The sequence below is a fragment of the Lolium rigidum genome, chromosome 1 (assembly GCF_022539505.1).
Source record: "Lolium rigidum isolate FL_2022 chromosome 1, APGP_CSIRO_Lrig_0.1, whole genome shotgun sequence".
NCBI classification, from domain to species: Eukaryota; Viridiplantae; Streptophyta; class Magnoliopsida; order Poales; family Poaceae; genus Lolium; species Lolium rigidum.
In genome coordinates, this window is record NC_061508.1 from 170,832,110 (window position 1) to 170,904,198 (window position 72,089).

Genomic DNA, 72,089 nt, shown 5'->3' on the forward strand with positions numbered 1-72,089 from the left:
CTTCGCAGAGGGAAGCATGGATTACTATTTTTGTTCTAGAGCTTTTCATTTTGAAAACATAGAAACAATTTTGTCAACGGTAGTAATAAATCATATGTGTTATGTATAAGATATCCTATAAGTTGCAAGCCTCATGCATAGTATACTAATAGTGCTCGCACCTTGTCCTAATTAGCTTGGATTAATACGGATTATCATTGCATAACATATGTTTCAACCAAGTGTCACAAAGGGGTACATCTATGCCGCCTGTACAAGGGTCTAAGGAGAAGGTTCGCATTGGATTTCTCGCTTTTGATCGTTCTCAACTTAGACACCCATACCGGGACAACATAGACAACAGATAATGGACTCCTCTTTTAATGCTTAAGCATTTAACAACAGATAATATTCTCATAAGAGATTGAGGTTTTATGTCCAAACTGAAACTTCCACCATGATTCATGGCTTTAGTTAGCGGCCCAATGTTCTTCTCTAACAATATGCATACTCAAACCATTTGATCATGAAAATCGCCCTTACTTCAGACAAGACGAACATGCATAGCAACTCACATGATATTCAACAAAGGTAAAAAGTTGATGGCGTCCCCAGAAACTTGGTTACCGCTCAACAAGCAACTTATTAAGAAATAAGATACATAAGTACATATTCTTCACCACAATAGTTTTTAAGGCTATTTTCCCATGAGCTATGTATTGTAAAGGCAAAGAATAGAAGTTTAAAGGTAGCACTCAAGTAATGTACTTTGGAATGGCAGAGAAATACCATGTGGTAGGTAGGTATGGTGGACACAAATGGCATAGTTTTTGGATCAAGGATTTGGATGCACGAGAAGAATCCCTCTCAATACAAGGCTAGGCTAGCAAGGTTGTTCGAAGCAAACTCAAGTATAAAACGGTGCAGCAAGACTCACATATGAACATATTGTAAGTATTATAAGACTTTACACGTCTCCTTGTTGTTCAAAACACCTCAACCAGAAAATATCTAGACTTAGAGAGACCAATCATGCAAACCAAATTTTAACAAGCTCTATGTAGTTCTTCATTAATAGGTGCAAGGTACATGATGCAAGAGCTTAAACATGATCTATATGAGCACAACAATTGCCAAGTATCAAATTATTAAAGACATTATACCAATTACCACATGCGGCATTTTCCGTTTCCAACCATATATCAATGAACGAGGTAGTTCAACCTTCGCAATGAACATTAAGAATAAAGCTAAGAACATATGTGTTCATATGCAACAGCGGAGCGTGTCTCTCTCCCACATAAAGAATGCTAGGATCCGATTTTATTCAAACAAAAACAAAAATAAAAGCAAACAGAAGCTCCAAGTAAAGCACATAAGATGTGACTGAATAAAAATATAGTTTCACTAGAGGTGACCTGATAAGTTGTCGATGAAGAAGGGGATGCCTTGGGCATCCCCAAGCTTAGATGCTTGAGTCTTCTTAACATATGCAGGGATGAACCACGGGGGCATCCCCAAGCTTAGACTTTTCACTCTTCTTGATCATATTGTATCATCCTCCTCTCTTGACCCTTGAAAACTTCCTCCACACCAAACTCAAAACAAACTCATTAGAGGGTTAGTGAATAATTTAAAATTCATATATTCAGAGGTGACATGATCATTATTAACACTTCTGGACATTGCACAAAGCTACTGAAAGTTAATGGAACAAAGAAATCCATCAAACATAGCAAAACAGGCAGTGCGAAATAAAAGGCAGAATCTGTCAAAACAGAACAGTCCGTAAAGACGAATTTTTCAGGGGCACCTAACTTGCTCAGATGAAAATGCTAAAATTGAATGAAAGTTGCGTACATATCTGAGGATGACGCACGTAAATTGGCAGATTTTTCTGAGTTACCTACAAAGACTTCTGCTCAAATTCGTGACAGCAAGAAATCTGTTTCTGCGCAGTAATCCAAATCTAGTATTGACTTTACTATCAAAGACTTTACTTGGCACAACAATGCAATAAAATAAAGATAAGGAGAGGTTGCTACAGTAGTAACAACTTCCAAGACTCAAATATAAAACAAAAGTGCTGTAGTAAAATCATGGGTTGTCTCCCATAAGCGCTTTTCTTTAACGCCTTTCAGCTAGGCGCAGAAAGTGTGAATCAAGTATTATCAAGAAAAGAAGCATCAACATTATTACCTCGGGCTTTGCGCCTACCCTTCTTACTCTTTTTCTTACTCTTTGGTTTAGGGAATACATGGCCACCTCCCGGTGTAGAGGTGAATTTTAGGGTGCCTTTTCCCACATCTATGATTGCTCCCAATAGTTTCAGCGAGGATCTTCCAAGTGTGATTTGTCCTATTCCTACACATTCAATAACAAGATAATCAGTGGATACCGTTCTTCCAAGAATGGTTGTGAACACACCCTCGGCTATTCCCTTAGGAATTATAACAGAGTTATCAGTGAGAGTTATTCCTTCTCCTCCTTCAGTAAGTCCCCAAAGTGTCAAAGATTCATAAATACTCTTAGGCATAAGGCAAAATTCAGACGTAATATCACAACGGGCATAAAAATTTCACCACCAATAGTAACTTTAATAGTAGGGTTCCACATTGAAGGTTCAGAGTTTACTAAAACATGATCAAGGCGCTCACGAATCTGACTATACCTTTCTTTCAAGCAAGATGTATTTGTCTCAAGAGTGTTTAATCTATTATAAATGCTAATAAGAGCTGAATCAAAGTTATTAGCTGAACTATGTGATGCAACTAATTTTTTTATGGCATTAAAAGCTTGATCACCATTGCAATGAAGGAAATCTCCTCCTACTACAGCATCTAAGGCATATCTATAGCGAATCATAAGCCCAAAATAAAAATTACTAAGGAGCAGACTTAGAGTCATTTGAGGTTCAGCTTTACGATAAGAATCAAAAATTCTAGACCAAGCATCTTTAAAACTCTCCTCATCCCCTTGTTTAAAAGTAAAGATTAATTCCTCTGGTGAAGAAGTAACAGTTTCAGAGCTAGACATGATAACAAAACAAAGTAAATGCAAGTAACTAATTTTTTTGTGTTTTTAATGTAGAGAACGCAAACAAGATAGTAAATAAAGTAAAGCTAGCAACTAATTTTTTTGTGTTTTGTTTTAGTGCAGCAAACAAAGTAGTAAATAAAATAAAGTAAAGCAAGACAAAAACAAAGTAAAGAGATTGGAAGTGGAAGACTCCCCTTGCAGCGTGTCTTGATCTCCCGGCAACGGCGCCAGAAATTTAGCTTGATACGCGTAAAGCACACGTCCGTTGGGAACCCCAAGTGGAAGGTATGATGCGTATAGAAGCAAGTTTCCCTCGGTAAGAAACCAAGGTTTATCGAACCGGTAGGAGTCAAGGATCACGTGAAGGTCGTTGGTGACGGAGTGTAGTGCGACGCAACACCGGGGATTCCGGCGCCAACGTGGAACCTGCACAACACAATCAAAGTACTTTGCGCCAACGTAACGAGTGAGGTTGTCAATCTCACCAGACTTGTCGTAAACAAAGGATTAGATGTATAGTGTGGATGATGATGTTTGTTTGCGAAGAACAAGTAAAGAACAATTGCGGTAGATTGTATTTCAGATGTAAAGAATGGACCGGGGTCCACAGTTCACTAGTGGTGTCTCTCCCATAAGATAAATAGCATGTTGGGTGAACAAATTACGGTTGGGCAATTGACAAATAAAGAAGGCATAACAATGCACATACAAATATCATGATGAGTACTATGAGATTTAATCGGGGCATTACGACAAAGTACATAGACCGCTATCCGACATGCATCTATGCCTAAATAGTCCACTTTCAGGTTATCATCCGAACCCCTTCCGGTATTAAGTTGCAAGCAACGAGACAATTGCATTAAGTATGGTGCGTAATGTAATCAACACAAATATCCTTAGACAAAGCATCGATGTTTTATCCCTAGTGGCAACAGCACATCCACAACCTTAGAACTTTACGTCACTTGTCCCAGATTTAATGGAGGCATGAACCCACTATCGAGCATAAATACTCCCTCTTGGAGTTACAAGTATCAACTTGGCCGAGCCTCTACTAGCAACGGAGAGCATGCAAGAACATAAACAACATATATGATAGATTGATAATCAACTTGACATAGTATTCAATATTCATCGGATCCCAACAAACACAACATGTAGCATTACAAATAGATGATCTTGATCATGATAGGCAGCTCACAAGATCTAACATGATAGCACAATGAGGAGAAGACAACCATCTAGCTACTGCTATGGACCCATAGTCCAGGGGTGAACTACTCACACATCGATCCGGAGGCGATCATGGCGATGAAGAGCCCTCCGGGAGATGATTCCCCTCTCCGGCAGGGTGCCGGAGGCGATCTCCTGAATCCCCCGAGATGGGATTGGCGGCGGCTGTGTCTCTGGAAGGTTTTCCGTATCGTGGCTCTCGGTACAGAGGGTTTCGCGACGAAGGCTTTAAGTAGGCGGAAGGGCGGAGTCGGAGGAGTCACGGGGGCCCCACACGCTAGGGCCGCGCGGGCCCCCTTAGGCCGCGCCGCCCTAGTGTGGCGGCGCCCGTGGCCCCACTTCGTTTCTCCCTCGGTCTTCCGGAAGCTTCGTGGAAAAATAAGCCCACGGGCGTTGATTTCGTCCAATTCCGAGAATATTTCCTTTGTAGGATTTCCGAAACCAAAAACAGCAGAAAACGACAAGCGGCTCTTCGGCATCTCGTCAATAGGTTAGTGCCGGAAAATGCATAATAATGACATTTCATGTGTATAAAACATGTGAGTATCATCATAAAAGTAGCATGGAACATAAGAAATTATGGATACGTTTGAGACGTATCAAGGTGTATGAGGAGGAGGGGCGGCTAGGGTTTGGGGAGAGGGGGGCACCGGCCTTGGTGCCTCTAGGGGTGCGGCCAAGGTGGATTGAAGTGGACGGCCCCCTCCCCTTTGTCCCTCATTATATAGGTGGATCCCCAAGGGTTTGCCCAAAGTCTTCGAATAAGACCCCAATTCAAAAACTGCCATATGGACGAAACCTAGAGGGACAGGGACTCTCCCCTTTCCCCCCTTGTTGGCCAGCCAAGGAGGTGGAGTCCACCATGGAATCCACCCTCCCACTTGGTTGGCTGGTTGGGGTTGGTGGAGTCCAACCGGGACTCCACCTTCCATAGTGATTTCTTCCGGAAGGTTCTAGAACATTCTAGCGCCTTCCGTAAATGCACCGGATCATTTCCAAACTTGGAAAGTGACTTCCTATATATGAATCTTATTCTCCGGACCATTCTGGTCCTCCTCGTGATGTCCTGGATCCCATCCGAGACTCCGAACAAAACTTCGAACTCCATTCCATATTCCATATCTACTTTAAACGACATCAAACCTTAAGTGTGTCACCCTACGGTTCGTGAACAATGTAGACATGGTTGAGACTCTTCTCCGACCAATAACCAATAGCGGGATCTGGAGATCCATAATGGCTCCCACATATTCAACGGTAACTTAGTGATCGATTGAACCATTTACATACGATACCAATTCCCTTTGTCTCGCGATATTTTACTTCTCCGAGGTTTGATCATCGGTATCTCTATACCTCGTTCAACCTCGTCTCCGACAAGTACTCTTTACTCGTACCATGGTATATCATCTCTTGTGAACCTTTCACATGCTTGCAAGCTAATCAGACGACATTCCACCGAGAGGGCCCAGAGTATATCTATCCGTCATCGGGATGGACAAATCCCACTCTTGATCCATATGCCTCAACTCATACTTTCCGAATACTTAATCCCACCTTTATAACCACCCATTTACGCAGTGGCGTTTGATGTAATCAAAGTACCCTTCCGGTATAAGTGATTTACATGATCTCATGGTCGAAGGACTAGGTAACTATGTATTGAAAGCAAATAGCAAGTTGAACTTAATGGCGTGATCTTATGCTACGCTTAATGGGTGTGTGTCCATTATATCATTCACCTAATGACATAACCTTGTTATTAATAACATCCAATGTTCACGATCACGAAACCATGATCATCTATTAATCAACAAGCCAGTTATACAAGAGGCTTACTAGGGACTCCTTGTTGTTTACATAACACACATGTATCAATGTTTCGGTTAATACAATTATAGCATGGTATGCAAACATTTATCATAAACACAAAGATATATTATAATAACTATTTTATTATTGCCTCTTGGGCATATCTCCAACACCATCTACAATCTTAGAAGTTATTGTCACTCTCCCAAAAAACTAGAGGCATGAACCTACTATCGAACATAAATACCCCCTCTTGGAGTCACAAGTATCTACTTGGCCAGAGTATCCACTAGCAACGGAGAGCATGCAAGATCACAAATAACATATGAAATGACTATATAATCAATCTCAACATAGTATACAATATTCATCGTATCCCAGCAAACACAAACATGTAGGATTACATAAGGATGACCTTGATCATGTGGGGCAGCTCACAAGATCTATACATGAAGCACAAAGTGGAGAAGACAACCATCTAGCTACTGCTATGGACCCATAGTCCAGGGATGAACTACTCACGCATCACTTCGGAGGCGGGCATGGCGATGTAGATGCCTCCGGCGATGATTTCCCCCTCCGGCAGGGTGTCGGGAAGAGCTTCAGAACCCCCCGAGATGGGTTCTGCGATGGCGGCCGCGATGGAACTTTTCGTGGATGGAGGCTCGGTTATCCAGGGTTTTGCCGAGAAGATGTATAAATAGGCGTAGGATTTAGGTCGGTGGGTGCCTGGGGGCCCACACCACCCCTTGGCGCGGGCCACACCGAGACCGCGCCATGGTGTGGTCTAGTCGTCCTGTGGCACCTCTTCGACCCCCCTCTGGACTTCGTCTTCGTTTCAGTAAAATATTGACTTCGTCTTTTGTTTCGTCCAATTCCGAGAATATTTTCTGTACAACTTTTCTGAAATACAAAAATAGCAGAAAACGGTTAAAAAGCACTATGACATCTTGTTAATAGGTTAGTGCCGGAAATCATGTAAAAGTGCAATGTAGTGTAAGCAAAACATATATGAATTGGTGTAAAACAAGCATGGAGCATCAAAAATTATAGATACGTTTGAGACGTATCACCAGGCACTACTACGATTACTAGTAAATATTCATAAATAACATGTATATCAAATATACCTTTCTTATTGACTTGGCTGCTCTTCAGATCAGTCAGGTACTTGGGGCAATTGCGCTTCCTGTGTCCGTCACCTTTGCAGTAATAGCACACAGTATCAGGCTTAGGGCCAGCCTTGGGCTTGTTAGGAGGCGCAACAGCTTTCTTGCCGCCCTTCTTGAAGTTTCCCTTTTCCGTAGGCTTGCCCTGCTTCTTGAAACTGGTGGTCTTATTGACCATCAACACTTGGTGCTCTTTCTTTATCTCCACTTTAGCAGTTTTCGGCATGGAGAAGAGTTCAGGCAACTCCTTGTTCATGCGCTGCATGTTTTAGTTTATCACGAAGTTTTTATAACTAGGTGGCAGTGATTGGAGGACATGATGAATACCCAACTGGTTAGGAATCACTATTCCCAAGTCATTGAGCTTCTTCGCGTGCCCAGACATCTTGAGCACGTGCTCGCTAACGGAGCTACCCTCTTCCATCTCACAGCCAAAGAAATGTTCCGAGGCTTCATAGCTTTCCACGGCCGCATGAGTTTCAAATATTGCTTTGAGCTCACAGACTAGCTCACAAGGGTCGTGGTTTTCAAAACGCTTTTGAAGCTCTGCCTCTAGGTCGTACAAGATGGCGCACTGAACTGTGGAGTATTGAGTTTTCCGAGTGAGGTAAACATTCTTTACATCATCGGGAGCAGTTTCTGCAGGTGGGGCACCTAGCGGTGCATCGTGCACATATTGCAGTTGTCCAGCAGTGAGGACAATCCTCAAATTACGGAACCAGTCCGTAAAGTTGCTTACATTGTTCTTAAGCTTTTCTTTCTCTAGGAACTGATTTAAATTTATGGTGGGGCCTGCCATGATCTGCAACATATTTGCAAAGAGTTTAGACTAAGTTTATGATAAATTGAGTTCAATTTTAATTCTTAAATTAACTAGGTGAACTCCCACTCAAAACAACATCCCTCACATTTTCTTAGTGATCACACGAACCAAATCCACTACACCAAGTCCGATCTTCACGAGAGAAGATGTAGTTTCAAAGGGGAACATTCAAAATGTTCATCATATCATTTATATGACTCATGCTCTACCTTTCGGTATCCCGTGTTCCGAGACCATGTCTGTACATGCTAGGCTCGTCAAGTTTAACCTTAGCATCCGCATGTGCAAATCTGGTTTGCACCCGTTGTATGCACACGTAGAATCCATAACACCTGATCATCACGTGATGCTTCGAAATGACGAGTCTTAGCAACGGTGCATACTAAGGACGAACACTTCATTATCTTGATATTTAGTGAGAGGGATGATGTCTACGGGTGCTTCTATTCTTGTAGACAGTGTTGGGCCTCCAAGAGCAGAGGTTTGTAGAACAGCAGCAAGTTTCCCTTAAGTGGATCACCCAAGGTTTATCGAACTCAGGGAGGAAGAGGTCAAAGATATCCCTCTCAAGAAACCCTGCAATCACGATACAAGAAGTCTCTTGTGTCCCCAACACACCTAATACACTTGTCAGATGTATAGGTGCACTAGTTCGGCGAAGAGATAGTGAAATACAAGTGGTATGAATGAATATGAGCAGTAGTAACGGCGCCAGAAAAGTGCTTGCTGGCGTGCAGATGATGGTAGTAATATTGCAGGAAGTAAAGATGCAGTAAAACAAGTAAACAAGCGATGATTGCGGTATTTGGAAACAAGGCCTAGGGATCATACTTTCACTAGTGGACACTCTCAACATTGATCACATAAATAAATAAGTTCTCTTCCTTTGTGCTACATATACTCTTGTTTGATAATGAACACCATTCGTTGTGTAGGGCTACAAGAGCACCTCAATGCCGGAGTTAACAAGCTCCACAACATTCGGCATTCATATTTAAGTAACCTTTAGAGCATAATAGATCTTTGCAATTTAAACCGAGTACTAACATAGCATACACACTCGTCACCTTTACACTATGAAGGGGGAATAAATCACATCAATACTATCATAGTAATAATTAACTCCATAACCTACAAGAGATTATGATCATAACCTACGCCAAGTACTACACGATGCACACACTCGTCACCATTACACCATGAAGGAGGAATAGACTACTTTAATAACATCACAAGAGTAGCACATAGACTAATAGTGATACAAAGCTCATATGAATCTCAATCATGTAAGGCAGCTCATGAGATCATTGTATTGAAGTACATAGGAGAGAGATTAGCCACATAGCTACCGGTACAGCCCTTAGCCTCGGGGGAGAACTACTCCCTCCTCATGGGAGACAACAGCGTTGATGAAGATGGCGGTGGTGTTGATGGAGAAGCCTTCCGGGAGCACTTCCCCGTCCCGGCGGCGTGCCGGAACAGAGACTCATGTCCCCCAGATCTTGGCTTCGCGATGGCGGCGGCTCTGGAAGGTTTCTCGTACCGTGGCTTTTCCGTCTCGAAGATTTAGGCCAGGGACCTTTATATAGGCGAAGAGGCGGAGTCGAAGGGCTGACGGGGCGATGACACAACAGGGGGGCATGGCCCAGGCCCTGGCCGCGCCGCCCTATCATCTGGGCCCACCAGGGCTCCCCTCTGGTGGCTCTCGGGTGTTCTGGAAGCTTCGTGGAAAAATAGGATGCTGGGTGTTGATTTCGTCCGATTCCGAGAATATTTCCTTACTAGGATTTCTGAAACCAAAAATAGCAGAAAACAACAACTGGCCCTTCGGCATCTCGTCAATAGGTTAGTTCCGGAAAACGCATAAATATGACATATAATGTGTATAAAACATGTGAGTATCATCAATAAAGTAGCATGGAACATAAGAAATTATAGATACGTTTGAGACGTATCAAGCATCCCCAAGCTTAGTTCCTACTCGCCCTCGAGTAGGTAAATGATAACAAGGATAATTTCTGAAGTGACATGCTATCATAATCTTGATCAATACTATTGTAAAGCATATGAGATGAATGCAGCGATTCGAAGCAATGATGGAGATAATGAGTAAACAAATGAATCATATAGCAAAGACTTTTCATGAATAGTACTTTCAAGACAAGCATCAATAAGACTTGCATAAGAGTTACTCATAAAGCAATAAATTCAAAGTAAAGGCATTGAAGCAACACAAAGGAAGATTAAGTTTCAGCGGTTGCTTTCAACTTCAACATATATATCTCATGGATAATTGTCAACATAAAGTAATATAACAAGTGCAATAGGTAAACATGTAAGAATCAATGCACACAGTTGATACAAGTGTTTGCTTCTAAGATAGAAAGAAGTAGGTAAACTGACTCAACAATAAAATAGAAGATAGGCCCTTCGCAGAGGGAAGCAGGGATTAAATCATGTGCTAGAGCTTTTTAAGTTTTGAAATCATATAGAGAGCATGCAAATAAAGTTTTGAGAGGTGTTTGTTGTTGTCAACGAATGGTAATGGGTACTCTAACTACCTTATCAACCAGACTTTCAAGAGCGGCTCCCATGAAGGACGTTATCTCTACCAGCAAGGTAGATCATCCCTCTTCTCTTTTGTTAACACATGTACTTTAGTTTTATTTATGGATGACACTCCTCCCAACCTTTTGCTTACACAAGCCATGGCTAACCGAATCCTCGGGTGCCTTCCAACAATCACATACCATGAAGGAGTGTCTATTTGCAAAATTAAGTTGCTTACTGATGAATCAGAGCAAGACATGTGAAGAGAATCATTAATGCAAGTTAATTAATTGGGGCTGGGAACCCCATTGCCAGCTCTTTTTGCAAAATTATTGGATAAGCGGATGAAGCCACTAGTCCATTGTGAAAGTCTGTCAGAAGTAAATGACAAGATTGAAAGATAAACACCACATACTTCCTCATGAGCTATAAAACATTGACACAAATAAGGAGTAATAAAGTTTTGAATTGTTTAAAGGTAGCACATGAAGTATTTGCTTGGAATGGCAGAGAAATACCATTTAGTAGGTAGGTATGGTGGACACAAATGGCATAGTATTTGGCTCAAGGATTTGGATGCACGAGAAGAATTCCTCTCAATACAAGGCTAGGCTAGCAAGGTTGTTTGAAGCAAACTCAAGTATAAAACGGTGCAGCAAGACTCACATATAAACATATTGTAAGCATTATAAGACTTTACATCGTCTTCCTTGTTGTTCAAACACCTTAACCGAGAAAATATCTAGACTCTAGAGAAACTAATCATGCAAACCAAATTTTAACAAGCTCTATGTAGTTCTTCATTAATAGGTGCAAAGTACATGATGCAAGAGCTTAAACATGATCTATATGAGCACAACAATTGCCAAGTATCAAATTATTCAAGAAATTATACCATTTACCACATGCAGCATTTTCTGTTTCCAACCATATAACAATGAATGAAGCAGTTTCAACCTTCGCCATGAACATTAAAGATAGAACTAAGAACACATGTGTTCATATGCAACAGCGGAGCGTGTCTCTCTCCCACACAAGCATGTATTTATTCAGATAATGAAAATAACAAAACGAAAATAAAAGCACACAGACGCTCCAAGTAAAGTACATAAGATGTGACTGAATAAAAATATAGTTTCAAGAGAAATGACCTGATAAGTTGTCGATGAAGAAGGGGATGCCTTGGGCATCCCCAAGCTTAGATGCTTGAGTCTTCTTGAAATATGCAGGGATGAACCACGGGGGCATCCCCAAGCTTAGACTTTTCACTCTTTTTGATCATAGTATATCATCCTCCTCTCTTGACCCTTGAAAACTTCCTCCACACCAAACTCAAAACAAACTCATTAGAGGGTTAGTGCATAATCAAAAATTCACATGTTCAGAGGTGACACAATCATTTTTAACACTTCTGGACATTGCCCAAAGCTGCTGGAAGTCAATGGAACAAAGAAATCCATCCAACACAGCAAAAGAGGCAATGCGAAATAAAAGGCAGAATCTGTTAAAACAGAACAGTCCATAAAGACGAATTTTAAAGAGGCACTAGACTTTCTCAGATGAAAATGCTCAAATTGAATGAAAGTTGCGTACATATCTGAGGATCACGCACGTAAATTGGCATATTTTTCTGAGTTACCTACAGAGAGGCATATCGAAATTTGTGACAGCAAGAAATCTGTTTCTGCGCAGTAATCCAAATCTAGTATTGACTTTACTATCAAAGACTTCACTTGCCACAACAATGCAATAAAATAAAGATAAGGAGATGTTGCTACAGTAGTAACAACTTCCAAGACTCAAATATAAAACAAAAGTACTGTAGTAAAATAAAGACATGGGTTATCTCCCAAGAAGTGCTTTCTTTATAGCCATTAAGATGGGCTCAGCAGTTTTAATGATGCACTCGCAAGAAATAAGAGTTGAAGCAAAAGAGAGCATCAAGAAGCAAATTCAAAAAAAATTTAAGCCTAACCCACTTCCTATGGAAAGGGATCTTGTAAATAAACAAATTCATGAAGCATAATGCAACAAGCATAGCAAGATAAAACACGAGTAACTTCAAGATTCTCAGCATATAGAGAGGTGTTTTAGTAACATGAAAACTTCTACAACCATATTTTCCTCTCTCATAATAACTTTCAGTGGCATCATGAACAAATTCAACAATATAACTATCACATAAAGCATTCTTATTCACATGCATAAAAGTATCATTACTCTCCACATAAGCATAATCAATTTTATTAGTTGTAGTGGGAGCAAATTCAACAAAGTAGCTATCATTATTATTCTCATCAAGTGTATGAGGCTTAGTATAATCATAATAAAATTTACTCTCCATAGTAGGTGGCACCAAAAGACCATTATCATTATAATCATCATATATGGGAGGCATATCATAATCAACATAAACTTTCTCCTCAATACCCGGAGGGCTAAAGAGATCATTTTCATCAAAACCGACCTCCCCAAGCTTAGAATTTTCCATAGCATTAGCAACAATAGTGTTCAAAGCATTCATATTAATAACATTCCCATTAGCATGCATATAAAGTTCCATGGGTTTTTTAATTCTCTCTTCAAACACATCATGTCCTAATTCAAGATAAAGTTCATAAAGATCTCTCATTTTGTTGTTGTTTTCCATTAAGTCTAACTAGTGAAAACAAGAAACAAAAAGATATAATTGCAGGATCTAAAGGAAATACCTTCGAGCACTCACACACCGGCAACAGTGCTAGGAAATAGCTTAGTAGTCGGAGGATGTGAATACCTTTTACCTTACCTCCCCGGCAACGGCGCCAGAAAATAGCTTGATGTCTACGCACGCTTCTATTCCTATAGACAGTGCTGGGCCTCCAAGAGCAGAGGTTTGTAGAACAGCAGCAAGTTTCTCTTAAGTGAATCACCCAAGGTTCGGAAGCCGCAAGATTTGACGGGGCAGCACCGATTTTAGACTTTTTGGGTGGAGGTTCGATGAAGTCTTCTCCCCTACGAAAGTAAAATAGATGACAAAGTCAGAGTAGAGGATAACAAAGGCAAAGACGTAGGGTCTCGAAAGCTTACAGATCCCAAAGATCATCTTCATCGACAAAGCCGCATGATGACCTCTTCGAAGGCAGCGCCTCGGCCTCCTCCGCAGCTGCATCAACAAAGGCAGTGTGATCAGCGTCGTCATCATGCATCGACCCCGCTGTGTTGCTAATATCATTGGCTGCAGATTTGGGACCAGCAAGGATGGCTTCAGGGTTCATCACGTGATGCTTCGAAACGACGAGTCTTAGCAACGGTGCATACTAAGGACGAAAACTTTATTATCTTGATATTAAGTGAGAGGGATGATGTCTACGGGTGCTTCTATTCTTGTAGACAGTGTTGGGCCTCCAAGAGCAGAGGTTTGTAGAACAGCAGCAAGTTTCCCTTAAGTGGATCACCCAAGGTTTATCGAACTCAGGGAGGAAGAGGTCAAAGATATCCCTCTCAAGCAACCCCGCAATCACGATACAAGAAGTCTCTTGTGTCCCCAACACACCTAATACACTTGTCGGATGTATAGGTGCACTAGTTCGGCGAAGAGATAGTGAAATACAAGTGGTATGAATGAATATGAGCAGTAGTAACGAGCGCCGGAAAAGTGCTTGCTGGCGTGCGGATGATGGTAGTAATATTGCAGGAAGTAAAGATGCGGTAAAACAGTAAACAAGCGATGATTGCAGTATTTGGAAACAAGGCCTAGGGATCATACTTTCACTAGTGGACACTCTCAACATTGATCACATAAATAAATAAGTTCTCTTCCTTTGTGCTACACATACTCTTGTTTGATAATGAACACCATTCGTTGTGTAGGGCTACAAGAGCACCTCAATGCCGGAGTTAACAAGCTCCACAACATTCAGCATTCATATTTAACTAACCTTTAGAGCATAATAGATCTTTGCAATTTAAACCGAGTACTAACATAGCATACACACTGTCACCTTTACACTATGAAGGGGGAATAAATCACATCAATACTATCATAGTAATAATTAACTCCATAACCTACAAGAGATTATGATCATAACCTACGCCAAGTACTACACGATGCACACACTGTCACCATTACACCATGAAGGAGGAATATACTACTTTAATAACATCACAAGAGTAGCATATAGACTAATAGTGATACAAAGCTCATATGAATCTCAATCATGTAAGGCAGCTCATGAGATCATTGTATTGAAGTACATAGGAGAGAGATTAGCCACATAGCTACCGGTACAACCCTTAGCCTCGGGGGAGAACTACTCCCTCCTCATGGGAGACAGCAGCGTTGATGAAGATGGCGGTGGTGTTGATGCAGAAGCCTTCCGGGGGCACTTCCCCGTCCCGGCGGCGTGCCGGAACAGAGACTCCTGTCCCCCAGATCTTGGCTTCGCGATGGCGGCGGCTCTGGAAGGTTTCTCGTACCGTGGCTTTTCCGTCCCGAAGATTTAGGTCAGGGACCTTTATATAGGCGAAGAGGCGGAGTCGGAGGGCTGACGGGGCGATGACACAACAGGGGGGCGCGGCCCATGCCCTGGCCGCGCCGCCCTATCATCTGGGCCCACCAGGGCTCCCCTGTGGTGGCTCTGAAGCTTTCTACAAGAATTTTGATTGGATTATTCCCGAAAACCCATTTGATGAAAGTAGTGAACCCAAGAGTGTTGAGAGAGGGTCTTATAAAAATTGTATTGATAAAATAAAATTTCTTGTTGAAAAGACTTCTGGCATTGATCTTGATGCTTCTTCACTTGAAAATACTTAATGCGAGCTCTTTTTTTGCGCCTAGCTGAAAGGCATTAAAGAAAAGCACTCTTGGGAGATAACCCATGTTTTATTTCTGTATTTTTTCTTTTTTTGAGTCTTGGAAGTTATTACCTCTGTAATAACCTCTCCTTGTCCTTTTTATTTCATTTTTGTGCCAATAATAGCCTCTAATAGGAAGAAAGTAAGATTTGGGGAAGTTGCTGTCCTGAAACAGATTCTGTGCTGTCACAAAAAAAAATCGTATTCCCAACCAGAACATAATTTTGAGCTGATAATTTTTGAGCTTATGCCCCAGATTATTATATAACTTTCTATACTTTTGCACTTTTTTATTATATCAACAGAGGATTTTCGAAAAAATCAATCTGTACTTGATGTTCTGTTTTAACAGATTTCTGCCACTATTTGCATTTGCCTCTTAATCTCTTTCTTTTTGAGTTCTTTTCAGAGAAAGAGATTTTTGAAGAAGTTGCTACAGTAGCTAATGTTTTAGTGGATGTTTGACATATGTTAGAACTGAACCCAAGTGGATTTTTGTTATTTTGATTGCACTAATGCTGCTAGTGAAAATTGTGTGAAGTTTTGTAATGAAGGAAGTTTTCAAGTGTAGGGAGACAAGAATGATGTAATGAGATGAAGTATGGATAAAAGCTCAAGCTTGGGTATGCCCATGTCACCCCAAGAAATATCCAAGAGGTACAAGCGTCAAAGCTTGGGGATGCCCAATGCATCCCCTTCTTCATCAACAAAGTATCAGGTGATCTTTCAAGACGCTATATTTTTATTGCTTCATATGCTATATGTTGTTCTTGGTGCGTCTTTTTTTTGTAGCATATGGTTGGATCCCGGCATAATTGTTTTGGAGAATGAAACACTCCGTTTTAATTGCATAGAACACTCTAGTTTTCACTCTTATTGTTCTGCGAGTGTTCTCTTTTGCTAGTACTGCGTTTAGCTCTGGGTTTTCACTCGTATTTTGTTCAGAGCTTGTTATTTTTCTTTAGTAAGGTATGATTAGCTCTCTGGTCTTGATGAGTGCAGTTGCACACCGTTGGGGAACCCCAAGAGGAAGGTATGATGAGCACAATAGCAGTTTTCCCTCACTAAGAAACAAAGGTTTAATCGACTAGTAGGAGAAAGGAGTGACTTCTGAAGGTGTTGCTAGCTGACTTGTGGCAGGGTGCACTACCGGTGTCAGCAACAACGTGGAACCTGCACACAACACAACCAAAATACTTTGCCCCAATTTATAGTGAGGTTGTCAATCTCACCGGTTTTGCTGAAAACAAAGGATTAACTATATAGTGTGGAAAGAGATGTTTGTTTGGAGTGTAATGGAAGGAAGAAAAAGAGAAAGGGATGATTGAATCCCGTATGCCGTACGTCGTCCACGCAGGCGGGCAGCGCGCCTCCGACCAGAGTATGAACCGAACACGGACCAAACCAGTAGCCAGGGCCTGCCCTGCATTATATGTATGTGCTCTTCCGTTCCTGAGTCAAGCCGGAAACGCCAACACGGCGAGGACGACTGGCCAGCTTTCCGAGATGTCAGGCACGCGAGCTAGCGCGGTGACGCCGGAAACTCTAGCACGGCGAGGACGACTAGGGAGCCTACAAAGATGCTAGGCACGCGAAGCTACAGCGCGGTCACGCTGCAAAACTCAGCTCAGCGAGGACGACCGGCCAACTGCCATGGAGCACCAGCGACACGCCGCCATCATGCCGATGGCTCGGCAAATACCCTTGACCAGATTCATGTTTCCGTGATCGGCGGCAGGAACCATCTGACTTTCCAGCCGTCGTATGCACTACCGGCATCCTTCTGAGCTCATCGATGGCGTGCACGACGAGGACGACTAGCGAGCCTACAAAGAGGCTAGGCACGCGAGGCTACAGCGCGGTCACGCCGCAAAACTCAGCCCAGCGAGGACGACAAGCCAAGTGCCATGGAGCACCGGCGACACGCCGCCATCATGCCGATGGCTCGCGGATACCCTTGACCAGATTCATGTTTCCGTGATCGGCGGCAGGAACCATCCGACTTTCTAGCCGCCGTATGCACCACCGGCATCCTTCCGAGCTCATCGATGGCGGTTGGGAGTAGATAGGTAGCTAGGAGAGTGATTGGGATCACAGCTGACTACTGCGGAAGATTTATCCGGTGGAGCGAGCCTAGAGGCGCCGTAGCGCGGCGTTTGGTCGATGGGCGTGGGCGGCTCTGCTTCCCATGGGCCATGGCTGGATGGTGGTCTACGCTCGGTGCCATGCGGTTCGATTTCAATGGGCGACCGCTCTCGGATGTGTTATCTTAAGCGATCGCCTCGCATGTGGCCGGCGAGGGAGCCGCGGTTCGGAGACGTTTTGCATCCTATTGATACGTTGGATCCAGGCCGGCTGATGCCCAGGCCGCCGGATACCCTCGGTAATAAGCAGTGAAACCTGGCCTGATTGCTTGACGCACGCCTTCTAACGGCCGAGTCTCCATCCCGCGCGTCAAAATATTCGCCCGTAGCAAAGCACGGACAAATGTCCTAGTAAAGATAATAGTGCTTGCAGTAAGTAAACAGAACAAGATGATTTTATCAGTGTAAAAGAAAGGACCGGGGTCCATAGTTCACTAGTGGTGTCTCTTCATAAAGATAAATAACATGTTGTGTGAACAAATTACAGCTCGGCAATTGACAGAATAAAGCCCATACATGACAAGATGATTACAATAAGATTTATTTGGGCATTACAACATAATACATAGACCGTAATCTAACTACGTCTATGACTAATAATCCACCTTCCGGTTATCATCCGAACCCCTTCGAGTATTAAGTTGCAAGCAACAGGTTATAGCATTAAGCTATGTGTGTAAAGTAAACAATAGAATTATCCTTAGACAAAGCATTTTTTGTTTTCTCCCTAGTAGAAACAACACACCAACAACCTTAAAAGTTATTGTCACTCTTCCAGATTACTAGAGGCATGAACCCACCATCGAGCATAAATACTCCCTCTTGGAGTTACAAGCATTTACTTGGCCAAAGCATCTATTAGCAACGGAGAGCATGCAAGATCACAAATAACATATGACAAGTATATAATCGATCTCAACATAGTATTCAATATTCATCGGATCCCAACAAACACAACATGTAGCATTACATAAAGATGATCTTGATCATGATAGGCAGCTCACAAGATCTAAACATGAAGCGTAAATTGGAGAAGACAACCATCTAGCTACTGCTATGGACCCGTATTCCAGAGATGAACTACTCACGCATCACTTCGAAGGCGGGCATGGCGATGTAGAGTCCTCTAGTGATGATCTCCCTCTCCGGCAAGGTGTCAGGAAGAGCTTCAGAACCCTCCCGAGCTAGGATTGATGATGGCGGCCACGACGGAACTTTTCGTGGATGGAGGCTCAGATATTTAGGTTTTTCCAGAATAGGTGAATAAATAGGCAGAAGGGCGAGTTCGGTGGGTGCCCGGGGGGCCCCACCACCCCATGGCGCGGCCAGGGTCAGGGCCGCGCCATGCCCTGGTGTGGCCACCTCGTGGCTTGTCTCCGTCTCTCTTCTGGACACCGTCTTCATTACAATAAAATAGGAATTTCATCTTTTGTTTCGTCCAATTCCAAGAATATATCCTGTACAACTTTTCTGAAATACAAAACAGCAGAAAAGAGGGAACTTGCACTGTGGCATCTTGTCAATAGGTTAGTTACAGAATTTGTATAAAGGTGCAACGAAGTGTAAACAAAACATATAGAAATTGGTGTAAAACAAGCATAAATTATAGATACGTTTGCAACGTATTAGCATCCCAAGCTTAACTCCTACTCGTCCTCGAGTAGGTAAGTGATAAAAAAAATTGAGGCAACATGAAGCCAACACAATCTTGATCAACTTATTGTAAAAGCATTGTGTGCTGGGATCAAAGTACTCTAAACATAGGCATGATAGATATAATTCTAACAATAGAACTTAGCAACTATGTTACAACATGAAAAGTAACTCAAACAAAAGATCATGAATAATAGTGCACTAAAAGCAAATGTTTGTTTTCGAGCATAGAGAAAACATAGCAAAGTGGTACTCAACTTGTCCTTTATGAAGTAGCAAAACATAAATGCTAGGACATCTTTAAAGCTCAAAGGGTGACTAGATACAAGTAATTTGAGAACAAGCAATAACATAATCATGAATCAATCAATCAATAATAAATTTTGGACTATGCATGTTATACTTAGAATGACAACTATGCTCTCCTAATTGGTGCAAGCAAGAAGATTAAGACTCAACATAAAAGTAAAAGAAAGGCCCTACGCAGAGGGAAGCAAGATTACTCATGTTCTAGAGCTTTTTATTTTGAATACAATAGAGGTGTTGAAAATATATTTTGAGAGGTATGCATGTCTATGTCAACGAATGGCATCAAATGATCTATCATCCTTTCATGTTTAATGGCTTCAAGAGCGGCTCCCATAGAGAGAACAATAAATAAAGTTCCTCTTCTCCTTTGTTTGAACAAGATAGTTTCATGATTTCTCAAGTACAGTGTTAGGAGATTTAGATTATTGGTTCAATTTATATTTAGTGGGTGGGCACCCGTGTCTGCTATTTTGCATAATTAAGGACCATCACATTGTGCATGCTAGTCAAGGTGTGATGGTAAAGCATTCAAACGGATCGTCGGCGGTGCATGCTAGCCCATGGAGATGACGTTCGGAAGGTTTCACTTTCGCGTCGAGAAGGAAGGATCGTATCGTGTCGAAATTCCGATTTCGTCGGGATCGTCGGCGGTCGATTCCGATTTTTCAAGCTATACATCGTCAACCGAGTCAGGAGAAGAAGAAACTTCGGAAACACGTTACGTCGGCACCGAGCAAGAGAGAAACTCGCCAAGATCTTCGGCGACGTATCGTTCGAGTCATCCGCGGACTCATATATAAGCGATGACTCAAGCGATGTCGACGATTACGACTTCATCGACAAATCTATCACGATGGGCAAGGTCTTCATCGGTCTCAACAATGATGTCACCAAACCCAACATAGATCCGAGTACAAAATATCATCGGATTTATGCCATTGAAAATCAAGAGGAAACATCAGAGGCTTTCGACGATTTGGGTAATCCCTATGTCGATCCCTCAGATCTAAGGAGGGGTATGGGCACTAAATATGTCGGGCCCACACCACGTGTCAGAGTTCAACTTCCACAAGCAGCCTGGGATAGAGCTGCAAAAGCTTTAGACGGTTCGGAGCCAATGACGACAATGGCTACGGCTCAAGAACTGCAAGCTTATCAATATAGGCTCGCACGAGCTGCCAGAGAAATAGAAAAACAGACAGCTGAGTTGAACAGAAGAAAGGAGGCAGCTTCTGCATCCGAGCAGGAGAAGGGCAGATCTAAGTCGACAATCTAGAGTTTCGGATGATAGCCATAGGGAGGCTCGGAACGAGAGGAAGATCAAGGTTACAACACATACCCGAAGCGAGAAGAGAGCACTTAGTTCAAAACCTCGACATGTCCTTTATGTCGATAGATACAAGAGGAAACATTATCCCTAAGACACCAGAAGCTGGGTATATGGCGACACAAGCTTATATCCTCGCATCTAGGCCACCCCCAGGTGATCCAAGGGAAACATTATACAATATGGCGTTAGCAGGGGTTGGAGCTATGGGGACAGCGTTTGTATCAACGCCTCCCGAAGGAGCGGCAAGGCAAAATAGTCCACGACCTGCAGCAGCAACGGCGGCGGTCCCCGAAGGACCAAGTGGAGCAAGAGACACAGGAGCACAAGCAAGGGTCGATAGAGCGAGGCAAAGCGAAGGGATCATCGGCAATCCCCGGAGCTTAACGACGAGGATATGTGCGGCCTACCATGCTTCACGAGGAGAGTCCGAAAAAATCGAGTCCCCTCGGGATTCAAGCTACCCGATCATTTCAAAAAATTCGACGGTCTGCAAGATCCAGAAGATTGGCTAGTTGATTACCTCGAGACGGTGAAGTTAACTGGAGGAACTAGGGCAACAACCATGCAAAGTATTCAGGTGCACTTAAGTGGAGCCGCACGATCTTGGATCAAAAAGCTTCCGCCAGGATCTATCGACAGTCGGGAAAGTTTCGAGGACGTATTCGTCAAGAACTTCAGGTCCACGTGCAAAAAACCTGCGTCGTTAGAAGAGCTGAGAGCATGTCGACAAAAGCCGAATGAGTCAATGAGAAAATACATCCAAAGGTGGAACATCATCAAAAACTCGGCAGAAAATATATCTGACGAGAGAGCAATAGATGCGTTTGTTGCAGGAATTAGACGTGGAGATTTTGTCGAGGACTTGGGAAGGACTAATCCAAAGACAGTATCCGCGTTAATGGAGATAGCAAACAGATGGGCAGACGGAGAAGATGCTGTTCACAACAAACGGCACAGGTCGCCAGAGGAGGACCGTGGTCGAAATTATCAAACGAGGCGACGATTTCCTCGGCAGTACCCGAACTATGACGCCCCAGGGCAAATTTCGGCAGGATTTCGGGCAAACACAGGAGGAAACAATAGAGATGATTATCAGAGAAGCAATGAGCAGCGAGGCGATAATAGGGACGACTCCCGCAACAGGCAAAATAGCGGGCCAAGGTTTCCAAGGCCTTTCGTGTCCCCCGAAGAAATGCTGAACGGACCGTGCCAGATGCATTTTTTCCTCGATAGCAACGGAAAAAGACAGTCAGGGCACCTGCAGAAAGATTGTCGAAATTTTCAGGCAATGTTCAGATATGCAGAAAACGCTCACGCTCGAGCAGCACAGAGAAATCCTCGGGAGCCCAGGAGTGAGGTTCACCTACCACCACCTCCCGCGATTACAGACGACAATCGGCATCAGCTCAGAATAGCGGCAGCACCTCCACCACCACCTTATGTCGATCCTAACTCAAACGGAGCGGTGTCGATGATTCAGAAGGGAAGGCCGTCCAACGAACTCAAAAAGTAATCTCGAGACAGGTGTTCATGGCGGAGAAGATGCCTCCACCAACAAGTCGAGTACCTCAATTGGTCGGGGCAAGACATCGGCTTCACCATAGCGGATCATCCGCAGCAAGTTCCTCGACCAGGGCAGTCAGCACTTATTCTGCCAGCAGTTATTGCGGGATTTGATGTTTCTCGAGTATTCATAGATGGTGGCAGCAGTTTAAACCTTATGTATGCAGATACATTGAGGAAGATGAACATATCCTTAGCAAACTTGAAGCCAACGGACACAAGGTTCCACGGCATCACACCGGAGAAACCAAGTTATCCATTGGGGAAGATAAATCTCGACGTGCAGTTTGGAACTCGAGAAAATTATAGAATCGAGAAGCTGGAATTTGAAGTCGTGGATTTTGCATCGCAATACCACGCTTTGTTGGGACGACCAGCATACGCTAGGTTTATGGCGGTACCACACTATACATACCTGTTGTGGAGATTGCCTGGACCAAAGGGACCAATCACAGTTAAAGGAAGCTTTGCCTTAGCCGATAAATGCGACAAGGATTTTCATCGGTTATCAGAAACTTTCGGGATGCAAGCTGAGTATTTGGCGTCAAAAAGTATGACTGATTACGACGCACGCCGGACGTTGGAAGGCCAAATAAAGAATCAACTTTCAATACTGAGAAAAATTCAAAGGAGGTGCAGATTCACCCGACAGACCCGAAAAAGACGACATCTATCGCAAACAACATGGATATCGCATAGGAAAGCGCGCTCGTCGAGTTCCTCCGTGAGAACTGGAAAATCTTCGCATGGTGTCCAGCCGACATGCCAGGAGTACCCGTGGAACTTGCCGAGCACCACCTAAATTTGGATCCATCAGCGAGACCAATCAAACAACCTTTGCGGCGTTTTTCGGAACCAAACCGCAAAGCTATGCCGTCGTAAATCAATCGACTACAAGAAGCTGGTTTTATCAAAGAGATATTCACGTAAGCCACATGGGTCGCAAATCCCGTGATGGTGCCAAAGAAAAACACTAAGGTCCTTCGCATGTGCGTCGACTTTACGTGTCTCAATAAACATTGTCCAAAGGATCACTTTCCCCTCCCGAGGATCGATCAAATTATCGACTCCACGGCTGGATGCGAACGTCTTTCCTTCCTCGGACGCATATTCGGTTACAACCAGATCAGGTTGAAAGAGGAAGATGAAGTAAAGACAGCGTTTATCACACCATATGGCGTGTTTTGTTACCGAACAATGCCCTTTGGTCTAAAAAACGCGGGAGCAACATATCAGAGGATGATGCAGAAGTGTTTGGCGACACAGATTGGGAAAAACATGCAAGTATACATCGACGACGTCGTCATAACATCAAAAAAGGGGACAACACTGATCGAGGACCTCAAGGAAACTTTCGACAACCTCAACAAATTCTGCCTGAAGTTGAACCCGACGAAGTGTTCCTTTGGTGTTCCAGCAGGAGAACTCCTGGGGTTTCTAGTCTCAGCAAGAGGGATTGAAGCAAATCCCGATAAAATACAAGCTATCGTAACAATGAGAAAGCCAACAAAGTTGAAAGAAATACAACAGCTAACTGGGCGAGTCGCAGCTTTGAGCAGATTCGTCGCCAGGCTAGGAGAAAAAGCGTTACCATTCTATGCTTTGATAAAGCAAGGAGACAAATTCCAGTGGAACGAAGAAGCCGAGAGAGCCTTCGAAGATTTGAAGCGCAAAATCTCGACACCACCAATTTTGGTGGCGCCGAAGGAAAAGGAACCTCTCCTGCTATATATCGCAGCCACGCCCCAAGTGGTGAGCACGGTGCTAGTTGTCGAAAGAGAAGAAGAAGGAAAACTTCACGGAGTACAGAGGCCGATATACTTCGTCGGCGAAGTTTTATCGCCATCAAAACAAAGGTACCCTCGGCACCGAAGCTAGCATACGGAGTATTCACAACAAGCACGAAAATTGCGCCACTATTTTTCGGCACACCCGATCATAGTAGTCAATGAAGCTCCCTTGTCAAATATACTAAACAATCCGAAGCTACGGGTCGTGTCTCCCTTTGGGGAATAGAACTTTCCCTCGGGACATCACGTATGAAAAAAGAAAAGCAATCAAGTCGCAAGTTCCGCCGTACTTCATCGCAGAGTGGATGGAGCCGCAAAACACAGGACCCCCGGACTTGTCGAGAACCCGGACCATGAATTTCGACGGGTCCAAGAGAGTAGAAGGAGCTGGCGCAGGAGTAGTACTTATATCACCTGAAGGCGACAAATTGAAGTACATCCTTCGGACGACGTTCCCTAACGCATCCAACAATGAAGCAGAATATGAAGCCCTCATACACGGGATGAAGATGGCGAAAGCATGCGGTGCAACTCGACTAAAAATCTTTGGCGACTCACAATTGGTGGCCCAGCAAGTTATGAACCAATGTGATGCAGTCAACGATAGCATGGTAGCATACAAGGAGGTATATAATGAACTCGAGAAGCTATTTGATGGATGCGAGGTAAACCACATCAGTAGATTGAGCAACGATGAAGCTGACGTCCTCGCAAACATCGGGTCGCAGTGTCTCCCAGTCCCGCCAGGAGTATTTTGGGAAGAAATAGCGGAGAGATCTACAAAGCCAAAAAGGGTGCAGAAAAAAGCAAAGGAAGAGAAAACTTCGACACCCCTCACAGAAACCACGGAGGATGAAGAGGAACAAGAGCTGGTGATGATGGTACAAGTTCCTTGGATGCAAGCATATATATCATACATCCTCAGGAAAGAAACACCCGATGACCCAGTTGAGGCAAGGCGAGTAATTCGACGCTCCAAAGCTTTCACGGTGATCAAAGGAGAATTGTACAAGCGGAGTATTTCGAGGCGTCCCGCAAAGGTGTGTCACACCCGAAGAAGGAAGAATAATTCTAAAGGATGTACACGAAGGAATATGCGGCCACCACGCGAGTAGTCGAGCCATTGCAGCCAAGGTTTTTCGGGCAGGATTCTACTGGTTGACAGCAATCGAGGACGCCAAAGAAATAGTAAGGACTTGTGATGCGTGTCAAAGGTTTGCCGCAAAACCTCACTCTCCAGCAGCAGAACTAACACCAATACCATTGTCGTGGCCCTTTGCACAATGGGGACTCGATATGGTGGGCAAGTTACACAAATCATGGCCAGGAGGAAAGGAATACATGCTAGTAGTTGTCGACAAATTTACAAAGTGGATAGAAGCGAAGCCGATAAATTCGCCAGACGGAGCATCCGCAGTAAAATTCATAAAAGGCCTCATCTTCAGATTTGGAGTGCCTCACAGCATCGTCACGGACAATGGCAGTAACTTTACATCCCACGAATTCAAAGATTATTGCAAAGAAGTGGGTATCAAGCTGCACTTTGCGTCAGCTTGCACATCCTCAAACCAACGGGCAAGTCGAGAAAGCCAATGGCATCATCCGCAATGGCATCAAGAAACGCCTGTTGGGACCACTAGAAAAAGCTCGACATACCTGGCCTGAAGAATTACCAAGTGTGTTGTGGAGCATCCGAACAACACCAAATACAGCGACACAAGAGACCCCGTTTTTCCTGGTCCATGGAGCGGAGGCAGTACTACCAATAGAAATAGAGCACGACTCCCCTAGAGTCACAGGGTATAATGAAGAAACTTCAAGGACAGCATTGGAAGACGACGTAGACGCACTCGACGAAGCTCGAGACGAAGTATTATCAAGGGTAACCAAATACCAACAGGACTTGAAGAATTACCACAGTCGATGTTTGCGGCCAAGATCCTTTCAAGTGGGAGATTTAGTTCTTCGGCTCACGCAAAAAAGTCATGAAAAACTCGAGTCACCATGGCTTGGTCCCTACATTGTCACGGAAGTAATCGGAGGAGGCGCATACAGGATAAAGGACAAGAAGACAGGGGTGGAGGAGCAAAACCCCTGGAACGTGGCGCAACTCAGGCGGTTCTACGCCTAGAGCTAAAATACAGTCCTTGTAAAACTTCAATGTACTGAAACACCCACGAGTTTTCAGACGCACTCTTTTCCTTTTTCGGGGCACCGAGTGGGGCCGGGAAAGGTTTTTAATGAGGCGGGCTCGTGGTGCTGCAATATAATAAAGATAGTGTCAATATAACTTTTCTTTCTCGACATGCTCAAATCTCCGACCCGACGAATTTCAATATAGTTCCTCGCATAAAGAAAAGCCTCGCCTTGGTATTAAAATACCTCGTGAGTCAATAAAAATACAAAATAGTACTAAATAAAGAAGCTCGGGGGCTGATATTCGACAAAACTACATATTATTGCCTTGGTTCAAAACCTCGCACTATACAAATACAGCGAATAGTCACCGAAAACACTCGGGGGCTAGACAAATATAGAAATATGATGTTCGCTTCACAATATAATCACAATCATGATTTACAAGGAAGAATTAGTTACCAAAGGAAAAAATTAGTCATGGTTCAATATATTGTCAAGGGTAATCCTGTTTTCTTCGGGAGCAGCACCAAGAAAATCAGCATAATGTCCATCTGCAAAAAAGTCGGCATGCATCCGAAGAAGGTCTTCAATCATTTCCTCAGCTATGGGCGAAACCTTCGTGTTAATACGGTCGACACCAACTCTTCGGCGCCGTACCTTCTCATGGACTCTCGCAACAACTTGGGTCAGATCAAGCTTTGAGTGGCGGATCCGAAGCATGATAAGAGCAAATCCGGCGCCGGCCTACCGGCTTGAGCTTTGACAAAGTCATGGATCCCGTGGGCATCCTTAAATTTTTCCATTAACTCGAGAAGAGTCTTTGGTTGAACGTTCCGAGGAAACATGGAATTATAAACCATAGACAAGGTCTTGGTACGAAGTCAAGGAAGTCGCGAGTTTGGGAGGCGCGATCTTGAAATCTGACAATTTGGCGGGTCCTCTCCGGGGTAGCCCAAAACAGAGAGCCATGATCAAGGGAAAGGTTAACAAGGAGGTTTGTCCTAGTATTTACCCTTTCCTCTTCAGCAACAGTATCAGTAAAGGAGCCTATGAAAACAAGGAACCAGAAAACTTCAAGAGACGTAGCATGAAGATGGAAGATAGTGAGAACGAAACAAACATACCCGACATATCTGCACTGGCTTCATTCAGTAATTCGAGCATGAAATTTTCTCGAGTAGTCGCCTTTTCAGCCTCGGAAGCAGAAATTTCCTTAGCAGCCATGGCCTCGTGAGCTTGTTGAAGTGCAACTTTTTCGGCTTCAGATGACTTGCGAGACTTCTCCATCATCACAAGTGTTTGCTTCTTCGCATACTGAAGTTGCTGCCGAAGTTCATCCAATTCTTGCGGTAAAGAACCTTCGACAGGTGTAATACTAGCAAGAGCTCTCTTTGAGTGAGAAGAAGGCGAAATATTGGAAGGACCAGGAGCTGGCGTATAATTGTCAAAAATTAACTGGAAAAAAGAAATATTTCGACATCAATCACTGAGAAAAGATAGATTTCCATTCATTCCCATAATATATACATGTCTATTACAAAAGAAGGACATCCTAGAGACCTACTGCAGCAGTTATCGCCAAGAACACTACGGCGACAATGCCAAAAGAAAGAGGTACGCTAAAAGGAAAAAGCAAAGAGGCATTCAACTAGACCTCCGGCCTTGATGAGCTAGGAGTTGAAGACGGCTTGATCCCGAGATAGGCCAGGATTTTCTTAGTGTTGGGCTTAGCTGCCTTAATCAACGACTTCCACCTCGATTGTTCAATCTGCTCAGTGTCGCCAACTTTCGCCCAGTCGATAGTTTGCTGGCTATCGGCAACCAAAGCAACAGTGTTTTCAACGGCGACCTTCATATTCTCATGGCGCACCTTCAGCCCAAGATCTTCTGGTGGATCGAAGCACTTGGCCAGATTAAGGAAAGTTGCGGGTTCCTCTTTCTTTGGGAAGAAATAGGGAAAGAGCCGCGACAGCCCTGCTTTAGCGTGATCAATGCCTTCGCGTGCCTCCGACCCATGAAACTCGAGGAAAGAAAGGGCGTCGAGAAGAGGATCATCGTAGGGATCTTCAAGTTCAAACTCTTGAGCCGTTCTATCTGTCAAGGAAGAAACTTATTGAGCAACAAACGAGTGCAGAAAAGAAAATACAAAGGATATGAAATGGTTCAGATACTGAGAAAGCGGCGACTTTGCGTCCTTATACGCTTAAGGATCGCTTCCTCGCGAGCAGATTGTGCAGTTATATGCTCGCTCAGTGAAGTCTCGGCAGCGTGAAGCCTCTTCCTAAGATCTTCGACACTAGCAGCTTCAGTCTTGGCCTTGTCAGCCTCTGCTCTGGCTTGAGCAGCATCTAATTCAGCTTTCTTACGAGCCTCTTCACTTTGCTCTAATTTTTGAGTAAGTGCATTGGCACGCTCGTTGATAGCCGCCAATTTTTCTGCCAAGAAAGATAAAACTTCGTTAAAATATCGACAACAAAGGAGTAACAGAGTAATGGTCAAAAAAGAAAGCAGCAAGGCATCACCTTCAGTTTGGTTAGCATATTCACGATACCCAATGAATTGAGCACCGATGCGAATAAGCTCTTTGATCATCGGCTGTTAAGAAAAGAAAGGGACAAAGCAAGAAAATTTCGGTATGAGAAAAATATAATGGCATTCAGAGGCAAACAGAGGAAGTACAGACAGTGACAAGAGTATGGAGAACTTACATCATCCAAGAGAGGGTTCGAAGAGCTACTCAACTGGAGACTCGGCTCCGGAATTGCTTCAGTCCTTGCCCTTTTCGGCGAAGGGACAAGGGGGCTCGAAGGAGGAGTAGATGTACCGACGTTTTGTTGAGGAGGCGAGGATTCTTCTCCTTCAACTGGCTTTTCCGAAATAACTAGAGTATGTGACGTACTCGTTCGAGCAGCCACATCCAAAGTTGGTGTTTCTTCATCATCATCACTATGGAAAAAGAGGTGGCAGCATAAAAAGCAAGGCAAACAAAATTCTTCGAATAGAAAAATAAAAAAAAAGACAAGGAACTCACGAACTGATGAGACTCTCGAGATATGGGTCATACGCTGCCTTTCGCGGTGAAGGAGCAACTTCTTCGGGTTGGGAGGTCCCGGAATCCTCGACATCACCCCTTTTCCTTTTGTTCTTGGGAGAAACAGCAGGAGGAGGAGATTGTGCTGATGTAGTACCTTCAGAGGCAGCATCCTTTTCAATAGATCCCGCAGATTTTCGAGAATCTGCGGGTTCATTCACAAACGAGGGGGCTTCCAGGTTGTCATCGGCGACAACAGCCCTTTCCTCGACATCTCCACCCTCAGGAAGAGGAGGAAGAGAAGCCATAGTAGGATGGTTCTGCAGAAAAATAACGACAAAAAAAAATTAGAGAAATATCAATACAATGAGATGCAGGAAAAGTTCGAAACAAGATAAAAATTCGAGAAGACAAAATACCTTGGGGAGAGGATTGGTGGAGCTGTATGGTTCCACGCGGCAAGAGGAGGGAATAGGATCCCTCTTGCTCAGCGAGGAAATTCTTCGAATAAGCTTTTCCAAGTCCTTCACAGAAAGATCATTGGAGAGCCTATTGGCGTCATTGTCACCAGCATATGTCCATAGGGGATTTTTGCGAGCCTGAAGAGGCTGCACTCTAATCCTAAGAAAATAGGCAGTAATTTGAACACCAGACAGTTCTTTGCCTCGAGTATTTTGAAGCTGATGAATACGAGACATAAGTGCTTCTGTCGCATTTTTCTCTTCTTCGGAAGCTTCAGCATCCCAGGAGCGGCGGCGTTGGATTTTGGCACTTCCGTCAAAAGGGACTATGTTGTGCTCTACAGAGTTGGCACTTTCTTCGTGTATGTAGAGCCACCTTTTGCGCCATCCTTGGACAGAATCAGGAAATTTGACGGCGAAGTAATCAACGTCAGTTCGGACACGGATAACAACACCACCTATGTTATAGGTGGCGTTGTGAGCGCCATTGCGGCGAAGGCAGAAAATGCGTTTCCAAAGAACCCAATTAGGAGGGATTCCAAGGAAGCATTCGCACAGTGTGATGAAAATAGAAATATGAAGGATGGAATTGGGGGTCAGCTGGTGCAGTTGAATCCCATAGACAAAGAGAAGGCCGCGGAGGAAATCGTGAATTGGGGTAGAAAGGCCGCGGATGAGATGATCAACGAAACTAACCCGGTACTCCATTGGAGGGTTGGGGTAGCTTTCTTCGCTGGGAAAGCGGATGGCGTCTTCTTTCTTCATCAAGCCAAGCCTCTTCAGCATGTTGACGTCTTGGTTGGAGATTTTAGATCTCTCCCACTCAAGATCTTCAGCGGCCATCTTGGATTCTGGAGTACTGTGGCAAGTTAGTCGCGTGCGCGGTGGCATCAACGGCACTGGAAAGAGCAATGCTTGTGCGTGCGGAAGATCACACAGAGTTGGGCGCAAGGGAAGTTTTTGCAGAGGGGAACAGATGTGCGGCGCAAGCGAAGGAGTGGACCGAGGTTAAAGAAAGGTTTATATAGGATTCGGGAGAAGCAATGCACCGTTGGATGAAGAAATCGTGTGGTGAAAAAAGATCTAGTAGATAAAAGGGTAAAAAGGTATTTTTACTGAGGTGGAATAGCACAGGCGTTACCGTACGTGCGCCAGGAAAAGCGGAGGACATGTATCCCCCACTTGCACGACGTGTCAACGTGGTGGAAACAATGGACCCATAAGGCAGAAAAATCCCGACTATTAATAGAGATGAAGTGAATTTGACAAAGGAAAGTATGTCGACAAGAAAAATAAAAGAAGAATGGCGACAGGAGAAGTTATTTGAATACTTCGGGAGCCTTTGGTCAAATACAAGTTTTTGCCCAAATGCTCGGGGGCTACTTCGATAAAAGTAAAATTTCGACTATGGCAATATAGAAATTACGGGAGCCTACAACCAAGCACAAGTTCGTGGCTGTAGCCTCGGGGGCTACTCCCATCGGGAGCGCTGTTCGCGCACCCGAGAGATAATAAAAAAAAGAGAGAGAATATCGGGAAATAATGACAATATAGCGACAAGGTGGACTAAAATGTTGAGCCTACAACCAAGCACAAGTTCTTGGCTGTAGCCTCGGGGGCTACTCCCATCGGGAACGCTGTTCGCGTGCCCGATGAAATTAAAAAAGGAAAACGAAAAAAGATAGAAAAGCAAGTGAGTATATTTCGAGTTATAATTAACTCTACATATACTCCCATCGGGAGGTTAATATAAGTCATATTTGACTCGATAAAATGTGCCATTCCAACAGCCAGAAAAGCACTCGACAATATATTCTCAGAACACCAAAGTTGCGATCAATTTCTGAATGCCGCAAATTTGCGAAGGTAAGACCCCAGATCCATTCTGTTGGGCGTGGCATCGCCTAAGACTGCGCTCTGCTACTTTTATCCGTATCAACAGATACGAAGAAAAATCCTAACGGACGCGTTAGGTACTCGATAAATTTGACCGGGACTCGACGGAATGGTAAGACCTTAAGCGGCACCTGTCGAAGTTTGCACCAGTATCCCGAGATCATGTCCGGGGACGTGATCTTGAAGTAGGTTTTTGCGGATTGCCACTAGAGCGGTTAACTAGTACCTGATCCGTCGGATGAACTAGCCCCAACTACCGAGTATCCCTGTACAATATAGAAATTTATATGAAGAAATATAGAAAAGTTTAAATTGTCAAATAAAAATAAACAGTGGAGATTTTCCCTGACTCTACGATTCAAGCAAAATCTCGGGGGCTACTGACATAGGCATCCCAAATGGGCCTGCTAAAGATAGTACCCGGGGTTTAATGGAGTCCCACTACCCGAAGAATAAGAAGATTCGAGAGCCCAAGATATATTAAGGAAAGTAGAGTTGTAATAGGAAGTGTTATTTGTAATCTGGCGGGATGAGTTAGAAACCGTCCCGGACTCTGTAACTTGTACAAAACTAAACCCTCGGCTCCACCTCTTATATAAAGGGGGAGTCGAGGGACGAGGAGATCATCGAATCATTGTTCACAAACCCTAGTTTTCATAATCGTCGAGTACTTTTCGGCTGAAACCTTCGAGCTCTACTTGCCCTCTACTTCTAACTAAACCCTAGCCTATAACCCGTAGGCATTGACAAGTTGATACCTTGTCACTTCTGTCCCCGAACTTGGCTTCGCGATGGCGGCGGCTGCGTAACTTTTCTCGTCCCGTGGCTTATATTTTTAGGGTTTTCGCGACGGAGAGTTTAAGTAGGCGGAAGGGCAGAGTCGGTGGAGGCACGGGGGCCCCACACCATAGGCCGGCGCGGGCCCCATGCTGGCCGCGCCGCCTTATGGTGAGGGCGCCTCGTGGCCCCACTTCGTATCCTCTTCGGTCTTCTGGAAGCTCCGTGGAAAAATAAGACCCTGGGCGTTAATTTCGTCCAATTCCGAGAATATTTCCTGTGTAGGATTTCTGAAACCAAAAACAACACAAAACAGGAACTGGCGCTTCGGCATCTCATTAATAGGTTAGTGCCGGAAAATGCATATAAATGATGTAAAGTATGAATAAAACATGTAGGTATTGTCATAAAACTAGCATGGAACATAAGAAATTATAGATACGTTGGAGACGTATCACCGTCCACCGCCGAAGTTTCCTTTTCCGGTGAAGCTCCGCGGAAACGCACTGCAGCGCCCGGGCCCTCTTCCTCGCCAAGCTCGCGGTCCGTCATTCTCGTCCTGCTCAGTGATGTACTGTCCCTGTCGATCTGCGCCACCGCTTGCCGCCATCGTCCTCTTCTCCGACGACCTGTTGGCTCGACGCCCCGAGGGACTTCCGCCGCCCATCCCAGGTCAGCACTGCTCAAACTGCTCTCTTCCCTTCTCACTATTCTTCGCGGGTGCGGTAGATGTATTTACCTTCTCTTTATTTCCTTTTTCTCTTATGCGTAGATCTTCACGAGCAGATAGATTCGGGGAAAGTTGTTTATAGGTAGTCTGAACACTTAGCGAAATATGTCTTCTGAAGAATCCGTCGGGGGGCTAACCGGTAGCACCCAGTTTAGCGAATCTCCCGAGATTTATTTGGGTGAAGAACAGTCTGTAGCACAAGAATCCGATGGGCTCGAGGAGGATCTCGCCCGAATGGATGAAGAATCCAATGGGGCGGATAAAGAAACCGGTGGACAAGAGGAAGAAGCCGGTAGTTCAGGCCAAGCTTCTGGTGTAGACCTCACCACTTACACCCGCGGAGCTTGGAAAGGCTCAGATGTGAACCAAGCTGAAATAGACTGGCTGTACCGGTCCCGCAGGATACCGGAAGAGGTATTCTGCCGGATTCCCGGCAAGGAGCGGGAGCCTGCGCCTGAGCCAGGCAAGATCGTAGTCTATGCCGCCCATTTTGAGCGTGGCTTTGGCCAACCGGCGCCGGACTTTTTCCGGCGCCTTCTTGATTTTTACGAACTTCAACCCCACCATCTTCCTGGTAATGCCATTTTTTACCTTTCTTCTTTCGTTTCCTTCATGGAAGGTTTCGTCGGTCTCCTTCCTACGGTGGACACTTTTGCTCGCTTCTATAACCTCCGGATCAACTCGATCCAGGAAAAGAAGCTTCCAAACCCCAAACCTATTGTTCAGTGCGGGGTGTGCATACTCACGCCCCGCCAGGGGAGCCCCTTCTATAAATTCACCGGCCAGGAATCCTGCCGGGCCTGGCAGGAATCTTTCTTCTACGTCCGGAACTCCGATTCCTTGGACTTCATCAGTCTTCCGCTTTATGTTCCCGACGCCCCCTCCAGAGCCAACTGGTGCTTCATTCCGAAGGAGGGCCATGTGGAGACTAACCGGATAGTCTGGTATATAAAGGAGCTCAACGATACCACCGGATCTGCTCCGACAATATAGTGTGCGCATTCGTTTCGCGCCGGGTTCTGCCCTTGCAGCGTCACGCGCACAAGATTAGCCAAATGAGCGGTCGGAAGGATCCCACGAGGATCACCACTTTCGGCTTGAGCAGATCTGATGTGGTTCTCAAAGCCAAGCAGATCTGCAAGACTCAGATGCCGGCAGACTGGAAGTGGGGCCTGCAACCCCTCAGCCGCAGACGCCCCCCTACGTCCCAAGTAAGATCTTGGGGCTTTCGGAATATTGTTTCCGGAATGTTAAAAATTGTAATCTAACTTGTTTTTTCTCTTGTACAACGACGCTTTCCTCGCCTCCTTGCTGAGGAACCAGAGTCTTTCACCCCCAAGCGTCTCCATTAGACGACGAGGATCCGGAACCGTACACCGTTGGCAACGTCCACAAGATGGGCCCAACGCACTCCCGCCGCCCCGGTAATATTCCTGCCCAGAACCCGGCAACTGCTTCCGATAGTGACGACGATCTTGTTGTGCTTGAGGTATTTTATCTGCTTTCCTCATCTCATGCTTTTTCTTTGTGACGCCGGTTTCAGCTGACGAGAACCCCCAGGTTCTGGAGCATGTGACTCCGCTTGCCACCGAGGTTGGGGATCCGCTGGTTCGGCGATCCCAGAAGACTCCGACCTCCGATGCCGGTCCAAGCGTGGAGCCAGCTGCCAAGCGCCAGAAGAGCTCCAGCACCGGGCCTACAAGAAAAAAGAGGAAGAACGAGATCCCGATCGGCTCCGGGTAAACTTTACCAACTGAACTTTCCGGTTTGAATCTTACTTTTAGAAGTTTACTGTGGCTAACTTATTTCTTATCTTTCAGGCCTGCTCTCGAATTAGCTAGGAGCATGCCCGGAATGAGGTCGGAAACCCCCCAGGATGCCAGAAGAACCCAGCACCCTCCTCAACAAAGTCCGGCACACTCTGGTGCCGGCAAAGCTCACTCCTCTCCTCTGGGAGGTAAAACAAGTTCGGGCAGCGCGAAGACACCACCGCGTGGAGGAGGACTTCACTTCCCCTCCAGAGTACGAAGATACCGGCGCCAACAACATGGGCGCCAGTTCGAAAGAAACTGGGCGGTCGGAACCTTTGGTTCCACCTGTCCACGAGAAAAGCAAACAAGCATCCGCTGGTTCCCCCTTCAAGACCTCGTCACCTGCTCCGCCGGCCACCTCTTCACCGGCGAAGGACGCTCCTGCGCCGCCATCGGCTACCATCAGCAAACCTCCTCCTGCTCCGCGGAAGAACTCCCGGAAGGGCGCGGAGATCACCGCCGAGCAGCTCTCTAGCGCCGTCACCGCTGCGGTGGCTCCACCTACCGGCTCCCAGGGCCAAGCCCTTGTTCTGCATACCGGGCCTGCCACCATCACTGCCAGCGAGAAGGTCTCAGCGCAGCTGGGCCGGATTGTGGAGCTGAACTGCGGCAACACCAACTTGGGCTCGCTCCAGCGGTACGTGGATAAATGGAACCTTTCATACCTTACGGACGCCACCCTCGGCATTGGCAAGGATAAGAAACTGGTTCTTGACACCCGCGTCCCTCGGAGCACGGTGCAGCACCTGGGGCGGCTTAAACATGCCGTGAGGGAGTTCGACAATGCTTGGCATGATGCCAACAACAACAACGTGCTGGTAAGCTTTTTTACCGGAACCTAGCTTTTTTCATTAGACCGATGACGGTTTTCCATTTTAGAACTTGTAGATATATCCTCATAGTCCCCAAGTTTCGGGTTAAGCACGCAGTACTTAGCGCAAAACTGCTCAAAAAACCGGCATAGCTAGTCGCCGAGTTTTGGGTTAAGCACAAAGTACTTAGCGCAAAACTTCAAAAACCGGCATAGCTAGTCCCCGAGTTTCGGGTTAAGCACAATGTACTTAGCGCGAAACTTCAAAAAACCGGCATAGCTAGTCCCCGAGTTTCGGGTTAAGCACAAAGTACTTAGCGCGAAACTTCAAAAAACCGGCATAGCAAGTCCCCGAGTTTCGGGTTAAGCACAAAGTACTTAGCGCAAAACTTCAAAAAACCGGCATAGCTAGTCCCCGAGTTTCGGGTTAAGCACAAAGTAATTAGCGCGAAACTTCAAAAAACCGGCATAGCTAGTCCCCGAGTTTCGGGTTAAGCACAAAGTACTTAGCGCGAAACTTGAAAAACCCGGCATAGCTAGTCCCCGAGTTTCGGGTTAAGCACGAAGTACTTAGCGCGAAACTTGAAAAACCCGGCATAGCTCATGGCTTCTTTTGACTTGTACATGGCATGTTGGACTCTCACAAGCGGCTGTTTGAGGAGCTGTTGTGGGAGCACGGGGATCTTGCCGAGGCCTTCGCCTCCCTCAAGCTGACCCACAACCAGTGCCAAGGTTCGTTTGTGCCTACCGGCTTCTTTTGTACTTGCTTCTATCTTGCTGAACTTTGTTAACATGTTTCACTTGCGCAGCCGCCCTGCCGGAAGCCTCCCTCGACGACCTTACCGGCCAAGTTTCCGCGCTCAAGGCTAAGCCGCAACTGCTGGTTTGTTTTTTCCTTTGTTTGAGCCAACCGGCTTCTTTTTACTAACTGCTTCCATTTCGGATTTCAGCTCAAAAGGAAGAGCTGCTCCTCCAGCACCAACGCGAGCTGAAAGCCCAGCGGGATGAAACCGCTAGCCTCAAGGATCAACTGATCCAAGCTGGGTTGCAGCACGCAAGGTCGCTGAAGGAGGCCATTGCTACCGGCAACACCAAGGTGGAGGAGGCCAGGAAGCAATTTGCTGAGGCCAAGGGGAAGCTGCGGGAGGAGCTTGAGGAGGAGACCAAGCTGCTGACCCTGGAGCAGGAGAAAACGGCGGGGCTTTCTGCGTGGAAGGCCTCGACCGGCCAGATGATCCGGGACACCGACGCCAAAGCGCTGAGTAGGTGTTTCTGTTCTTTTGCTTACAAGCTTTCTTTTCTTACCGGTGTATGCTTATATCGAATTATTATGTTTCCACAGGGTTGTTCCCGGACTCTCAGGAGCGCGCGTCAGTAACTGTCTCCAAGCTCCGGATCGAGAATTCGGTTGCCGACGCCAGCGCCCCCTGGACCATCGAGGACCACTTGGCCGTTCTCTACTCCCGGATCTCCCACATGAGGGTTGTTGACCGGCACCTTGGCGAGTTGCCGGTAGCCACGCTGAAGATTTTCAAGTGCCTCTGGCCCGGGGAGCCGGTGTCGGATGAACTCAGCAGTCTGACGGAGAGAATTGAGGGTGCCAGCAAGCGGCTCAGTGAGTGGCGGCACTCCGCTGCGCGTGCCGGAGCTGACATCGCGCTGCGCTTCGCTTTCTCATGGTACGAGTGCCTGGAACGGGACGCGCTGATATGGATATCCGGGCCTGGTACTCTAGGACAGCCATTGATATGATATTTGGGTCTAAGGTTGTACCAGTAGTTTATTATAATCTTGTTAGGTCATGCTGTGGGCCATCTAGGGTTTTAATAGAGTCCGTTTGACTTGGGCCTGTCCAAGTCGAACTAGGTTAGGCCCAATAAGGGGGCCGGCCGGCCACCCTCCCCCTCATATAAGGAGGTGGGGCGGCTAGGGTTTGAAGTAGTCTAGTTTTGATTCAAGTTATGTAGAACCTTGGGTTCCTCCAGTATCACCATCCCTGCGGGGTTGGCCCTATGACGGCGTCTCGGACGTTCGTCTAGTTATCCAATAAAGATGTGTGAGTTCTTGAGTTGTCAAGAGTAATCATATGTGCTTGACTATCCTTGAACCTGTCGAGGAAGTTCAAGATCTATCGGTCCTATGGATCATCAAGGTGCATCGTGAAAGATCGGGAAACCAATCCTCATCATGTGGTATCAGATTGTTAGGTTGATCACGGTGTAGATTGGTTTGTTGCTCAGTTGTTCTTGCTCGATTGCTGTGGCTACCATTGGGTACGTCGCCGCCATGGTGTTGGTGAAGATCAAGGAGGAGGAAGTGGGCAGAAGAGTCTAGTTCTCACGGCCTTCGTGCATGCGGAGGTGGTGGCTGCAAGGGAGAAGAAGGAGGAACGTTGCTCAAGTTCTGCCATGGCAGGGTTTCGTCGGAAATCTGTGCCGCGGCAGGAAATTTCGCGAGGAAGAAGACAAATCCGTCCGGCGGCCGGTGCGCCGCCCGGCAGACCGGCTCCACAGCCGGATGGTCCGGTCACCAGGCCGGCCAACCGGCCACTGAACCGGCGGGTCCGGCCCTCAGGCCGGTCGAACCCGCTGCCAGACCGGGCAGTTTCCGGCACAGACCGGGCCAGGCGCTGACGCCGACCGGGCCGGCTAGTGTACCGCCCAACGTCGCGGCCGGTCGCCAGGCCGATCAACCGGGCCCCAGGCCGGCTGGGCCGGCTCCCAGGCCGGTCAGACCGGGCTCTGGGCCGGTTGGGTTGGCGTCCAAGACGGACAGACCGGGCTCCCGGCCAACCGATTCGGCGTGCAGTCCTGCGGCATTACTGGCGTCCAGACCTGCAGCGTTGCATGCTGTTGTTGTTTGTTCGTCGCGGAAGGGAAGGAAGTTTGCTCTTCAAGAAGGACGACATTGGTGTTCAGAAGGGTGCATACTCGGGTGTATTCGGCTTATTTGGATCTATGGCGTGCATGAATTGTTCTGTGTGTCTTGGGTGGTATGCATGTTGCACTTTCAGTTTGTGTTTGGAGGATGCCTGTGTCTCAATCAGGTTGATGGCGTCGAAGACCAAAGGGGCGCCAAGGTCAAGACAAGCTAGTCGAGAGGGAGGATGTGGTGTGGAAGACTGGCGAGGCTTGAGGATGAAGTTCGGTGATGTTCTTATCTGACGCTACCCTTTTTCTAGCAGACCCTCACGCGTTGGGGACAACACTTCTTGAAGAAGGGGAGAGATGATATCGATATCCGGGCCTGGTACTCTAGGACAGCCATTGATATGATATTTGGGTCTAAGGTTGTACCAGTAGTTTATTATAATCTTGTTATTAGGAGATAATAATGTAGCCAGGTCATGCCGTGGGCCATCTAGGGTTTTAATAGAGTCTGTTTGACTTGGGCCTGTCCAAGTCGAACTAGGTTAGGCCCAATAAGGGGGCCGGCCGGCCACCCTCCCCCTCATATAAGGAGGTGGGGCGGCTAGGGTTTGAAGTAGTCTAGTTTTGATTCAAGTTATGTAGAACCTTGGGTTCCTCCAGTATCACCATCCCTGCGGGGTTGGCCCTATGACGGCGTCTCGGACGTTCGTCTAGTTATCCAATTAAGATGTGTGAGTTCTTGAGTTGTCAAGAGTAATCATATGTGCTTGATATCCTTGAACCTGTCGAGGAAGTTCAAGATCTATCGGTCCTATGGATCATCAAGGTGCATCGTGAAAGATCGGGACAACCTGTCCTCATCACGCGCTGCATAGCATGCGTGAGGATGCTCCCACCAACAGGGATCCGGAGAAAGCTGCCGCGCGCCATGCTCGGGCCTATCAGCTTGCAAGCTACGCCTCCACCAGCACCTTCATCCCTCCTCCTGACCTCGAGGAAGAGTTTTCTGACGATGAAGAGGAGGATGATGAAGCCGGCGATGGTGAAGCTGAAGCTGAGCTTGAAGCCCCTGAGGAACCAGCTGCCGGTATCCCAGAACCAGCCCTAGAAGTGCCGGTCGTCCCTGAACAAGCGCCAGAAGCACCAGCTACCCGTGAACCAGCCCCGGAGAGCTCATCTCCACTTTATCAATGAAGCCCGATCCTGTCTTTGCACAAACAATGCCGTAAAATTTCCCTCGGTATGCCGGGGTGGGAAGATGTAACATACAATTAAGTTCTTTTGGTTGTTTTGAACTGAAGTAGTTATTATATTTGCATGCTTGACTCTTAAACTTATTATGCTAAACCGGTATCTTGGTGCGATTGAAACCCTTTGGTTCATTTTGCTTTTGTCTTGCATGGTGAAGATTCCGGATTCATTCCCGAATTCAATCCGATGCACGCTTGGTTCTTTTGCTTTGGCTCTGTCTACGTCTTTTGGGTGTTTGACGTATGATGCCCAAAGTTCTTTTGCCAAGAAAGCATTTTCTCGAACTTAGAGAAAAAATTCGAATTTTTTCACAAAAAACCGGTATGACCGGGGTTAGTTAAATATTTTCCGGATTGTTTGTTTTCGGTTTCTTTCCTGTTTTTCATGTGCTCAAATCCTTCCGGTTTGTCTTGCTTGCCATGAAGCTGGGTTGCGGACAACAGCAAAGTCGAAGATTTACCTTTAGGTTAAGCACACTACTAAACTGGAAAGGAAGTTTCCAACCAGCAAACTGGTATACAGAAAATAAACACATCGCATATGATTCCGGTAGAGGCAGTCCCCGAGATACATTCGAGGTGCCGACATGTTTATTGATAGCAAATAAGGTACAAAAAAGGAACTCCTTACATTACATCCTTAGGAATAGAAAGGGCGAAGTAGAGCTATGTTCCATGGGCGTTTGGTTTAATTCCTCTCCTGACCTGTCCTTCTTTCTTTCCTTGGGTTCCAGCGCATCGATTAGGTAGTAGGCATCATTGTGCAGAGCATTGCTCACAATGAAAGGTCCTTGCCACAGAGGTGAGAGTTTGTGCCGTCCTTTAGTGTGCTGCACTAGACGTAGCACCAGGTCCCCTTCCTGGAACACCCTTGGGTTTACCTTCCGGCTATGATAGCGTCTGAAGTTTTGTTGATATATGGCTGATCTTGCCAGTGCCAGCTCTCTTTGTTCCTTGATCAAATCAACATCATTTTCTCGGGCCTCTTTTACCTGTTCTTCGGTATAGAGTTGAACTCGTGGTGAGTCATGGATGATGTCGGTTGGTATGACCGCTTCTGCTTCATATACCATGAAAAATGGTGTGTATACGGTTGACCGGTTTGGTGTGGTTCTTATGCTCCACAACACAGATGGAAGTTCATCAAGTCAACATCCTGGCGTTTTTTCAAGTGGCTCGATAAGCTGCGGTTTTATACCGGACAACACGAGTGCATTCATTCTTTCCACTTGGCCATTTTCCTGCGGGTGTGCCACTGAGGCTAGATCCAACCGAATTCTATTATCCTCACAAAACCACTTGAGTTCTCCTTCGGCAAAGTTTGAGCCGTTATCAGTGATAATACAGTGCGGGTAACCGTACCGCAAAATGATGTCCTTTAGAAACTTGACGGCTGTGTGCCCATCACATTTCTGGATTGGTTTAACCTATACCCACTTGGTAAATTTGTCCACCATGACCATAACGTGCGTCATGCTTCCCCTTGTCGGCCGGAATGGTCCAACCATGTCCAGGCACCAAACCGCGAAGGGCCAAGTTATCGATATTGTCTTTAAACCGGAACCTGGGGTGTGATTTTGCTTGCTGTACCTCTGGCACCCATTGCACTTTCGGACTAAGTCCTTAGCATCTTCCAAAGCCGTGGGCCAGTAAAATCCATGCCAGAACACTTTTGCCACCAGCGCTCTGGATGAGGCATGATGCCCACATTCTCCTTGGTGGATTTCTCGGAGCATCTCCTTTCCTTCTTCCGGTTCCACACAACGTTGCAGGACTCCGGTAACACTTCTCTTGTACATCTCGCCATTGATGATGGTGTAGGCTTTGGACCTCCTTTGGATTCTTCGTGATTCGGCTTCATCGGTAGGTAAACCGCCGTTGACCAGGAATTCCTTAATAGGTTTTACCCAGTTTGGTGCTTCCCGAACCAGAAAGACCGGTACATCAACTTCCATGCAATCCACCGGCATAGATTCTTCTGGTTTCGTTCCTGAAGTCCCCGGGTTAGACGATGTAGTCCCCGGGTTTGGTTTGTCAACGTCCATCGGTACGACATGCGATCCCGGTACAAAAATTGACTCGAATTCTGGACTTGGTTTGATCCATGCCTTCCAGAAGTGAGCCAAAGCTATTCCGGAAGGAATTTCTTGCCTGGACGAGCCCAATTTGGAGAGTGTGTCTGCGGCTTCATTTTCCGCACGTGGCACATGGTGAAACTCGCATCCATCAAATAATCCGGCAATTTGCTGCACATAAAACCGGTATGCGGCCATCTTTGCATCTTTCGCGTCCCAATCTCCGGAACACTGCTGCACCACAAGATCTGAATCGCCGTAACAAACGATCCGGTGCACTCCGACTTCTCTTGTGACCTTGAGCCCATGGACTAGAGCCTCATATTCAGCGACATTGTTTGATGATGTAAAGTGTATCTGCAGCACGTATCTCCGGTGATCTCCCTTTGGTGAAGTGAGAACTACTCCAGCACCGAGACCTTCTTTGAGCTTTGACCCATCAAAGTGCATCCTCCAAAAGTCAACTTCCGGTTTGGGTGGCTTGTATTGCATCTCAGCCCAATCAACCAGGAAATCGGCCAAAGCTTGTGATTTTATGGCATCTATTCTTTCATACACTGGTACGTACGGTGACAGTTGAATTTCCCATTTGGCAATCCGGCCGCTGGCATCTTTGTTGCCGATAATTTCCGAGATAGGCGCCTCGCACACCACCTTCATCGGATGCTCCTCAAAGTAGTGCTTGAGCTTAGTGGCGGCCAAGTACACGCCATATGTCATTTTCTGGTAGTGCGGATAGTTTTGCTTTGAGAGGGAGAGCACGGTTTTTCCTTCCTCTTCTCTTTCTACCACAACCACAACACATACGACCCGGTTTGTTTCTGCTATGTAAAGCAACATGGGTTCCCTTTCCAAAGGCTAAGCCAATACCGGAGTTGTGGCTAACATTTTCTTCAGCTCTTTGAATGTTGCGTCTGCCTGCGCGGTGATGTCTACGTGTGCTTCTATTCTTGTAGACAGTGTTGGGCCTCCAAGAGCAGAGGTTTGTAGAACAACAGCAAGTTTCCCTTAAGTGGATCACCCAAGGTTTATCGAACTCAGGGAGGAAGAGGTCAAAGATATCCCTCTCAAGCAACCCCGCAATCACGATACAAGAAGTCTCTTGTGTCCCCAACACACCTAATACACTTGTCAGATGTATAGGTGCACTAGTTCGGCGAAGAGATAGTGAAATACAAGTAGTATGGATGTATATGAGTGGTAATAGCAATCTGAATAAAATATGGCAGCGAGTAAACATGTAACAGAACAGTAAATAAACGAAGATTCGATGTTTGTAAACAAGGCCTAGGGATCATACTTTCACTAGTGGACACTCTCAACATTGATCACATAATAAAACCACTCTACACTCTCTTGTTGGATGATGAACACCATTCATTGTGTAGGGCTACAAGAGCACCTCAATGCCGGAGTTAACAAGCTCCACAACATTCGATGTTCATATTTAAATAACCTTAGAGTGCATAATAGATCATTGCAATTATACCGAGTACTAACATAGCATGCACACTGTCACCATCACACTATGAAAGGAGGAATAGATCGCATCAATACTATCATAGTAATAGTTAACTCCATAATCTACAAGAGATTACAATCATAACCTACGCCAAGAACTACATGATGCACACACTGTCACCATTACATCATGAAGGAGGAATAGAGTACTTTAATAACATCACCAGAGTAACATATAGATGAATAGTGATACAAAACGCATATGAATATCAATCATGTAAGGCAGCTCATGAGATCATTGTATTGAAGTACATAGGAGAGAGATTAACCACATAGCTACCGGTACAGCCCTTAGCCTCGATGGAGAACTACTCCCTCCTCATGGGAGACAGCAGCGGTGATGAAGATGGCGGTGGTGTCGATGGAGAAGCCTTCCGGGGGCACTTCCCCGTCCCGGCGGCGTGCCGGAACAGAGACTCCTGTCCCCCGAATCTTGGCTTCACGATGGCGGCGGCTCTGGAAGGTTTCCCGTATCGTGGCTTTTCCGTGTCGAAGATTTAGGTCAGGACGGCTTAAATAGGCGAAGAGGCGGAGTCGGAGGGGCCACGGGGGACCCACACAGTAGGGGGGCGCCCCCCTCTGGCCGCGTCGCCATGGTGTGTGGAGGCCCTGGGCCTCCCCTCTGGTTCCTCTCCGGTGTTCTGGAAGCTTCGTGGAAATATAAGATCGTGGGCCTTGATTTCGTCCAATTCCGAGAATATTTCCTTACTAGGATTTCTGAAACCAAAAATAGCAGAAAACAGAACCGGCACTTCGGCATCTCGTTAATAGGTTAGTTCCGGAAAACGCATCAAAACATCATAAAGTATGAACAAAACATGTAGGTATTGTCATAAAACTAGCATGGAACATAAGAAATTATAGATACGTTTGAGACGTATCAAGCATCCCCAAGTTTAGTTCCTACTCGCCCTCGAGTAGGTAAACGATATCAATGATAATTTCTTAAGTGACATGCTACCAACATAATCTTGATCAATACTATTGTAAAGCATATGAAGTGAATGAAGTGATAGTAAAGATAATGACTAAACAACTGAATCATATAGCAAAGACTTTTCATGAATAGTACTTTCAAGACAGGCATCAATAAGTCTTGCATAAGAGTTAACTCATAAAGCAATAGATTCAAAGTAAAAGGCATTGAAGCAACACAAAGGATGATTAAGTTTCAACAATTGCTTTCAACTTTTAACATGTATATCTCATGGATAGTTGTCAACATAAAGCAATATAACAAGTGCAATAGGTAAACATGTAAGAGTCAATGCACAGTTGACACAAGTGTTTGCTTCTAAGATAGAAGGAATAGGTAAACTGACTCAACAATAAAGTAGAAGATAGGCCCTTCGCGGAGGGAAGCATGGATTACTATTTTTGTGCTAGAGCTTTTATTTTGAAAACATAGAAGCAATTTTGTCAACGGTAGTAATAAATCATATGTGTTATGTATAAGACATCCTATAAGTTGCAAGCCTCATGCATAGCATACTAATAGTGCCCGCACCTTGTCCTAATTAGCTTGGATTAACACGGATTATCATTGCATAACATATGTTTAAACCAAGTGTCACAAAGGGGTACCTCTATGCCGCCTGTACAAAGGTCTAAGGAGAAAGTTCGCATTGGATTTCTCGCTTTTGATTATTCTCAACTTAGACATCCATACCGGGACAACATAGACAACAGATAATGGACTCCTCCTTTAATGCTTAAGCATTCAACAATAGATAATATTCTCATAAGAGATTGAGGATTTGTGTCCAAACTGAAACTTCCACAATGATTCATGGCTTTAGTTAGCGGCCCAATGTTCTTCTCTAACAATATGCATACTCAAACCATTTGATCATGAAAATCGCCCTTACTTCAGACAAGACGAACATGCATAGCAACTCACATGATATTCAACAAAGGTGTAATAGTTGATGGCGTCCCTAGAAACATGGTTACCGCTCAACAAGCAACTTATTAAGAAATAAGATACATAAGTACATATTCTTCACCACAATAGTTTTTAAGGCTATTTTCCCATGAGCTATGTATTGTAAAGGCAAAGAATAGAATTTTAAAGGTAGCACTCAAGTAATTTACTTTGGAATGGCAGAGAAATACCATGTGGTAGGTAGGTATGGTGGACACAAATGGCATAGTTTTTGGCTCAAGGATTTGGATGCACGAGAAGAATTCCTCTCAACACAAGGCTAGGCTAGCAAGGTTGTTTGAAGCAAACTCAAGTATAAAACGGTGCAGCAAGACTCACATATGAACATATTGTAAGCATTATAAGACTTTACATCGTCTCCTTGTTGTTCAAACACCTTAACCAGTAAAATATCTAGACTCTAGAGACCAATCATGCAAACCAAATTTTAACAAGCTCTATGTAGTTCTTCATTAATAGGTGCAAAGTACATGATGCAAGAGCTTAAACATGATCTATATGAGCACAACAATTGCCAAGTATCAAATTACTCAAGACAATATACCAATTACCACATGAAGCATTTTCTGTTTCCAACCAAATAGCAATAAGCGAAGCGGTTTTCAACTCCGCCATGAACATTAAAGATAGAACTAAGAACACCGGTGTTCATATGAAAAAGCGGAGCGTGTCTCTCTCCCACACAAGCATGAATTTATTCAGAGAATGGAAGTAACAAAACGAAAATAAAAACAAACAGACGCTCCAAGTAAAGTACATAAGATCTGACCGAATAAAAATATAGTTTCAAGAGAAGAAACCTGATAAATTGTTGATGAAGAAGGGGATGCCTTGGGCATCCCCAAGCTTAGATGCTTGAGTCTTCTTGAAATATGCAGGGATGAACCACGGGGCATCCCCAAGCTTAGACTTTTCACTCTTCTTGATCATAGTATATCATCCTCCTCTCTTGACCCTTGAAAACTTCCTCCACACCAAACTTAAAACAAACTCATTAGAGGGTTAGTGCATAATCAAAAATTCACATGTTCAGAGGTGACACAATCATTCTTAACACTTCTGGACATTGCCCAAAGCTACTGGAAGTCAATGGAACAAAGAAATCCATCCAACACAGCAAAAGAGGCAATGCGAAATAAAAGGCAGAATCTGTCAAAACAGAACAGTCCGTAAAGAAGAATTTTTTAGAGGCACTGGACTTGCTCAGATGGAAATGCTAAAACTGAATGAAATTTGCGTACATATCTGAGGATCACGCACGTAAATTGGCAGATTTTTCTGAGTTACCTACAGAGAACCCTGCCCAAATTCGTGACGTACGTAAATCTGTTTACGCGCAATAATCCAAATCTAGTATGAACCTTGCTATCAAAGACTTTACTTGGTACAACAATGCAATAAAATAAGATAAGGAGAGGTTGCTACAGTAGTAACAACTTCCAAGACACAACAAAACAAGTAGCAAAATAAAGACATGGGTTATCTCCCAAGAAGTTCTTTCTTTATAGCCATTAAGATGGGCTCAGCAATTTTAACGATGCTCGCACAAGGATGAGAGTTGAAGCAAAAGAGAGCATCAAAAAGCAAGTTCAAAACATATTTAAGTCTAACCCACTTCCTATGAAAAGGAATCTTGTAAATAAACAAATTCATGAAGCATAATGCAACAAGCATAGGAAGATAAAACCAGTGTAACTTCAAAAATTTCAGCATATAGAGAGGTGTTTTAGTAACATGAAAATTTCTACAACCATATTTTCCTCTCTCATAAGGATTTTCTAGTAGCATCATGAACAAACTCAACAATATAACTATCAAATGAAACATTCTTATCATGAGCTATATGCATAAAATTATTACTCTCCTCATAAGCATAATCAATTTTATTAGTTGTAGTGGGAGCAAATTCAACAAAGTAGCTATCATTATTATTCTCATCAAGTGTAGGAGGCATAGTATAATCATAATAAAATTTACTCTCCATAGTAGGCGGCACCAAAAGACCACTATCATTATAATCATCATAAATAGGAGGCAAAGTATCATCAAAGAAAATTTTCTCCTCAATGCTTGGGGGACTAAAAATGTCATGCTCATCAAAACCAGCTTCCCCAAGCTTAGAATTTTCCATATCATTAGCAACAATGGTGTTCAAAGCGTTCATACTAATATCATTGCTACTAGCATGCAAATAAGATTCCATAGGTTTTTTAATTTTCGCAGCAAACAATCCATGTCTTAACTCAGGAAATAGAATAAAAAGCTCACTGTTGCTTTCCATTATGCCTTACTAGTGTAAAACAAGAAACCAAAAGATGCAATTGCAGGATCTAAAGGAAATAACTTCGAGCACTCACACACCGGCAACAATGCTAGGAAATAGCTTAGTAGTCGGAGGATGTGAATACCTTTTACCTTACCTCCCCGGCAACGGCGCCAGAAAAGTGCTTGCTGTCCACAACTGGCGCGTGGTTGATGTGGGAGGTTTGATGGCGGTTGACGGGCTTGATGGAGTGTCTTGATTCGATCCCCGGCAACAACGCCAGAAAAGTGCTTGATGTCTATGTGTGCTTCTATTCTTGTAGACAGTGTTGGGCCTCCAAGAGCAGAGGTTTGTAGAACAGCAGCAAGTTTCCCTTAAGTGGATCACCCAAGGTTTATCGAACTCAGGGAGGAAGAGGTCAAAGATATCCCTCTCAAGCAACCCTGCAATCACGATACAAGAAGTCTCTTGTGTCCCCAACACACCTAATAAACTTGTCAGATGTATAGGTGCACTAGTTCGGCGAAGAGATAGTGAAATACAAGTAGTATGGATGTATATGAGTGGTAATAGCAATCTGAATAAAATATGGCAGCGAGTAAACATGCAACAGAAAAGTAAATAAACGGAGATTCGATGTTTGGAAACAAGGCCTAGGGATCATACTTTCACTAGTGGACACTCTCAACATTGATCACATAATAAAACCACTCTACACTCTCTTGTTGGATGATGAACACCATTCATTGTGTAGGGCTACAAGAGCACCTCAATGCCGGAGTTAACAAGCTCCAAAACATTCGATGTTCATATTTAAATAACCTTAGAGTGCATAATAGATCATTGCAATTATACCGAGTACTAACATAGCATGCACACTGTCACCATCACACTATGAAAGGAGGAATAGATCGCATCAATACTATCATAGTAATAGTTAACTCCATAATCTACAAGAGATTACAATCATAACCTACGCCAAGAACTACATGATGCACACACTGTCACCATTACATCATGAAGGAGGAATAGAGTACTTTAATAACATCACCAGAGTAACACATAGATGAATAGTGATACAAAACTCATATGAATCTCAATCATGTAAGGTAGCTCATGAGATCATTGTATTGAAGTACATAGGAGAGAGATTAACCACATAGCTACCGGTACAGCCCTTAGCCTCGATGGAGAACTACTCCCTCCTCATGGGAGACAACAGCGGTGATGAAGATGGCGGTGGTGACGATGGAGAAGCCTTCCGGGGGCACTTCCCCATCCCGGCGGCGTGCCGGAACAGAGACTCCTGTCCCCCGAATCTTGGCTTCGCGATGGCGGCGGCTCTGGAAGGTTTCCCGTATCGTGGCTTTTCCGTGTCGAAGATTTAGGTCAGGACGGCTTAAATAGGCGAAGAGGCGGAGTCGGAGGGGCCACGGGGGACCCACACGATGAGGGGCGCCCCCTCGGCCGCGCCGCCATGGTGTGTGGAGGCCCCGGGCCTCCCTCTCGGTGCCTCTCCGGTGTTCGGAAGCTTCGTGGAAATATAAGATCGTGGGCCTTGATTTCGTCCAATTCCGAGAATATTTCCTTACTAGGATTTCTGAAACCAAAAACAGCAGAAAACAGGAACTGGCACTTCGGCATCTCGTTAATAGGTTAGTTCCGGAAAACACATCAAAACATCATAAAGTATGAACAAAACATGTAGGTATTGTCATAAAACTAGCATGGAACATAAGAAATTATAGATACGTTTGAGACGTATCACGTGGTCCAGACGAAAGTATCCAATTTTGTCATTAGAGCGTACAACGGCAAAGCCTTTTCTCCCAACCGGCTTATGAACCGGCTTAAGGATGCCAAGCATCCGGTAAACTTTTGCACATGTTTGAGGAATTGGGGTAGCACCATTCTTTCCATGGCCCGAATCTTTACCGGATTCACTTCTATACCACGGCTTGAGACCAGGAAGCCTAGCAGCTTTCCGGCAGGTACGCCGAAGGTGCATTTTGCCGGATTAAGTTTCATCCAGAACCTTCGCAAGTTATCGAATGTTTGCCTCAAATCGTCGATCAAGGTATCTTTTACTTTAGTTTTTATCACGACATCGTCGACATAGACTTGCACATTTTTACCGATTTGATCGTGAAGACACTTTTGCATACAGCGCTGGTATGTTGCGCCGACATTTCTCAAACCAAATGGCATCGTGACGTAGCAATAAGCCCCGTGCGGGGTAATGAAAGAAGTCTTTATTTGATCTTCCTTTTTCAGGGGAATTTGATGGAAACCGGAATAAGCATCCAGAAAAGACAACAGTTCACATCCAGCGGTGGAATCGATCACCTGATCAATTTGGGGTAATGGGAATGCATCCTTGGGGCATGCCTTGTTCAAGTGCGTGTAGTCAATGCACATGCGCCAAGCCTTGGTTGCCTTCGGATCTTCCTCCTTCTTCTCCTCGACCAGCACCGGATTTGCCAGCCATTCGGTATGCAGCACTTCCACGATGAAACCGGAAACCGGCAGCTTCGTTACTTCCTCTCCAATTATCTTCCTCCTATCTTCAGCAAACCTGCGCAACGGTTGCTTCACCGGCTTCGCGTCCTTCCGGACATTCGGAGAGTGCTCAGCCAACTCCCTCGGCACACCCACCAAGTCATCAGTAGACCAAGCGAAGATGTTCCGATTCTCACGGAGGAAGTTGACGAGCGCGCTTTCCTATGCCTCACTCAGGCCGGCACCAATACGAACGGTGCGCTCTGGGTAAGCCGGATCCAACACAATGTCCTTTGTCTCCTTCGGCGACTTGAAAGCCGGTGTGCCAAGGTTGCCGCTCATTGTCGCTAAGTTCAGTTGGGAAGATTGAGCCAGCGCAACCGCGGTTTGAATTCTTCTTTTTTCTTCCGATTTGATCTGGCGGAAGCGGTTTCCAGCGAGGCCTTGTAATTCCCACCACGGTTAAGGGACCGTTTGGTGCCGGCATCTTCATCTTGAGGTAAGCCGTATGAGTTGAGGCCATGAACTTAGCCAATGCCGGTCTCCCCAACAAAGCATGGTAAGGGTTGTCGAGATCAACCACTTCAAACAGAATGTTTTCAACACGGCAATTATCTCTGCCGCCAAACAAGACGTCGACCTGGCACTTGCCCATCGGGGAGCAGGACAATCCTGGAACTATGCCATGGAAAGTCGTGTGACTTGGCTCCAGCATGCTTGGAGTTATGCCAAGGGTATGCATGGTGTGCCGGTACATGATGTTAATGCTGCTACCATTGTCCACCAGCACCTTGCTGAACCGGACTCGTGTTGTTGGTCCGTGCATGATCTGATCCACCACCAGCGCATATCCTCCCGGATTAGGCATCACTTTCGGATGATTTTTAAACGACCAACTGATTTCTTGCTCTGACCACAACATGTACTTTGGTACTGCCGGTATCACCGCATTCACCTCCATGGAACGGCGATACATACTTTGCCGGTCTCTTGGCTCAGTCACGAAGACAACGCAACACACATCCGGATCCCGGTAAACGTTCCGGCCTAACAGCGTGGGGGTGGGGGATGATTGTTATCCTGCACCACCTGGTGAACCCCTTGTTGTTGTTGCGGCTTTTTTACTACGTGAAAATTGGGTGCGCGTTTGCCCCAGTTAAGGGTGGCGGCGGTGACAATGCGTCAAAGCCTTGATCTCTAGCATCTTTTGCTGCGACCCTTGCCATCAAGTGTTTGGTCCAAGAGAAATCTTTCGTCAAATGGTTTGCCGGCTTCGCGGGGTTAGGAGTGTGCCACCGACACGGTTGCTCCATTGCGGATTCCATGGTATACTTTGGCTGATCATGCCAAGGTATTTTCTCCACCCACTGTTTTTTCTAGCCAGCCCACGGCTGAGTTCCGGTTTTCTGCCTTTGGCTTCCACCGGCTCCGGAATTATCTTGCACCGTGGCCACATGTTGCACTCCGTATCTTCTATCCGGGAAATCCTCGCTTCTTTTGTTATGGTGATTGTTTCGGTACTGATCTTGGCACGGTTGGATTCTTGGCGCAGGGTCACCCGCAATTGCCAGTTGCATTGGATCTCCCAATGCGTAGCTATCAGCCACCCAGATCATTTCTGCCAAAGTGGTTGGCATGTTTCTCTGTTGCTTCTGCCACAGTGGTGAACCTCTCCGGCACCCATTGCACAACCAAGCAATTGCTTGTGCTTCTATCACACCCTCACAGGAGTTTCTTGTGGAGTTCCACCGGGTCAGATAATCCCGGTCTGTTTCATTCTCGCGCTGCTGGCACATGGCGAGCAGCTGCGATCTGTTCGGCCTCCGGTATGTGCTGCTGAAGTTGCTCACGAATGCTTCTTCAAAGTCAAGCCAGCCATTTATGCTTCCTTTCGGCAAGTTGTTTAGCCAAATTCGTGCCGGTTCTACCAGCACTGACGGTATATATCTTACCGCCCGGCACCGGTTTCCTCCGCCAGCGGCGGTTCCTCCACCTCCAGCGACTGATACGTCTCCAACGTATCTATAATTTCTTATGTTCCATGCTAGTTTTATGACAATACCTACATGTTTTATTCACACTTTATAATGTTTTTATGCATTTTATGGGACTAACCTATTAACAAGATGCCATAGTGCCAGTTCCTGTTTTTTGCTGTTTTTGATTTCAGAAAAGTTGGTTTACAAATATTCTCGGAATTGGACGAAACAAAAGCCCACGGCCCTATTTTCCACGGAGAGTTCCAGAAGACCGAAGAAGAGTCGAGGAAGGCCAGCAGGGGGCCCTCCCCATATGGCGGCGCAGGGGGGCCCCACTGCCGCGCCAAGACGTGGGGAGGGAGCCCCCTGGCTCCCCCGATGTTGCCCCTTCGCCTATTTATTCCTTCGTCCCCGAAAACCCTAGCACCGAGAGCCAAAATACCAGAACAGTTCCAGAGATGCCGCCGCCGTCAACCCTAACTCGGGGGTTCAGAAGATCTCCTCCGGCACCCTGCCGGAGAGGGGAATCATCACCGGAGGGCTCTACATCACCATGCCCGCCTCCGGACTGATGCGTGAGTAGTTCATCCTTGGACTATGGGTCCATAGCAATAGTTAGATGGTTGTCTTCTCCTCTTGTGCTATCATGTTTAGATCTTGTGAGCTGCCTATCATGATCAAGATCATCTATTTGTAATGCTACATGTTGTGTTTGTTGGGATCCGATGAATATGGAATACTATGTCAAGTTGATTATTGATCTATCATATATGTGTTATTTATGATCTTGCATGCTCTCCGTTGCTAGTAGAGGCTCTGGCCAAGTTGATACTTGTAACTCCAAGAGGGGGTATTTTTGCTAGATAGTGGGTTCATGTCTCCACTGAATTTGGGGGAGTGACAGCAACCCCTAAGGTTGTGGATGTGCTGTTGCCACTAGGGATAAAACATCAATGCTTTGTTTAAGGATATTTGTATTGTTTACATTACGCACAGTACTTAATGCAATTGTCTGTTTCTTGCAACTTAATACTGGAAGGGGTGCGGATGCTAACCCGAAGGTGGACTTTTTAGGCATAGATGCATGCTGGATGACGGTCTATGTTCTTTGTCGTAATGCCCTAAGTAAATATCATAGTAGTCATCATGATATGTATGTGCATTGTTATGCCCTCTCTATTTGTCAATTGCCCAACTGTAATTTGTTTACCCAACATGTTATTTATCTTATTGGAGAGACACCACTAGTGAACTGTGGACCCCGGTCCATTTTTTTACATCTGAAATACAACCTACTGCAATCATTGTTCTCTTTTGTTTTCTGCAAGCAAACATCATTTTCCACACCATACGTTTAATCCTTTGTTTTCAGCAAGCCGGAGAGATTGACAACCTCACTGTTAAGTTGGGGCAAAAGTAGTTTGATTGTGTTGTGCAGGTTCTACGTTGGCACCGGAATCCCTGGTGTTGCGCTGCACTACACTCCTTCACCAACAACCTTCACGTGATCTTCATCTCCTACTGGTTCGATAACCTTGGTTTCTTACTGAGGGAAAACTCGCTGATGTACTCATCATACCTTCCTCTTGGGGTTCCCAACGGACGTGTGCTTTACCGTCACAAGCAGCTACTTTTCTGGCGCCGTTGCCGGGGAGATCAAGACACGCTGCAAGGGGAGTCTCTCACACCCAATCTCTTTACTTTGTTTATTGTCTTGCTGTATTTTATTTTCTGTCTTGTTTGCTTTCTTTATATCAAAAACACAAAAAAAATTAGTTACTTTCTTTACTTTATTTAATTCGGTTTTGCTTTATTTATTTTTATTGCTAAAATGAGTAGTTCAGAAGTTGAAGTTCGTTCGTTTAAGCAACAAGGGGGAGAATGTTTTAAAGATGCTTGGTATAGAATTAGTGATGCTCATCATAGGTGCACTAAGAAACACTCCACTATTATCCTCCTTAGGAACTTTTATGTTGGTATCTCTAGCTGGAATAGGTATGTTCTTGATACTCTTACAGGGGGTAATTTCCTAGGTACTCCTGCTTTAGAAGCTAGTTACATCATTGAGAGTCTAGTTGGAATACCACCTGTTAATGAAGCTAAAATTGAAATCTCTCTTGAGGATGTCATGAAAAAGTTGGAGGCCATAGAGAAAAATCTTCCAAGTGTTGAGAATAAATTGGGAATATTACTTGATAATACTGATAAACTTGATAAATCCCTAGGAGGAATTAATGAAAGAATTGTTGTCTTAGAAACTTGTGCTATCCATGATAATCAAATCCATAGGATTGGTGAACTTGGAGAAGCTATGGGAACCTTGGGTTCAACGTTTTCTTCTCTTAAGTTTAAGGAGAAAGCTTATGTGGGTAAGGAGCAAAAGTTCATGTATGTCCCTAAGATGCCAAAGCCAAAGAATCATTATGAGCTTAAAATTGATAAAACCCTTAGTACCACTATGGGAAATTTAGATAATGGAGCATCTAAGATTCCTTTTGCGACAAGTGGTGTTTTTAAGGAAAATTATGATGTTGATGCTTCTTCTCTTGATGTTACTTGATTTACACTTTCTGCACCTAGCTGAAAGGCGTTAAAGAAAAGCGCTTATGGGAGACAACCCATTATTTTATTTCTGCAATTTTTGTTTAATATTTGAGTCAAGGTCTTGTTACTACTGTAGCAATACATTTGTATCTTTATTTTCTTGCATCGTTGTGCCAAGTAACGTCTTTGATAGAAAGTTGATACTAGATTTGGATTTCTGCGCAGAAACAGATTTTTAGCTGTCACAAATTTGAGTTTTTCTCTCTGTAGGAAACTCTAAAAATTCTGAAAAAATTCATGAGTAATCCTCAGATATGTACGCAACTTTCGTTCAACTGGAGCTTTTCCATCTGAGCATGTTAAGTGCCTCGAAAAAAATCGTCTTTACGGACTGTTTTGTTTTTCACAGATTCTGCCTTTTATTTCGCATTGCCTCTTTTACTGTGTTTGAGTGGATTTCTTTGCTCCATTAAATTTGAGTAGCCTTGGGTAATGTCCAGAAGTGTTGGAAATGATTGTGTCCTTGCTGAACATGTGAATTTTTGATTATGCACTAACCCTCTAATGAGATTGTTTTGAGTTTGGTGTGAAGGAAGTTTTCAAGGATCAAGAGAGGAGGATGATATAATATGATCAAGAAGAGTGAAAAGTTTAAGCTTGGGGATGCCCCCGTGGTTCATCCCTGCATATTTCAAGAAGACTCAAGCGTCTAAGCTTGGGGATGCCCAAGGCATCCCCTTCTTCTCCGCTTTTTCATATGAACACTATTGTTCTTCGCTTTTACTTTTAACGTTCATGGCGGAGTTGAAAACCGCTTCGTTAATTGCTATTTGGTTGGAAACAGGAAATGATTCATGTGGTAATTGGTATATTGTCTTGAATAATTTGATACTTGGCAATTGTTGTGCTCAAATAGATCATGTTTAAGCTCTTGCATCATGTACTTTGCACCTATTAATGGAGAACTACTGTAGAGCTTGTTGAAATTTGGTTTGCATGATTGGTCTCTCTAAAGTCTAGATATTTTCTGGTGAAGTGTTTGAACAACAAGGAAGACAGTGTAGAGTCTTATAATGCTTGCAATATGTTCTTATGTAAGTTTTGCTGTACTAGTTTATACTTGTGTTTGCTTCAAACAACCTTGCTAGCCAAAGCCTTGTACTGAGAGGGAATGCTTCTCGTGCATCCAAAACCTTGAGCCAAAACCTATGCCATTTGTGTCCACCATAACTACCTACTATGTGGTATTTTTCTGCCATTCCAAGTAAATACTTCATGTGCTACCTTTAAACAATTCAAAATTTTATTACTCCTTATTTGTGTCAATGTTTTATAGCTCATGAAGAAGTATGTGGTGTTTTATCTTTCAATCTTGTTGGGCAGACTTTCACCAATGGACTAGTGGCATATACATCCGCTTATCCAATAATTTTGCAAAAAGAGCTGGCAACGGGGTGCCCTGCCCCAATTAATTAACTTTCATTAATAATTCTCTTCACATGTTTTGCCCTAATTTATCAGTAAGCAACTTAATTTTGCAATAGACACTCCTCCATGGTATGTGAAATGTTGGAAGGCCCCCGAGGATTCGGTTAGCCATGGTTTGTGAAAGCAAAAGGTTGGGAGGAGTGTCATCTATAAATAAAACTAAAATACATGTGTAAACAAAAGAGAAGAGGGATGATCTACCTTGCTGGTAGAGATAACGTCCTTCATGGGAGCCGCTCTTTGAAAGTCTGTTTGACAAGGGGGTTAGAGTGCCCACTACCATTCGTTGACAACAACAAACACCTCTCAAAACTTTATTTTTATGCTCTCTTTATGATTTCAAAATTTAAAAAGCTCTAGCACATGATTTAATCCCTGCTTCCCTCTGCGAAGGGCCTTTCTTTTACTTTATGTTGAGTCAGTTTACCTACTTCTTTCTATCTTAGAAGCAAACACTTGTGTCAAATGTGTGCACTGATTTTTACATGCTTACTTATTGCACTTATTATATTACTTTGTGTTGACAATTATCCATGAGATATGCATGTTGAAAGTTGAAAGCAATTGCTGAAACTTAAATCTTCCTTTGTGTTGCTTCAAAACCTCTTATTAAGAATCTATTGCTTTATGAGTTAACTCTTATGCAAGACTTTTTGATGCTTGTCTTGAAAGTACTATGTGGGGACCCCACACTAACTGTCCGAAATACCCTGTTATGTATACAGTTCACGATCCCATGATCAGTGCACCGTGAACACATAACCGAACTGATATCAAATTACATCCTTCATTACAAAACGGAATAAGAAAATTACAATAGGTCACATGACCAATCTTTACATAATAGCCTCGAAGGGCCTAATCTAATCATCAGAGTAGCGGAATCACTTCAGACAATGCAGAGCCCAAGTCATCTTCCTTAACCCTACGAGCAACCGACCGGGAAGACGTTCCTAGCTCGCATAGACGTCGTCAACTCCTTCTTCATCTCGTCGTGTTTCTCCAAGTCCGGCCAAGTAAATAGCCGGGGACAAAGCCGTGAGTACATTTGGAATTGTACTCGCAAACCATCAAGAAGGTACTTTGCAAGAGTGCAAGATAACAAGTGCTAATCTAGATGACAAGAGGGAAGAGCTAATTTCTCTTGTGGAAAATAGCATGTAGGAGAGAAGTAGTTTCTCTTGTGGATATAGCATGAGAAAGAGAAATAGTTTCTCTTGTGGATGTAGCATCCCAACATCACGGTTGAAGGGGACACTAAGAAGATCCTATGACATCTCTATATATTTGTTGAAGAAGATACTTCAAAAGAGTTCTACAACATAAAACACTAGGAAGGGTAAACCCATTTTGTTTCTTTTCCGACCATCTCCATATGGTCACCACGACTTTCTAGTACCATCCCGGTACTCCAAAACAAAGTTCTTTCCTTTCATTTGTCAAACAATTTTGTAAACCAAAACTCATCAGGCTAAGCAACGGCCATTCCAACCATCCATGACTGCGGACGCGGCTATTCGAATATATTTAACTCTGCAGAGTGTGCGCACTTTCCCCACAAGATGTGATAAATCCGCCGGGATCATCCCCGGTTCGTCATACGAAAGTATGCGAGTCTCGGATAATCAGTCGAAGCCTTTCGCCCATTCAACTAAGCAAGAGGTCCTACCCTATGGAGTATGTACCTCCCCGACACCGTGGCAGCTCACCTCCCTTTGAGCGTGGCTCCACCGCCAAGCCAGGAGACCCATAGTGTCTTCCGGACGGGTCAGCCCCGAAGGCCTCCCGTTATACTATTGTCCCAACCATGACAACCCGGACTCGGGGGTAACCGTACCCTTGTATAGTTGTGCGGTGCCTCATGCTAAGAATAACAAACGTCAAGCTAAGCCCCGTGCCCACGTTTGAGTAGTGTGGTTGCGTGAAGGTCCAGGGGAGGGCTCATCGGTGACTCCCTCTCCTTCCGCAGCTCCTCCCGGCGGCGTCTCCCCAGCAGATGCTCCCGGACGGCGATGATGGTGACGGCTACCGGTGGTTCTGAGCGGAGAAAAAGGGTCGGTTAGGAAGAGTAGGAGGAGGTGAACGTCTAGGAAGGAAGAGGGAGGGGAAAACGGGGCCGGGGTGAGCGAGAGCTTCACCCGCCACCTCGCGGGTCCATCTCCGGCGAGCAGGGGCCAGGGGAACGCCCCGGCGCTTCTCTGCGAGGTTTCTGGGGAGGGAGAGGAGAGGTGGTGTGAGGAGAGGAGGGCTGGGGCGGAGGGGCTTTTATAGCCGAGGCTAGGCGCGTGGGTGGTGGCCATGGCCAACGGGAGGGCGAGCGAGCGGTGGCAGCGACCAATGGAGACGTGAGGGCTGACGTAGGGGCGGTGCTGGAGCGTGACGCAAGGGCTGGCGTCAGCAGGTAGCGTGGGAGAGGGGAGGGTCGAGCGGGAGAGGGGTTCTGCGTGCTTGTGCCCCGTTTTGGGGTCGGTCTAGGGTTGGGCTGTGGCCTGGTTCGGTTTGGACTCGGTTTGGGAGAAAGGAGAGGGTCCAGGGTGGGCTTCTAGAAGGTTTGGGGTCGGGCCTGGGGGTGGTGCATGGGTTGGTGTCAAGGGAGGGTGGCCCGGCCATGTTTGGGGAATGATAGAGAGAAGGGAGAAAAAGAGAGGGGTGGATGGTGATGGTGTCAACTTGTCGTTTGAGAGACACAAAAGTATGGGAAGGAGAGGGTGTGCATGGTGGTGTTGAACAAGTCTCCCATGTGCAAGACAAGGATTTTAACAAGATTTTCAAAGTTGGAAATTTTCAATTCAAAGGGAGAGTGGGTGGTTGATGGTGTTGAAGAAATGTGTTGGTCCAAAATTTGGTGTGGACAGATTGTGAATGAGCTCAATTGAAAAGGAGAAGGGAGAAAAGATATTATGTATTTGAAATTATCAAAAGACCATGTTGGTCCAACAAGGATTGGAATTTTTAAGACAATGTGAGGGGGAGATGGTGGTGATATACCCAAAATTTAAAGATAAAATGAGAAGGAGCAGAGGTGAAGCAAAGGAACATTGTTGAAGTAGATCAAGCTACTTTTGCTAGGTGAGGTCTATGGCTAGATGATATAGAGAAGGTTATCAAAATGGTTAGGCCAAGTTGAAATTTTCTTGAAGAGATAGGTATACCGATGGAGATTGATTTGTTAGACAAAAAAGTAAGTTTCCAAGGTCAAGACTATATGGAGGTGTGATCTTGATTGATGGATATGTGAGATGTCTTAATGGCAAAGGCAATGCTATGGGTATTTGATCACAGATTCAAATACCATTTAATTTGGTGTCTATGGCTTTGATTTTTATTTAGATTAAACAATTAGGCTTACTTGAAATATTTTAAAAAGAAGAGAGGGTTTTAGAAGAGTAGAATAATCCATGGAGGAAATAGGAAATATGGATCATTCCATTTTATTTGAAGAAACCAAAACTACAAATAAGAGCTTTCACAAGATTTTAGAGTCACATATGGTAAGCCATTTGGTAAATACTTTGGGTTAGAACAGAATATCTTTAGAAACCATTTTGTAATATTATGACCTAAGTGATCATAGCCCAATTTCAAAGGAAATTTTTTGGCAAGATCTTTTTAATTAGGACTTTTGAGCCATAGACAAAACAAAAAGAGGGTTTGAGGTTTAGGTAAAAAGGCTCAATTATTTTAAAATAGAATAGACTAAGGTAATACAAGAGTGACCATAGCTTCTCTATTTTTCTTGAGACTAGAAATTGTGTGTTGAGGTACTTTATGGGAAAAACACCAAGCATAGGGTTTATGCATTGGTAAAGAAAGGAAAAGAATTTTCCAGGGGCACACATGTGTTTTATTAAGTGAGTTGTTAAGTTGTTTTAACACTTGAGGTGTTGTTTTATGATGTAACTCAAGACAATTGCAACAAGCACAACAAGTAAATATCTACCAGCAGGTCAAGGCAATTCACTTTAACAAACAGATCAAGGCAATTCATCTAATTATTCTTTAGAAAAAGTTTTTGTTCCCCCTAATTTTTGCACTAAGGACAACAAAACATGGTTGCAAAAGTTGGGGTGTTATAGATCTTCCACCCTTAAAATAATCTCGTCCCGAGATTACTAAGCGTAGGACTAGAGGGGTTGTAAGGTTAACTAAAGTTAGACTCCATTCTTCTATAGATGTGCCATTGTTGAGAAGGTCGTTGCTTCATCTTCTGGGAGACATGATGGATTCTTGCCGATGGCGAGCTTCATGAAGAGGTTGACTACCCTATGTAGGTGTTAGATCTGTAGCTTCTAAACGATCCTAGCGGGGGTTCAAGATTCTGGGAGAGTTAGTGCACTCCAACGGTGTTTTAGCAGGGTTAAAAACTTTTTAGAGTTAGCTTAAATTTAGTGGAAGACGCCCTTAAAATTGTTTGTCGGGGGTTCTGAAGATCTCAGGGCTTCGGCCACGGGTCTTGTCGGCGCTTTCGAAGAAGTGACATCTCTCGTCTTGAGTCGAACATCTTCAGGGGGCGAGGTGTAGTCCACAGCTTCAAGGGGAGTTAGTGCATCCCAACAAGTTCCGAACGGTGTTTTTAGAAAGGTTTAAAAAGTTAGGGTTAGCTCCAATTTTTAGTGGAAGACGAACCTTAAGATTTTTCATCGGGCTTTTGGAAAAACTCAGAGCTTCGGCCTTGTAGTTCTGTCTGGGGCTTCTGAAGAAGTCATCGATCTTCCGTATTTAGTTGAAGAATCTTCAGGGAAGACATGTAGACCACGGCTTCAATAGGTACACACGGTGTTTATAAAACGCGCGGTAAGTTAGTAAGTTAATGGAACGACTGGTTGGTATCCATATGAAGCAGCAACAAAGGTCGTCGAAGAAAATCTTCAACTTGAGGGTCGGTGCTGACTTCTACTAGCTAAGAAGTAAGCGGGTAAACTACGCCTAAAGTCTTGAGTCTTGGAGTATCTTCAGAAGCTTCACTTGAGGAGGACCAGATGAACCATGTGATGTAACTTGGCTTTGACGCTATTGCTCTCTCATCTTGTTAGACGTTGTGTTAGAGGGTAGTTTCAAAAAGTTATCCTCGAGGTTAGCGTGATTATACTCCAAGGTTAGACAAAGTTAGTATGTCTTCTCGCATAGATGCAGTCACTCTTGAAGGTATAGGGGCTTCTGCTTTCTTGGCGTAGTAGAGATACTCCAGCTAATCTTGAAAATAGTTAGTGCAGACAGGGGTCTGGGTTAGTTTTTGCGATGGTTGAAAAACAACTGCTAACGGGGTTAGAGTTAGAGCCTTTTGTTAACCTATCCAACTAACTAGATGTTAGCAATCCATCGGCGAGGTAGATGAGGGTGAAAACATCTTTGGGAGGCTTCCTAAGTTGGTTTATCACACTAAGAGGGGTTTTTTTAGACCGAAGGACCAAGACAAACATATACACAACAAACAGATAAAATCACTCAAGCAGCACACGAGGAAACTACAAGCAATCATCAAACCAAACAAGGCACTCTAAGTATCTAGGGATACCTAATACGTGGGGGTATCTCAATCAAGGCGATTGAGTTCGTCCTATCCATCCTATATGTTTGGGGGCTGGTCACATATGCCGACGTCTTCATCTTGCTGACATCGACTTCAACAAGGACTCTCGAAGCAGTTGGTGGTGAAGCGGCCGAGTGTTGACTCGTCGATGTTGAGGCAGAGGCGAAAACTGCGTAGAACTCCTAGTCTCAACATCCTGGGGATGTGAGGTCTTCAGAGGGGTAGCGGTTGAGGAACTCCCAAAGTCGACAAATTCTTGTAGCTGGCCTAAAAATTACTAGTCAATGAACTGAGGACTTGATCCCAGACGACTGCGAAAAGGTGCAAGTCCACGGAGGAACAAGGTCAGCTCCTTGACAGACTTTGGTGACAACCAAAGACATGATCTAATTATCCCTTTATGTGCACACTAAGTCGGCATCCAATCTTCAATAGCTGCTGTTGGAGATACATGACGCTTCCCGAGGGATTGATCTATCTTGGAGTTCGAGTCTTTGGTCTGAGTTGGGGATATCGTCCAATACCTAGGTTTGAAGTGGATGAGATAATAGAGTAAGAATTTTCGAACATTCTTATAAAGTGGAGAGATAAGAATTTAGAAGTTTTGAAGAAATAAGAGGAGTAGAAGCTATGCTTCCTACTAAAGAAAGAGTTTGTTTTGTAAATAGTTTTTCCCACGTACTCGTTTCCTAACTAATGTCCATGCTAACTAAGGTCTCCTACAGTCAGGATGGCTCTGATACCAGCTCTGTGGGGACCCCAGACTAACTGTCCGAAATACCCTGTTATGTATACAGTTCACGATCCCATGATCAGTGCGCCGTGAACACATAACCGAACTGATATCAAATTACATCCTTCATTACAAAACGGAATAAGAAAATTACAATAGGTCACATGACCAATCTTTATATAATAGCCTCGAAGGGCCTAATCTAATCATCAGAGTAGCGGAATCACTTCAAGCAATGCAGAGCCCAAGTCATCTGCCTTAACCCTACAGGCAACTGACTGGGAAGACGTTCCTAGCTCGCATAGACATCGTCAACTCCTTCTTCATCCGTCGTGTTTCTCCAAGTCTGGCCAAGTAAATAGCCAGGGACAAAGCCGTGAGTACATTTGGAATTGTACTCGCAAACCATCAAGAAGGTACTTTGCAAGAGTGCAAGATAACAAGTGCTAATCTAGATGACAAGAGGGAAGAGCTAATTTCTCTTGTGGAAAATAGCATGTAGGAGAGAAGTAGTTTCTCTTGTGGATATAGCATGAGAAAGAGAAATAGTTTCTCTTGTGGATGTAGCATCCCAACATCACGGCTGAAGGGGACACTAAGAAGATCCTATGACATCTCTATATATTTGTTGAAGAAGATACTTCAAAAGAGTTCTACAACATAAAACACTAGGAAGGGTAAACCCATTTTGTTTCTTTTCCGACCATCTCCATATGGTCACCACGACTTTCCAATACCATCCCGGTACTCCAAAACTAAGTTCTTTCCTTTCATTTGTCAAACAATTTTGTAAACCAAAACTCATCAGGCTAAGCAATGGCCATTCCAACCGTCCATGACCGCGGACGCGGCTATTCGAATAGATTTAACTCTGCAGAGTGTGCGCACTTTCCCCACAAGATATGATAAATCCGCCGGGATCATCCCCGGTTCGTCATACGAAAGTATGCAAGTCTCGGATAATCAGACGAAGCCTTTCGCCCATTCAACTTAGCAAGAGGTCCAACCCTATGGAGTATGTACCTCCCCGGCACCGTGGCAGCTCACCTCCCTTTGAGCGTGGCTCCACCGCCAAGCCAGGAGACCCATAGTGTCTTCCGGACGGATCAGCCCCGAAGGCCTCCCGTTATACTATAGTCCCAACCATGACAACCCGGACTCGGGGGTAACCGTACCCTTGTATAGTTGTGCGGTGCCTCATGCTAAGAATAACAAACATCAAGCTAAGCCCCGTGCCCACGTTGGAGTAGTGTGGTTGCGCGGGTTAATTGTCACGGGTGAATACTTAGGCGCCAAAGTTTTCATAAACAAGATTTCTCCTTCCAATCACCTTTGCCAAAGTCCTTTCCTTTCATAAACACACACTTAGGTAAGTCCCACTCACCCAAGGTTTTCAAAAATTCTTTTCAACAAGGTATTTTTCCAAGGGGTTCCCAACCTATAGTTTTGTGTAGGAACTAAGAGTCACAATGACATGATGCTAACCATCATACCACTAAGGGGATGATGATTGAGGTGCCAAGGGGTCATACATACTTAGGATAAGCATGCATAGGGACAACATAAGTAAGATGATTCGACAAGGGTCATCATCATACCACTAGGAAGGTGATAATATAGGTGGTCAAGGGGGCATACATGCTTAGGGTAAGCATGCATAACATCAACAAGGTGTTCAACATACTTGGGAGCAAGTATGCATAGTGTAGAGGACCAATCATAACACAACATACAAGGAATCAACTATATAATGGAACAATGAACACAACAAGAAGGATAAATAGCAAGAGATCGAAAGATGGCTTGCCTTGGTTGGCTTATTTGTCCCTGGACTTCTTAAACTTCATCAAAAATAATAATTCCAACTATATAAATAAAATCCTCGTCCGATTCCACTTCTTCTTCTTCTCCGGAATTGTTCACATCTAACGCCGGAAAATATAAAAGGAACACAATCAACACATTGCACCAACTAAACAAACATGCAACAATCAGAAACTAACAAATCAACCAAGGGCTAACATACTAAGGACTTTAGATACTACAAAACAACTTTAAGAGTTTTAATTTAGAAAACTCAATTTATTCACCTAATAAAGGCATGAGAGCCTCACAAATGAGCAATTGCCTCTTTGGGTATCACCATGGCATAAATTAATTATCCCCTGGTATATAACACCACAAAGAAGACAAGTGCATTGGTTAGGTATCAAAAGCATTCATATTTTATTTTAAAACATTTTTTTGAAAAGTAGGAAATCATTTTCCTAGTTTATTTGGCTAATAGACACTATACAAAAATATGAGGTAAACAATATGCTACACTCTTTTGAAAACTTAAGCAAAACAATAGGACTAAGGTTAAGTTGCAGAGGTTTTGTTTTGCAAGAATAAACATAGGTTGACCATTTTTAAATAAAAAGAGTTGGTTAAAGATTTTAAGTAAACAAAAGTTTTGGTACAACATTTCATGTGATACACACATTAACACAAACAGTAACAAATATGCATGAACAGAGACTAACAATATTTTTCCTAGATGGCCAGTACTAAAACAAGACTAACCCAATTGGATTCACCCAAAAATATTAATCCTACAATTTTTAAAATTACAAACACTAAACAGAATGCAGTGATCATGTTTAATGCACTAAAATTCGTACAATTCAAATTTATAAACTAATGCAATTGGTTTCACTCGATTTTGGGTTTGTGGATATCGAGTTATACTCAAAACAGTGCTACTGGTTTTAACAAAATGTTTCAGCAATTCGAATTTTAAAAGCGGGCGGGAAACACCTGGGCTGTGCGGATTTGAAATTGGGCCGGCCTAGGTGGTTTATTTCCAGGTGGCTTCGGGGGAAAAAGAAAGGGAGGGGAGAGGGGCCCGGGCGGGCCAGGCCACTTGGGCCGACGTGGCCAAAACGGCCATGCAGGCACGATTGGGACGTCGTCATCCTCTCGACCGTGCTCGCGGGCGGACAGAAGAAAAGGGCACGGTCGGCCCGATGTTTACCTGGCGGCGACGGAGGTCGACGGCGGGGCTCTGGGTGGGGCGGCGGCGACTCGGGAAGGTCCAGGGGAGGGCTCGTCGGCGACTCCCTCTCCTTCCGCAGCTCCTCCCGGCGGCGTCTCCCCCGCAGATGCTCCCGGACGGCGATGATGGCGACGGCTACCGGCGGTTCTGAGCGGAGAAAAAAGGTCGGTTAGGAAGAGAAGGAGGAGGTGAACGTCTAGGAAGGAAGAGGGAGGGGAAAACGGGGCCGGGGTGAGCGCGAGCTTCACCCGCCACCTCGCGGGTCCATCTCCGGCGAGCAGGGGCCAGGGGAACGCCTCGGCGCTTCTCTGCGAGGGTTCTGGGGAGGGAGAGGAGAGGTGGTGTGAGGAGAGGAGGGCTGGGGCGGAGGGGCTTTTATAGCCGAGGCTAGGCGCGTGGGTGGTGGCCATGGCCAACGGGAGGGTGAGCCGAGCGGCTAGACGCGAGGGTGGTAGGCGCGATGGCCGACGCGAGGGGCGACGCAGGAGCGGTGAGCAGGCGCCGGAGCGCGTGACGTAGGGGCTGGCGTGCGCAGCGCGCACGGGAGAGGGGAGGGTCGAGCGGGAGAGGGGTTCTGCGTGCTTGTGCCCCGTTTTGGGGTCGGTCTAGGGTTGGGCTGTGGCCTGGTTCGGTTTGGACTCGGTTTGGGAGAAAGGAGAGGGTCCAGGGTGGGCTTCTAGAAGGTTTGGGGTCGGGCCTGGGGGTGGTGCATGGGTTGGTGTCAAGGGAGGGTGGCCCGGCCATGTTTGAGGAATGATAGAGAGAAGGGAGAAAAAGAGAGGGGTGGATGGTGATGGTGTCAACTTGTCATTTGAGAGACACAAAAGTATGGGAAGGAGAGGGTGTGCATGGTGGTGTTGAACAAGTCTCCCATGTGCAAGACAAGGATTTTAACAAGATTTGCAAAGTTGGAAATTTTCAATTCAAAGGGAGAGTGGGTGGTTGATGGTGTTGAAGAAAGGTGTTGGTCCAAAATTTGGTGTGGACAGATTGTGAATGAGCTCAATTGAAAAGGAGAAGGGAGAAAAGATATTATGTATTTGAAATTATCAAAAGACCATGTTGGTCCAACAAGGATTGGAATTTTTAAGACAAGGTGAGGGGGAGATGGTGGTGATGTACCCAAAATTTAAAGATAAAATGAGAAGGAGCAGAGGTGAAGCAAAGGAACATTGTTGAAGTAGATCAAGCTACTTTTGCTAGGTGAGGTCTAGGGCTAGATGATATAGAGAAGGTTATCAAAATGGTTAGGCCAAGTTGAAATTTTCTTGAAGAGATAGGTATACCGATGGAGATTGATTTGTTAGACAAAAAAGTAAGTTTCCAAGGTCAAGACTATATGGAGGTGTGATCTTGATTGATGGATATGTGAGATGTCTTAATGGCAAAGGCAATGCTATGGGTATTTGATCACATATTCAAATACCATTTAATTTGGTGTCTATGGCTTTTATTTTTATTTATATTAAACAATTGGGATTTCTATTTTCGTGCCCCTGGTTCGTTAGTTGTACTCAGTTTTCCCCAGTCCCTTAGTTTTTCCTCAGTTTTCCCCTCCTCTAGTTTGAAACATGCACAAGTGCTGGAACGGCCGGTAGCCGTCAGGTCAGAGGTCTTGACCGTTAGTCTGACCGGGTGGGGCCGCACAGGGGCAGCTCCTCCCTGACGGGTAGGGTCGGGAGACACGTTGGAGCAGCCATCCATCTATCGCTGACGTGTGGGCCGTTTTATTTCATGATTTTATACGCGGTGCTGCCAATGACAAATGGGGCCGCTCTATAGGGCTGCCGCAGCCAATGACCAGTGGGGTCGTATATTTTTTTCAGGAAAACTCATATATTGCCGCTCTGTGGTGCCTCCACAGCCAATGACCAGTGGGGTCGTCTATTTTTCAGGAAAACTCACATATATTGACGCTCTGTGGGGCTGCCGCAGCCAATGACCAGTGGGGTCGTCTATTTATTTAGAGAAAATCATATATTGCCGCTCTGTGGGGCCTCCGCAGCCAATGACCAGTGGGGTCGTCTATTTTTCAGGAAAAGACACATATTGCCGCTCTGTGGGGCTGCCGCAGCCAATGACCAGTGGGGTCGTCTATTTATTTAGAGAGAAAAAATCATATATTGCCGCTCTGTGGGGCCTGCGCAGCCAATGACCAGTGGGGTCGTCTATTTTTCAGGAAAACTCACATATTGCCGCTCTGATATATGTCTTTAGAGAATATCATAGAGAGAAGCAACAAGTTCGCTAATTAATTATTCTTAAGCTAGACCGGATAACCGATGGCAGCTCGTTCCCCACCGTCGGACGGAGCAGCCATCGCTGGCGCCTCGTCGCGCCGCCGGCTCTGTCCCCCGGCGGCGTCGGACGAACTGCGGCGCTGCACGTCAACCACGGCTCCAACACTTCTTTCGTCCGCACGCATTGTACCCACCGCAGGAAAGTCCGCCGCAAGCAGATCCGCCGCCCATGACGACCGGGATTTGTTCCGCGCACCAATTGGTATAGCTTGGTAAGACCTCCGCTTCTGCCTCCCCCGCCCCCTAATCGATTCGGTTCCCGTAATTGGAGTTTGCAGGTACGAAATAGTCCTCAATGTCTGGTCGTAGCGGGTACACCGGCGAGGGTGGCGATTCGATCATGTCGTGGCCACGTTCTACTTCTCCTACCTCGTCGGAAGTGCAGGTATCTAGCTTTAGCTCTCTGTACTACCGTTGAATTTGAAGTTCCGCCATGGCCTCGTTGGAGTGATTTCGGTTGTTCTTTTTTCCATTATTGTTACGAGTTAGCCGTGCAAGCCGATGATCCATGGTACATTGCATACCAAGATGAATCAACCCAGTGGTGTAGCCAGAGGATGGATTTGGAGGAGAAGATGGCCAATTTAGGTGATGAATTGGCCCGTAAAAACCTGATGATATTCGAGCTGAAGCGTATTGTGGAGGAAGAAAAGAAGAATTCAGAGCTTATTCGCACGGAGAAGTTGAGAGTTGAGACAGATCTTGCCGTATTTGATCAAGTGGTAGAAAATATATAACATGAACTTAAAGTGATGGGAGAGGAGAAAAGTAGATTCATCTGTGCAGTTTTATTAGGTGTCATCCCTGTCCTAGCAGTTATGTGGTTCTGGTAGACGATTTAGTATAGAATTGTTATTCAGTAGATGGCTCTAACCACCGTATTTTGTTGTGGCTCTAAGCACTCGTATTTTGGTGTACAATTTCCTATTTGTGGTAAGTAATGCGCACGATAATTTTAGCATGCATGAACATTTTATAAAAGTGAAGGGATCCCAAAAGTGAAAGCATGTACCAGCCTCCGGATCAAATACATATCAATATCTTCCCAATCAAGTTGGGATAGAATTCAAATCATACATACGGATGTACATGGACACATCAAGAACGTGGAGAAGCTTTTTTTGAGACGGAGGTAGTAGTTCGAACAATTTAATCCCAATTGGAAATTGAAAAATACAAATTTATCATAATTTATCCCAATTTGCGGCGTCGAACACGGCCGCGCAGCGATGGGCAAGAAAGGCCGAGACGACGGGCGGCTGAGGGGTGGTCATCTGCGCCATCCGCCGTTGAAGCGATGTTATCGGCGATGGCTTCAATGTTCGTGGCATCGATGACCATTGTCGGAACCGCCACTGTCTTGGTGTACTTCATCAGCGACGGATCTGCGGAGGGCTGGATTGGCGGCTTTGCAGCGCGGTTGTAGATGATGGCTTCAATCGTCTTGGCGTCGATTCGCACTCTCGGCACCGGAAGTGAGACATCAACAGGCTCCGACATTGAAGGCTGGGTCTGCGCTGTCGAAGCGATGTTGTAGGCGATGGCTTCAATGTTTGTGGCATCGATGACCACTGTCGGCACGGCCGCCGTCTTGGTGTTCTTCATCATTCAACAGATCTGAGAATAGAATCGAAAGTGAGACAGAGAGAGACATTTCAACTATTTCTGACGGTCAGATCCTCACCGGCACTCTTAGATCCACGGCGCACGCACGGTTAGATCCGCGCCGCCGCACGGTTAGATCCGCGCTGCCGCACGCCGCCGCACGAACGGTTAGATCCGCGCCGCCGCACGCCGCCGCACGCACGGTTAGATCCGCGCCGCCGCACGCCGCCGCACGCACGGTTAGATCCGCGCCGCCGCGACCGCCGGAGTAAGAGAGGAAATACGAGAGAGGAAGATGCGACTGGAATATGCGACTGCCAGGGTTGGTAGGTATGTGCTCTGCTCTTGTCTCCGTATGCGTCCATCGTGGTAGAGAGAGATACAGGTCGTCCGATCATAAATGATCGAACGGTGCAAGCATTCGTTGAGCTTTCAACCAACCAAGATCCTTGTGACATACATCTCGACCAATCAGAGATCAGCCAGTGAGTACAAGTTAGGAAAACTGAGTAGAACTAAGAGGGGGAAAAGTGAGGAAATGTTTATCGAAAGGGCAAAACTGAGTAGGACTGAGTAAAACAAGTGGGCCCGGAGGGGGAAAACTGAGTAACACTAAGTAAAACAGGGGCACCCAAATAATAAAGGGACTAAGGAAATTGAAGCTTTTGGCATAAAAATTATAAAATTGTGTTATTTGAACAATATATTACATTTTGGCCGACTAGATATTGTTTGCAACTCAAAGATACACAAGTGTGACGAATTTGGACTCATTTGGACTCATTTGGACAAAGTTTGTAAGCATAGTGGGTATTTGGGAGGTGTATTGAGCAGAAAGCCCTGCATCTTCATATCTAGTAGCTCATGGACTAGGAAGTGGTTTTGAAGCTTTTGGCATAAAAACTTCATATCTCTATATTTCCTTTTCCATTATTATTTCTCTAGGTTGTAGGTAACATAACAAGGCTCCATGGGAAGGTTCCACCATGTTTTGAATTATTTTGAATTGAACCCTAAAACCCTAAAACCCTAAACCCTAGAGAAAATGATAAATGTGGCTTAAATGTGGCATACAAATTGTTCATACAAATTCAAATTGTTGAACACAAAGGCATCCCCGATACAAATTGTTCATACAAATTCAAATTGTTCATACAAATTCAAATTGTTCAACACAAAGGCATCCTCAATACAAAGGGAACCCCAATACAAATTGTTCAACACAAAGGGATCGCCAATACAAAGGGAACCCCAATACAAATTGTTCATTCAAATTCAAATTAGTTGTTCAGAATAAAATCTTTCTCTTGCTCCTAGTGTGACTCGCCGGGGCCACCACCTTACTCCGGGTAACCCTAACAGGAATATTACCGGTGTCTACCTTCCTTTTTCCCTCTTTCTTGTTCTTCTTCTTCTGCAAAGCTTGTGCTTTTTCTTCTGCCATGTACTCTTCGAAGTTAGCTTCTATCATGGCCTTACTACTTTCGTGGCATTCTCGACTATACTCTTCCCTCTCCTCTAGACTCATCGGTTGAAGCCATTCTACATCCATCTGTTCCCTCTGCTCTCCATCCAATGGTTCAAGCAGCTCTACATCCCTCTGTTCCCCCGCTCTCGATCCATCGGTTCAATCTCCTCATGTTGAACTGCTCGCTTCAATCTCCTCCGCATTTGCTCGCTTCAATCTCCTCATGTTGAACTGCTCGCTTCAATCTCCTCTCGCATTTGCTCGCTTCAATCTCCTCATGTTGAACTCCTGCTTCAATCTCAAGTTGAATTGCTGCTTCATTCTCCTCTCGCATTTTCTCGCTCCCGCCTCGATCTTCCATTCCAAAAGCTGGGTCAACTCCATTTTTACAAAGCCTAGCAATGTGTCCAGGGATTCCACAACGTTTGCACTTACGTTTTCGAATCGGTGCACCACCCTCTCGCACTAGCTCGATCCTATTCTTCCTCGGCCTACCTGCCGGTCTAGTCAATACTCGGAGAGTACAGCTTTGAAGCCTGGATCGACTTTCATCCATTGGTCTTTTCCCAACAAGGTAGGAACATTCATAGCATATGCAGCCCTAAATTTGGCAACAGAGAAATACTCGACACATACCGATCAACTTCACCATCTTCACCCCCTATAACACTCATGAAAAACAATGTGTGTATGCAGGGTATCCCACGGATCCGCCATCCCCTACAATGGCATGTCCTATCAACCAAACTCACCGGGTACCTCCACCGCTCGTTTTGTTTGTCGGTGTAGGTTACCTCAGCCTCCATTCCTTTTCCGACGCATTGCATCCTCAATTGTTTTGCCCCGGCATGCAAAGACTTAATCAAAGATGGGAGCATGAGATGGCCAACATAATTTGTGGATGCAATTCTTTGACGCAGATCGATCTTTATCATGATCATCTCGCATAATCTTATCAAATATTTGCCACAGACATAAGCCCTTTCAATGACTTGACCTTTGAATTGAAACTCTCCGCAAGGTTACTTGTTACATAGTCTACCTTGCAAATTTCATTGAATTGGCTTCTTGACCACACCCTACCATGATGTTC